This window comes from Tasmannia lanceolata, unplaced genomic scaffold, assembly GCF_043159265.1.
Source record: "Tasmannia lanceolata isolate RefF3 unplaced genomic scaffold, GAP_Taslan_0.1 ptg000003l, whole genome shotgun sequence".
Classification (NCBI taxonomy): domain Eukaryota; kingdom Viridiplantae; phylum Streptophyta; class Magnoliopsida; order Canellales; family Winteraceae; genus Tasmannia; species Tasmannia lanceolata.
The window spans coordinates 38,611,731-38,683,819 of NW_027518680.1; the positions used below are offsets into that span (position 1 = coordinate 38,611,731).

The following is a 72,089-nucleotide window of genomic DNA, read 5'->3' on the forward strand; positions in this document are numbered from 1 at the left end:
GCATGCTAAAAAAAAAAATTCTACTTATTTTATAGCCATCAAACTGTAAATAAACTCTCTTTTGCAATTCTAGACTTGTTTACAAAATGAAATCATCTCAAGGAATAGTAACAATCTACTCATCAAAGATACAATTTCATCGACTCAGGTCTTCGCAATTACCTCAACAACAATCAAAACTAATAGACTATTTTTAAGAGAAAACAATATGAAGACATGATTCAAACATTCTTAAAAAAAAAATGTACAAATGAAGCAAGCAGAAACACACATCCAGCAACCTTATGCTCAATTCATCGATCATGATTTCAACATAAACTTTCTTTCACGCATATAAAGAATTGAATTAATTCAAACAAGTGAAGATTTTCCACATACCTCTGAAAATGACTAATTTAGAAGCTCACTGTAGCTAAAACCTTGCTGGAATTCTGATGAGATAAGAAATTACACTTCCAGACCTCTTCTCTTTCTTTCTTTTATTTTGAACACTCCAGATCTTGCTTTTTCCTTTTAATTGATTATGATATTGAAATGATATTTGAAGTTTTCAACTTGAGCTAAGGTTTTGAATATGAGAAAACAATGGATCTAGAGCTTTATAGTGCAAATTTAGGGTTAGAAATCATAGATCTAAGGTTTAGAGGTTCTAAACTCAGGGTTTAAACTGAACAAAATAGATCAGATCTAATTTTTAAAAAGAAGTTGGGGTTTCTATCTGTAAATCAAGGATTTGAACAAACAATAGGGAAGAAAAACGAAGATCGTAACAACTAATAGTAACTGAGACTCTTTAATAGATTATTTAAAGAGAGAAATCTAACCGGAACTACGGCAATGTTGCCGGAAAAGTAATCGGAGAAGAAAAGAAAAGAAAAAGCTAAGGTTAGGATCGGTTTTTTAGACGGAAACTGAGATATGATGCGAAGAAACAAAGAAAAAATGGAAACAGATTTAAGAAGAATAATGGCTGAAGCTTTGCCGAAGATCTGCCGACGAAGATGATCGGAGAACTAGGGTTTAGAAAACGAGATCTGGTTTCTCTCTCAAGTTTTTCTCACTCTTTCTCTCTCTAAAAGGGATTTTTTCTTTTTTTTTTAAAAACAGAGAAAACATGATATTTATAATAAAAAAAATGAGCATTGATATTGGCACTCCCAGATTTTATGAGTGCGCGGTTGCGCGGAAATTGATAGGCGCACGATTGAATCGTGTCCTATTTGGAAGCCGCTTGGTACCGTTCCAGGATAATTCACCCCCCTTCTGTGAACTTGTACTACGACTTTGCTTGACCCGTTCACTAGGCAAACACGCTCGGATTTTGACGAAATTTTGCGGGGAGCCAGATGGGATCCTAACCTAGCTTAGGGTGATGTTTGGGACCCAAATGCTGAGATTCGGATGGATTTGGCACGAGCCGGGAAGGTTTAGGGCTTAGTCAAAATGGGGTGTCTACACAAACGAACCAAAGAGGTGTTCGTAGTGTAAATCAGAAAGGGGGGTGAGTTTATCCTAAGAGGGGGCGAATTTATTCCAGAAATGACGAATCTGAGCCGAAGAGGACGCAGATTGCGCGCGCGTGTTTATCAATTTCCGCGCGCTCATCAAGTTAGTAGTGCCAATATCCCTTCCTTCTTAATCTATAAAAAATCGAGAAAAAACCCATTTTTGCAGAATAGAGGATTTTCCCCAAATCTGAGAGAGAGAAACAAAGAGAGAGAGAGAGAGAGCTAGGGTTTCATCTCCTCCTTCTTCTTCTCCGGCAAGGCTCCGATCCTCTTCTCCGGCAAGTCCTTGCCGGATTCCGGTTATATTCCGATCAATCTTTATTCACAACAAGCTTTTCTCCTTCCTCCTCTACTATTTTTCTTCTCCGGTGAATCCACCGGCGGATTCGAGCTCCGGCTGATCTACCTCCCTCAATCTCTTCAAGCTTCGACCGGCCTTATCCACATCTGCCTCCTCTGTACATTTTAGATCCACACTCTTCTCCATTAGATCCAGCCGTTGATCCCTAATTTTCCAAACCCTAATCCCCTTGCTTATCTTCTCCGACGGGATTCCAGTAGGAATCCGGTTATTTTCTCCAAGTTTTCCGGCTGGTTTCTTCTTTATACTATCGTTTTCTTTTTTAGGATTAACCTCTGTTTTCATCTGATTTGAGCTGAGATCTGTTTTCATAGCCTCAAATCCCAAGATTAGATAGCTTTTTCAATTCTTTCCCCTAGATTTGAGATCGAATTTGTGTTTTGTCTTGAGGATCATAGATTGAAGTCATTGCTCTAATTTCAAGTTCTGTTAGAGAGTTCTTCATTTTTAGAAAAAGTTTTTAGTGAATTGAAGAAAGAGAGAAAGAGATATTCCAATTACCTCATCTTCCTCGGCAATTTTTGCCAGAATTCTCAGGGCCGATCCTCAAGATCTGTTGTATTTAATAGAAAATTTCATATTTGCTGATCGTTAATCCAACAAGTTCTCTGGAATTGGCAAAGATTTCGGGAAAACATAAAGAGCTGATCAAGCTCAGCTCAAATTTCTATAGTTCCAAAGATTTCTAGAAAGTAGAGGTAAGTGAAGAATGCAAAATGTTTCATTTCTTTCACTTTCTTTACTGTTTTAACCCTTGGTTTGGCATTTGAATCTTATTCTTTTGATTGAATTGTTGCTTTGATGCTTATGTTGGAATGAGGATGTGTGTCTGTGTTTATTATGAAAAGATGATGAATTAATAAGATGGTTCTAATGTTCCAGTCTAAGCCCATAATGTTAGAATAAATTTTTTTTATATTGGTTATACCTGGTAAGTGATTTTCTTCTGTGAAGTCAGTTTTTATTGTAGCATCATTTAGAAAATGTGCATTTTAACATTTGCAATTGCATGAGTCTATGGTTAGTTTTTCATTATAGGTTGCGTAAATTTAGACAAGCTTGAGTTGATTCATTCACCCTAGATGGTTCATTTCTTGGACCTAATGGACAGATGTTTGTAGATCATGCATGTTTTGATTGCCTCTAAGTAGTTCTTTTGAATTTACATTATTTCTATAAAAAAAAATTTTGTATTTGCGTGCTAGATTTATTTTCGGGGTTTTATTTGTTTGGACAATGTTCATCAAATTGGTCATTACATAGTCTTAAAGAAATGTTTTTGAGAAAAGTTAATTAACCAATACAAGTTATATATATATATATATATATATATATATATATATATATTATTTTATTTTATTTTATTTTAAATCTTCTTTCTATTATTCATTCAAATGAGGATTATTGTTTTCTTTTTAGCGCATGTTCTGTTTATTTATTCTCGAGAGGAGAATATTGCTCTGTTGTGGCAATGGCTTAGTTATTAAAAAAAAAACTGATTTTTCTATGTCCCACCTTTTACATATTGTTGAACATTTAAGGATGGTTCACATACAGACAAAAGCTATTTCATTCATTCACATAATCCATGCTTTCATTTTCTAACAGATAAGTATAGAACAATATGAGTATCAACCTTTGCCGAGAACAATGGTGTGAATATCATATGAGATGATATTATTGATATTACTTAGTCTTAATAAATACACTAAATGTTCCCCTCCTTTTATTAGAAGACTCTCTTAGTCTTTCAGGCATGTACCGTAGATATGAGTCGTATTCATCGTCAGGGCGATGAAGGCGTTAGCCCAAGCCCATCTTTAGGGGACTTGCTCGGTCCAAGTAGCACTCCCCTCTTCTTTTCAAAAGACTTGACCAAGTCTTTTGTATGTGTATGCCCTAGGCATTAGGTTTCCCTCCATCATTGCAAAGGGCGATGTAAGAGTCATCTAGAGCCCTCTTTTAGGAGACAAGCTGTGTCTCAGAAAAGTCAAACCTCTCATAGGAGACTATCCAAGTCTCACAAAATCAAACCCTTTAGGGAGACAAGCTATGTCTCAGCAGAAAAGTCAAACTTTTGGAGACAGGATTTGTCTCTTTGGTCATAGTGTCCTCTCTTTTAGGAGACTTGCCTAGTCTCATTAGCACCTTTCCTTGTTTTCCCTTTCTCTAAAGAGACATGCTTTGTCTAGATAGCACCCTGTCATATAATTACTAGTTTAGAAAGTCTTTCCATTCGCATTAGAGTCTATCCTTAGCTAGAGAGTCAGTCCTTCAGTTTCCGGAGTCAGTCCTATCATCATAGGGGTTAGGATTCTTTCCAACCTCTTATCAAATCATGTGATTTTATCCACTCCTGCAAGGTATAGGATGCTGTCCAACCCTTGTAGAGTTGTTATTCTGTTCATTCCCCCGCAAAGCATAGGATGTTGTCCAACCTTTGCGGGATATCAGGAGTTTGTCCTCCCCTTATGATGATAGGATTCTGTCCTCTTGAGTCAAAACTCAAAAACATTTCAAAAACATCTGAAAAATCTAAAAAATCTTAAGTCATTAGGAGTAGTTAGGAAAGTCGATTTCTGAACTACGTTGGCTTGATCCTCTTCCACAAGGTACGTAGTGCAGCTTGGGATCCACATCCCAAATCCAGCCAAACCTTTAAAAATAAACATCTTAAATCTTTCAAAATTACAAAAATATTCAAACCCTTTTTTTCAAAAAAGATCTTCCTTTAGAGTTAGGAGTCTGTCCTAGATATTTGGGGTGTTTTAGAGTTAGGATGTTGTCCTGATTTGTTTGATATGGTGTGTCCTGTCGCGTGAGTGTCCCTAGAGTTAGGAGGCCTCGAGTCGATCGGTTAGACATTTAGTCGAACCGATGGCTAGACTAGGAAGCATATAGTCAACCCATGGTTTTCTTTATGATGCACAGCCTAGATACACATAGGATATAGGGCCCACCTGCATTAGTTTAAGGCTAATCAACTTGCATTAGTTAGGGCATATAAAGAGTCCTGAAAATTACAATTCACCTGAACTTAAACAATCGTGGAAAAAACTTTAAAAATCAGTCGAGTCTAGTGGATTGAGTCTAGGATAGCGGTTCTAGATGGTTAGGCATCGTAGTTAGAATAGGTCATCGAACTACGTTGACTCTGATTCTTCCCGAGGCCGGGATACGTAGAGCAACTGGGATGGACGGCCATCTTGGTCTGAGTCAAGTCTTGCATTAGAGTTTTAGGATTCTTCTTGTCCAGTGATGTATAGAGTCGATTTGTGTTGTGTGTTTTGCTGTGTTTTCTTATTTTCATGTACAGATCCTATACCTTTAGCTGTAGCATGCTTGTGTTTGCACACCAGAATTTAGACACCAATTAGGTATGACACTCATAACCTAGCTATTCTTAGGCGACACTTCTTTCATTTCTTTTATGTGTGCTTATTATTCATCTCCGAGACAAGTATGATTAGATAGACGTCTTCTCGGAGATATTCGTTCCCATTTCATATGACATTTGCCCAAAACTCTTCAAAATCAATAAGTAAATGGCATAAGAGACCAGGTGTTTGCACTTGGGCGGATGACGTGCTCTTCGGACCTTCCAAATTTATAACCAGGCACGAACCTTTCTTTTATAATCTCTGGTTATCCGTTACAACAGAGCATAGTATGGGATCCTTGGCCCACTTCCTTGGATGGCAACTCTTCTTTGTTTAAGGTACGCCTCGAATCTGGGCTAGTCCCCGAATCGAGAGGTATCTCACCTTTGTATCACCACTCATGCTGTGAGGGGCACTTCTTTCAAGAGTTCCTTGGTAGAGCTCTCCATTCACGTGGATGATCCTGAGACTGTTAGCGTGGGGGCCCGTCCCCCTGCCTCTCTCGGATCGGGGTCCACATGTGCAAATCATGATAATGGTGTGAATGAAGACAAATAAAACTCCTTAATTGAGGGTTTATGTTGATAAATAAACAAGGGTTTGAATCAAACGCTAATTTTCAGTTTTCAAGTCTAAAAACCCTAATTTTCAGTTGGGGAAGAAGAGGGCATTTTGGTCATTTCTACCTCGCCGTCTACTCCGTCACGTTAAAAAAACCTCAAGGGGTGTACTTGTCACGTTTTGAAAGTCAAGGTTAGAATTGAATGTGTCAGAAACTAGAGGGGGTGTATCTGTATTTTTCCCTTGATTTTAACTTGGAGCTCTGTGATGGCTTGATGATCTAGCATGGATCTAAACCTAACATGTCACTACATGATTTATTTTATTTTAATAAAGCATAAAGGACCATGATTATCATAACTAAAAAACAAGCTAAAATAAAAATGATTAATGACCTCTTGTAAGACCCCAATTGTTTGACAATAAAACTGGGCTGCCTTCCTTGGATGTGAAGAGAGAGAAGAAGATTACGAGAGGTACGGCTAGTGGGCTAGGGTTTGACCTAGGGGATCAAGAGGTTATGGCTAGTGGGTTGGGAGAGAGAGAGAGAGAGAGAGAGAGAGAGAGAGAGAGAGAGAGGGAGCATTGGGTTAATTTTGAGAGAGGGGGTATGTGGCTTTTTTTTATGCGCAATTTGTGGGTTGTTTTAGTTGTGAAAGAAAGGGTGAGGGAGACTCCTATTTATAGGCTAAAATTGTGCCATTTTTGGGATAAGCAAAAGTGGGTTGGGTGGAGGGTTAGGATTGATTTCATTTTGATCTAAGGGCTTAGGTAGGTTGGTGGAAAAGAGATATGAACAACGAAAAGGGTGGAGTCTTGTGGTTGGCTCAGTTTGGATGAGCTTTCAACATAACCCCCATGTGGTTGGTTTTGAATGACTAGGATCATGCCACCATCATATGATCTCTTTTGGGTGGCCTTGATCAAGCCATGCAATGAAGATTGATAGAATTTGCTTTCAACCAACTAGAGATGATACACTCAAATTTCATCCATTGGGGAGGGAAGCTACATGTGCAAAAAAGACAAATTTTGTGCAAAAAGTAACTTGGTGACTCTTTAAAAAATGTACCTTGCTTTTGGGAAGAATGAGGTGTACAATAGGCAAATTTTGGGAGCGAAATGGTGGGAGGAAATCACCCAATTCCATTCACTTTTCTTAGGGAGGTGAGGTGTGCTAAAGACAAAATTTGGGAAAATTTGGGGGTGATGTGGCATTCCCACAAATTAAGAAAAAAGTGAAAAGTTGGGGAGGCCATGGGATCTTTGGGGAGGAAAAATTATGAAAAAGTGATCTAAAAGGAGGTGACTCTGGAGGATTTGGCGGCTGGAAAAAAAAAATGGGTTTTTATTTCGTTTAATAGTCTGTTGTTAAATGAGAGTTGTTGATTTTGACGGCGACCCGATCATCCACCAAATCATCGTATTTTCGAACCGCTCAAAGCGTTTGACTTATACTCATTTCCAGTTGATGATCTAAATCATTAATTTATAGATTTGAATCCTATAAATAGGTAAATCAGTGATGTGGAATCGACCCTTATGATCTCAACAGCTCTCAATGATCCATTGATGCTGCATGGATCTATTCACTTGATTTTTCAGATTCGATCGCACTAGCATTTATTCGGGACACATCCTTGATCCTAAGTGCTTTAGTACTGATCTAAAAACCTTGGTTAACCTCGAAAACAATCATTTTTATCCCTTGATTTGATGTGGTTTCAAAAACCGGGTTTCAATAGGTTATCGGTTGTTTGGCCGAAAAGCAACCCTAAGTAATTTTAACCCGAATAAAGACTATTACGGTCGAATAATTGTTTCGATGACCCAAAGTATTTGAAATTATGTTTGAGGGTCTCCCACATGATTTAGTACACTTAAGTCATCAACTGTCATTTTTTGTCACTTCTTGGGTAAAACTAGGCAATTTTCCACGGATAACACATGGAATATTGTTGGTTAAGGCGTAGAAAAATGAGGGTGTCTACAACTGTGAACTGTTAGCGAATTTGGTGTGGCTTGAACGTTGATGTTATTTGTGGCATGGATTGATTATCAGCCCACTATGCTAATGTGGACTGTCATAGAAAAGTAGTGAATTTGGAATTCCTGGGGACGAGGAATTTTCCCTTGTAGGGAGTGGTGCACAACCAACTCCCATAATTCTATCAGCTATGTAGACTAGCCAGCTCCTATGACAAGGTTGTGAAGCTTACCTTACTGCAATAAGTGATTTAAGTAAGAAAGATCTTCGAATTGAGGTCATTCCTGTACTGAGTGAATTTCCCGAGGAACTCTCGGGATTACCACCAGATAGGGAGGTGAAATTTTCTATTGATTTGGAACTCGGTACGGCACCTATATCTAAGACCCCGTTTCGTATGGCCCCACCGAGATGAAGTAACTGAAGGAACAATTTGAAAAACTATTGGAGAAGGGTTTCGTACGACCCTGTGTGTTGGCCTAGGGAGCACCCGTGTTGTTTGTAAAGAAGAAAGATGGTAGTATAAGGTTGTGTATAGACTACCGAGCTGAATAATGTTGCAACGAAGATCAAGTACCCGCAACCAAGAGTAGACGATCTATTTGATTAGTTGCAGGGGCATGCATATTTTCGAAAATCGATCTTCGTTCTAGGTACCATCAACTCAGAATGAAGTCTGAAGATGTGCTTAAGACTGCTTTCCAGACTCGTACGGACATTATGACTTCCTCGTCATGCCCTTTGGGCTGACGAATGCCTTGACAGGTTTTATAGACCTTACAAACAGAATGTTTAGGCCCTATTTAGGTATGTTTCTAGTCGTCTTTATTGACGACATTCTTGTGTACTCAAAGAGTTGGTCGAACCACGAACAACATTTAAGAATTGTTTTAATAACTTTAAGGCAAGGGAAACTTTTTGGAAAATTGAAAAGGTGTAAATTTTGGTTGGAGACCATTTCATTCCTAGGGCATGTGCTTTCGAAAGATGGGGCTTCTATGTACTCAACGAAAATTGAGGTTGTGGTTCAGTGGGACAGACTAGACAGTGTGGCCGAGAATCATAGCTTCTTGGGTTTGGCAAGTTCTTACTAATGGTTCGTTGAGGATTCCTCACGTATTGCCGCACCCTTGACTAATTTGACAGGAGAAGGAGTTCGGTTCATTTTGACTAATGATTGCGAGAAAAGTTTTCAAAAATCGAAGAACAAGTTAGTTTCGGCTCCTATCCTTGCTCAACGGATTAGTGGGTGTAGACACCCCCATTTTGCTAGACTTTAAAAAAAAAAAAAGATTTGGTAGTTTGTCAAGTTTCGAGTCCGTATTCCACCTAGGATTAGGCATCTGTGCATTTTAAGGTAGATTTCGCTTCATTGAAGGAATTCTGAAGTTGATTCGTGATCCTGAAGGTCTCTAGGGGGTTCCTTTGGCCTCTGAAAGATGAAAGTTCAAGTTTCCAAGCAAATGAAAAACCTGCTACTTTTCAGAATTTTCTGGGTTTCCCTCATTTTTGCCCATTTTACACTGCAGGGGTATTTTGGTCATTCCCGATGTGTCTCTTTTGACCCCCGAGTTATATTTGAGAAATCTTGAGTGATTTCACAAATTTTGAAAAAGCTGCTATATTTAGAAACTCATGGGGCTTCCACATTTTCATCATCTTATGGATATTTCAATCATTTATCATATATACAAAACCATCTTGAGGGTACGGCTGATGGATTAGGAGTAATTTCGTAAGATTTGGGAAACCTGCTAAATTTAGATCTCTCAAGATTTTCTCTTAGTCTTGCACTGGTATTTTAGACATTTCCAAAATATCATATTTGGTCCCTAAGATTGTGTCTAAGAAATCTTGAGTCCGTTCATAAATTTTTAAAAATCTGCTATTTTTGGAATTTCTTAGGGTTTTCCCTAGTCTCGCCAAATTCTAGCACCTCGGGGTAATTTGGTCTTTTCCTGTGTAATTCTTTTGATCCCCGAAATATGTCTGAGAGATTTTGAATGATTTCCTGAATTTTGAAAAACCTGCTAAATTTAGAATTTCTCAGGAGTTTCGCTTAATTTGGAAATTCTAAGTGTTGAGGGCATTTTGGGTATTTTCAGGGGATACCAAATGATTCTGTTTAATATTGCTCATCGAAAGGACCCAATTTTAAAAGTTTCTATTTTTGAAGTTTGACCACAAAGACTTTCCTTTTTTAATTTTTCCCTTTAGGGGTGAACCAATCGAAGGGTATTTTGGTCGCATTTGGATGTCTAACAGTCAAGTAGGGGCATTTTGGTCTGAAAAGTTATTTTTCAAAAAAGATGGTCAGATCATGTGTGAGGGATGCACCATAAATGTCAAACGGGTTGGGTCCATATATAGAATGTTGAATTTAGAAAGATTTTATTGATTTTTTACAGAAAACCCGAAACCCGTGTGAAATGGCCCATTGGGCTAAAGCCCGCAAAGATGGAGCTCATGTGCGTTCACCCATATGGGTCAACCACCATGCTGGGCGGCCCACATGGTTGACCCACATGAGTTGAGCACCCAACCTTGATGATGTCACAATGGTGACATCATATTTGTTAAAAGAAAAATAAAAAGAATAAAAAATGAAAAGAAGGAAAGAAGGAAAAGATGAATGATTGCTTAAAAAGGTTTTCTTCCAAAGAAGCAATGTGGAATGAGAATAACATGTCTTGATTGACAAGAAATTAAGATTGGAATCAAATCCAATTTGGAAACAAGAAAAAAAGAAAGCAAGAAGCGAAAATTGGAAACAAGCCAAAAAAGGAGCTCTCACATTGGAAATTACTATTTCTCTCTTAACCCTAACTTTTTTTGTATAAAAAATCAAAGCAAACAATTCAAAAAAGATGGGAAAAAAATCCAAATTCGTCCATTTTCTCTCTCCACCCAAGAAATTTTTTTTTCTCTCTTGAAGTGTGTTCATATCTCTCAAGTGCTCTTCACAAAAGAAATTCTTGAATTCCTCTTTCTTCTTCAACAAATCACAGATCAAGGATCTTTGGGGTGTTCTTTGGGTCTTCTTCATCATATAAAAGGGTGCGACAAAGTGTATACCTCGGATCTACGCACCCTAGAGACAATGAGCGCGATCAACGGTAGGATCTTTATCTTTGTAATATCAAAAGTAGAAAAGCATGCTAGGGTTTTACTTTTGGTAGATCAAATCAATGAATTTTTCCTTGAAATTTCAGTATGTTATAATATAGATCATGAGTTTTCAAAATTCAAAATTTCACTAAAAAATTAAACTTCCTCCATTTAATAATAATTTTCTTTCGTTTTTTATTCGATATGGATTTCAATCAGATTATCAAAGCAAGTGTTTGAAAATATGGTTATTTTTAAAAGATGATATTTTTTGGGTTTTATATAAAATACAAAACTACTGGAAACTTAATTTCCAACCGCGGTTCTGCCGTTTTATTTTTCATTCTATTTTTCAAAGAATAACCCCGAAAAGGGTTATTTCTTGATGAATGGAGCCAAAAGTATATCAAATCATGTCTAAATTTAGTGAAAAATTCTTCCCATTATTTTTACAAGGTTTTTAGTTCACCCAAATATTTTCATATTTTTTGGAGTTTATTTAGCCGGATTATTAATTATTTTAAATTTCGGCTATTTTTAATAAATACCAAATCATTTTAAAAATTGATGAAACTTTTCAGAATTAAAGCCTAATAATAAATGGAAGTTTCCATTGAAAAATAATTTTTAAAAAATATGTATTTTACTGTTTTCTAATCGCTTCTTCGTTTTACGTGCCATAATTTCTTTTCTTATTAAATTAATATATTTTCAAAATTTTTCTTTACAAACCAGTAACTTTGGTTACTGAAATGTTATAGAAATATTTTCAATTAATTTTGCAAAGATTTGATAAGGTTTTACAATTTATTTTAATAAACGGGTTTTAACGCCTATGAAACAAATTGATCTCTTATATTTAAAAACCAATTTTAAGGAGGAGATTTAAGTTTTAAGTTTTGAAATTTTGGTAATAAATTCTATAATCTATTATATATCTACTGGAATTTATTATTTGATTTTAGGATACCATTATGTTTGCTTTTTAAGTAATTCTTTGGTTTCATCTAATTTTTGTGTGAATTTAAATGAGCATCAAATCGTCATAAAAATCTATGAAAGTCACACAGTAGTCTAATCTCATGATTATATTTATACTGTAAGAGTTTAAGTTGATTTGAAATTGATATACTATAAGTTACTGTGTTAATCTATAATCTGATTTGAATTTTGAAAAATCGGGAATTGATATCAAATCTTAATGATAATTCATGAAAGGTTTCCAGTAAGCTACAATCATCTATATCTTGTTACTGGAAAAGTTTTAACTGATTTAGAGTTTGATTGGTTAGGGTTACTGTGTATTCCTAACAATCTGGTCTTAATGATATTAAATCATAATTTAATAGCAAATCATTACAAAAGTCAGTACAAATCTCCAAAAAATCTTAATTTTTCATCATAAATGCAATCCCTAACTTTTCTGAAACAGAAACCTTAGGGTTCATAGATTGCCTTTGTAAATTGGCTATTCTGTGACAATTTAACTGCCGAGATCGCAACCGTAATCGTATACTAATTGCGATTAATCCTGCATAATTGGAGTGCGTAAATTATAGTATGATATTGGCTTTGAGGTCCACTGTCCACAGAAATCCTGAGAAATATGCCAGGCAATAAGATACTATAATTTACGTGCTAAATTATACAAGTGTTGAGAGCACGATTCCTTTCCATGGTTGTGATTCAAGGCCGAAGCTTGCGAACCATAGAGCCTTTGGTATTCCTTAGATGTTTAGGAGCTGAAAATCCTTGAAATATGAAAATCATTAATTCTAACAAATTGAATCAATTTACCTCATGTCTTCGGAGCCGTTGGATTGCGGTTTCCATCGTAAGAACCATTAGAGTCCTATGTAGGAATACTTACGTCATGTCGTGTCCTAGGTTTTAGGGAGTCCTCGAGTTAGGAGTCCAGCCTCATCACGGGCGTTTGCTATGGATAGCAACCGTCCCATAGATCTAGTTACACTAGTTGAAATTCCAAGGGTGGTCCCTAGTACGGCAACTATGAGGAGTGAGAATTAATTAGGTTTCTAACAAGTTTTAATCTTTTGAAAACTCAAACCTAAATTGGAAATTAAAAGATCAAAATAAAATTCAAGCACACAAGTTAAATCTAGAGGTGCAATGCAAAATAAAGAGCTAGAGTTCAAGAGAGAGTGCACCCGAGATTTAAAGTGGTTCGGTCCTCAAAATGCGAGGCCTACTCCACTCCACCAACAAAGACCCGTTGATGGCTTCACTAAGTGATCTTCATAACTTCGGCGAAGATCGGTGCCGATTACAAATTCCGATTAACTTTAACCTTGGTGGCAATCTTCACCACGGAGAGTGGGCTACGCTTCTCCGAACACTCGCCCGAATACAATTTCTTGAATAAGAAAGAAAGAACAAAAATCCCTCACAAGGGTTTACAACTTTGCAGAAGATGTACAAATATAGCATATAGATCCGAATCCTAATCTTAAATGATGAGAGGCATAAACAAGTTTGATTCACTCTAAGGATGTTCAAGTAGGTTTTTAGAGTGTTAGGATTGATCGTTGTAATGTTTGGAATGCCCATATATATAGGAAAACCAAAATATGACCGTTCAATGGCATTGTGGTAATTCCAGCAAAATTCCCAAAGGCCATTTTTCTGACCGTTGTAGTGTTCTCGGAGTTCCGAGAAAAAATCTCGGAGTTCCAGGAATTCACACAGAAGATGAAAAAATGTCAGTGGACCATTTCTCGGAGTTCCGAGAAGCCTATGTCTAAGCAGATTTTCATTTCTGTTTTTGGGCTTCCAACTTAACACCAAGATGGGATTGCTATGAGGGTTCCAAGGTATTGGAACTCCACAAATACAATCACTTATATTTTTAGGGTGTGTGTTTATTTACTTAATTATGCCTTTCAAATCTAAAACTAAGATTGGATCTTAATACAATCTAATATAACTTGATCTTCAATGGATTCTTCAAGTCTTCATTTGTCTTGGATTTTGATGTCTTTGGCCTTCATGAAGTGGTCCAATGAGTGCTTCTTGGCCTCAATCCAAGGAATGTTGTCTTAGCACCAATGTGATCTACAACTTAAACAATCAAACACATCAGTGATCATAAATCACTTGTGTATTGGAATCATCAAAATAAGATGGGAATGCCAAGGTGGAAACCATTGGGCTTACACTAGTCATCCAATTTTTCCCTAGGACAAGCCTAGTTACCTAGGATGTAGGTTAACCTGCATTAGTCTAAGGGACAACTTGCACTTAGATAGGATCATACAGCATCTTAGATGAAGTCCTAGGATAATAAAATATTCAACTTGAATTAAATAACTTCTCTTAAAATTGTTGAAACAGTCAATGTTGCTTTAATTTGAAAAACAAATCAAGCAATAATATTCTAATATTATTTGAATTCCAAAATAATAATGGCACACCACATGGGGCGTGTGTCCATGGGTCCCACCCAAATTCTTCTCATGTGGGTCCACTTATCCAATTCATATTCCAATTGCATATTAATTTAATTCCCAATTAAATTATTGCAATCCAATCCTATCTAATAGGATTAAAGCTCCAATATAATTTATGATATTCTCAAAATACCCTTATGCTTAATACTTAACCATTTTGGTATTCCCAATGTATCCCAGAGTGCATATACACTATATACATTGCGTATATCCTTTCAATGCATCCAATGCCACGAAACTAGTTCGTGTAAGCAACTAAATAAATGCGGAACCTCTATCTAATAGATTATAATAGGTCAATCTAGTAGTGAGTGGGATCGTAGCATGGATTGAATGGTAGATTCTGCAGAACCCACAAGTGGGCCCCACTACGATTATTGCTCCGTAGCTACCGCTACAATTGCATTGAGTCAGTGGCCTCCATCAAGACGTAATACTGAAGATAATCGTCAAATCATCATACCCCTAATCACATCAAATGTGCAAATCCTTTCTCCAACTCCACATCTACCGAGTTGAGTCATACGGGGGGTGGACATCAACTACCTCATAGGCTCACTCATGGTATACCTTTCCGTCAAGCAGTGTTGGCCCACAAATGCATTTGCTAAAACCATTTCAAAACTTATTTTGTGAAATCTTTTTGATAAACACTTTATCAAATCCACCTGGCCAGGTATTTTTCTAGGCCTAGTGCTTTGACCAAAACTGTAGATGTTATCCTATAAAATAGGTGGAGAATTCCATGTCGGGTATCACTATTGACCTCGAAGGTTTGTCCAACACTCCAGTACTACCCTCTGGTGACTCTAAGAGAAACACAGTTAGATAGATAAAAAATGAGAGACTCGCCAACAGACCAATATGACCCCTCAGGTCAAAGGACATATAAAGGGTCCTGTCTGGTAGAATGAGTGGGATCGTCACAGGGATCTGACGGTCGATCCTTTAGATCCTTATGGTGGGCCCCACTGCGATCTCGCTATGTGGTTAAACTACACTCGCATTAAGTCAGTAGCCTCCATCGAGACGTAACCCTCAAGATGACTGAAATACAAGTGTGGCAACCCAAGAGGGGGGTGAATTGGTTAATTAAAACTTTTGGATTAATTAGATGTGGTATTAAAAATTAATTCATCAATTAAGCACTAATTAATCTAACCCTTGTTAACTAAGGAAGACAATGAAATTAGGGTTTAGACTTTACCAATCATTTATATTCTCTAACCCTTGTTAATATAGATTAAAGATAAATGCAAGGGAAAGAAGTTACCAATCACCAAAGAAGAAGGGGAGAAGAAGAGGCACACCACAATGAGGACACCAAGATTTATAGTGGTTCGGTCTATCAACAAGACCTACTCCACTCTTCCAAGTTTGGCTCCTTGGGTACTCCACTAATGTTGAGATTTTATACGCCTAATCTCCAAGCGTTACAAACGTCTTCTTCGCCTTCGAGGGTAGAAACCCTCTTTTCTCCAGATTCACCTTTCTTAACGGGCCAAATCGGAGACCCTCTTACAAATAAGCTTCTCCTTCAAAGGCCGAAGCAAAAATCCCTCCCCACAATGTTGATTCACCTTTCTTACAGGGCTGAATCGGAGACCCTCAAAACAATGAAGAATTAAAAGATAAGAACTCTCAATACCTCTAGATTAGGCGGATTACAACTTTGAAATCTCACAACTCTCCAAGGATTGGATACAAATGTAAAGCCTATGGAAATCCTCTTGAAATAATGTAAAAATACAAGTTCAAAGATGTTTAATCTTTCATGTAAAGTTTAAGTTCAAGAAGATAGGATTTGATCTTACAAAAGGTTCAAAAGGTTATTTAGAAAAGTTTTGATAGTGTACATATAGCCCACAAGGAAATATGACCGTTTAGGGGTAAAACTGTAAAATACAGGGTTGAAAAAGTCAACTTGCGCAAGCCCCAACGGCTTTATTTTCAGGTCGTGGCGGTCGACCGAGGCACGACGGTCGCCCGCCCTTATCGGGCTCTCTTTTGTAAATTCAAATTTCATATCGGCGTGGTCGACCGGCCCTATGGCGTTCGTCTGGCGAAGGCAATCTGTTTGAATAAAAATTCGGCTCAAAAACACTATCGCGGTCGACCGGACCCATGGTGGCGTCCGCCAAGCCCAACCTAGATGTTTTCTGGATTTCTAGAAAACAAATCCGCGGACGCCCGGCTCACCCAGGTCGACCAACCCGATAAATTTGGAGATGCCCTGGAATTCTAGGTATCATCCCGCGGTTGCCCGGCATAGCCCGGTCGACCGGCCTTGAGTAAAATTCCATTTTTAACTCTAAGATCTTGGGGCTTTGGGCTTTGGGCTTTGGTCTTTGGGCTTAAGTCCTAGGTTTTCAAACACATATTTGGGTGTGCGTATGGTTTTCAAAGATGTAAAAAGTTGAGTATTAAAATCATTTGAAAACCTTTTGAAAGTGCATTTAAACATAAAATCAAGAGGACTCCAAACTACATTCTAAAGTGTATACCATTGAGTCTTCTTGGAATGTCTTTGCTCTTTGCACTTCCTTGGACTTCTTCTGCTTGAGTGAACATCTTGAACTTTGTCTTCGCCCTTGTGACTTCCTCCAATCTTCAATGCATGTTGGAAGGTGCATGAGGTATCACCAATGGCTTGTTCAACTCCAAGCCTCTTCTTGACACTTGCTAGGTAGCTTGAGGTATCTTTATCTTGAGCTTCTTAACTTGATCATCTCCAAATGGTGATGACTCCGATGTAGGTGCAAGCCCTTTGATCATGCATGAGTGTATCCACAAGCCATGTGTTCAGATGAGTTGTCTAATGGCGATTGATGAACACATTTATGTGTGAATGGTAGTAGTAGGATGCATGCATATTTTATGTTTTAAGCGGTGCTACTAAAGTGTTTTTGTTGTTTTTGTTGTTTCAGGGTTTTTATTGGAATTATGACGAAAATGGAGCTTAACATATGAAAATAGTGAAGAAATGACCAATTGCCATGAGAATCCAAAGTTCCAAGATGCTTTAGTTGGCCGAATTGGCATGATGCTTTAGTATGATCAAATTGATAATGCCACACCCCCTTACTTTGCTTTGAAAGATGAAATTTCAAGGATGGATGATGAAAAACAAGAGAAGAGAAAGGATCTTAATTCTAATGGTTGAGATTGAAATGATCAAGAGAGGAGAAGGGAATTATTAGTTGTTTATGTGCATTACAAAGGAAGGGTAGATTTGCCATTTGCGAAAGTATATGGCATGGTTGCAATTCATTCGAAAGATAGGGACAATTTGGTCATTTCATGCACATATTCCTCAACTTGGAAACTTTCCATTATTTTTCTACCATTTAGAAAGTTGCTTGACAAAATAATTAGAAGCTTTAGACAAACCTTTGGAAAGAAAAAAAATAGGAAACTAACCCATGTGTTTTTTAGAAGAGATATAGAAAGCTCATTCAAGCCTTAATATTGTCCTTTCATTTGTTTCCTAAGATTAGCTTTTCAATTTTCACCTTACATCTTTTTCAATCCCTTAATTTAGCAACCCTTCTCACCCAAAATCTATATATCAATCTCTCTTGAACTCTCTCCCATCCTCTTGAATTTTTAGTCTCGTCTCGTCTCGTCGCGTCTTCAACAGTTTTTTTTATTTTTTTTCTAAAACTTCAACGGACCACAACTTCTTCGTTTTAGCTCCGATTTGTGCGTGGTCGGATCCGTTTGACTCGTATCGACGAGAGGAATTCAATCAAGGCTTGAAGGAGGACAATGATTCAACCATTGAAGGAGAAAAAGAATAAGTTTTTCTTATTTTGCTCTTTATTTTAAATTACAATTTGATGTATTTTTGCTTTCAATTTCAATTATTGAAGAGTTCTTTTTGTTTTCTTTTTCCTTCTCAAATTCTTCATGGCAATTCTCTTCTTTCTACTTTTTATTTTTATTTCTTTGACTTTCTTCATGAGTAACTAAGTCATATATACTTAGGGTTTAGTTGAAGCCATAGCGAAGGAGAAATATTTATAATTAAATCAATCTACTCAGTTGAAAAATTATGTAGGATTTTGTATTTGAAAAATCTCAATCATTCATGCCATTGGCTTTCCCCTTTCGTATGAATGATTGTTGATTAACAAATATAAAGTTATATATAATCAATGTAAATTGGAGAGTGGATTTGATTAATTACTTATAAGGAATGACATCCGTTTGATCTTATTCCTTATTGACTAGTTAATCGAATTTTCAACCCAATTTAAGAGTTGTTTTAATTAATTAATCTAATCCAAACCCATGGTGGATTCTAACCCTGAGTAATCTTTAATATTGAATTAAGGTTTTTACACTATTCCAAATTACTTTTACAATTTTCCAATTAACTTAGGCCCTTAGAATTTTGGTTTTCTAATTAAATTAGATAAGTAGTTAAAAGAGATCATTAGAATCTTGGTACACTTTGCCTAAATTAGGATTTTAAATAAAAAATATCTTAGTTAAATTTGATTCTTAGATTGATTAGAATATACGCTTATATATAGTGTTGGCTCCGAGGTCAAGTCCACGGAAATCCTGAGTCCATTCTAGGCAACATTATATCATAGCTAGTATTCTAATCTGTATAAGAATAGGATTGACAACTAGATTTCTCTTCCCTGAGTTCGACCCGTATTTATACGATCCGTGCACTAGCGGTTATTTAATAAATCTAATAAGTTTTTGGCGCCGTTGCCGGGGAAGAGAGTTGCATTAGAATCTTAATTATTCGAAGTGTTAGATTAGTAGTTATTTTTAGTTTAGTTATATTTTTGATTTCTTGCCTATCCATCTCTCTTACTTGGTTTTCTTGTGTTTATGACCGTAGGTTGGGTGCGGAACTCGACCAATCGATTAGAAAGAGAAAACCGGTTAGAGACGGCAGAAGACATCGAACCAAATCCAAATCAAGTAGTCATGGCGGAAGAACAAGAGCCGCCCAATAGTTTGCGCGATCGCTTCTATCCGGCCCGAACCGCGCAACCTTCTTGCATTAGATTGCCGATTGCGCAGGGCAATAATTTTGAGCTAAAATCATAATTTATTTCTTTGCTTCCTCATTTTCATGGCCTCCCTTCGGAGGATGCTTATTTATTTTTGCATGAGTTTGAAGATGTATGTGCTTTGATTAAGTTGCAACAACTTACCGATGATGCATTGAAGTTGAGGTTTATTATGTTTTCACTCAAAGATGGAGCCAAAAAGTGGCTCTATGGCTTACCAACGAACTCCATCACCACTTGGGAGGAGTTCGCCGTCGCTTTCCTAAAAATATTTTTTCTATTACATAAAACTAATAAGCTTAGGAACGATATTTTACAATTCAAACAAAAGCCATTAGAGTCATTTTCTAAGTTTATGGAGAGGTTCAAAGACCTACTCCAAGAGTGTCCTCACCATGGAATTGATTTGTGGCACGTATGCTAAATTGTTTATGAGGGCATAAATTACCAAACAAAGCAACTTCTTGAGTCCATGTGTCCTAATGGTTTTACATCTTTTACGGATGAGGCCGCGACATGGAACTTCTTACTTGATTTGGCAGAAAAAATAAGAGACTGAGAATCCACTCAAGACGGTGAGAGAGCCACTTCAAGCAAGGGATTTCTAATAGAGGGTGCCGTGGAAAAAGAGGCCCATCTTGATAGCCTAATCAAAAGGCTAGAAGCAATAGTTGTCAAAGGACCTTCACAAGTCGATCAAATTGCACATAATGTTCCCATGTGTAATTGGTGTCAAGCCACAGACCATGTCATGGAAGAGTGTCCAACTCTTGCTAAATTTGGTAATTCTAATGAGAATGTAAGTGCTTTATATTCTAATAATCCTTATTCCAGCACTTATAATCCGGGATGGAGAAATCATCCCAACTTTTCATGGAGTCAAGGTGGGCCATCCAATTTCCAAGGCCAATTCGGCCAACCTAGGCCCACCTTCCCTCCCACTTTTGTTTGGCCATCACCTTCTCCTCCTACTTTTTAAAACCCCATGATTAATAATGTTTCAAATCAGCCCCCTCCGGATTTTCAAAATCAAGGGGAGTCGGCACGAATTGCATCTTTAGAGAAGAACATGGAGCTTTTCATGAGTACCTTCATGACGGGCCAACACAACTTAGAAAAGCAAATTTCTCAACTTGCTATGGCCCTAAGTGAAAGGGAAAAAGGAAAGATGCCAAGTCAACCCATTCCTGACCCAAGGAATGTGGCCATGAATGGGAATCAACAGCCACAGGTGAATCAGTTGAATGCCATGCAATCTAGTTTGTCGCAGCAGGACCTTGCGAATCAATGCAATGCGGTTTATGCTTAGAGGAGTGGAAAAGAATACCACAAAGAGGAGGTCAGCACCGAACCTTCTAAAAATGCGCAAGATCTTCCAAAAGAGGTAAGTGAAGAACCTCCCTCCACAGGCTCAGAAGAGGAGCCCAAACAGGTAAGTACAGAAGAGGTAACTTCTCCCCCTGCACGAGATTTCATTCATAAAGCTCATTTTCCAAGGAGACTTGCTAATAATAAAAAGGTAGATCAAATTGATAAAGTTTTGAATATTTTTAAACAAGTACATGTGAATATTCCTTTGCTTGATGTGATTTCCCAAGTCCCCACATATGCTATAGTTTTGAAAGATCTATGTCCACAAAAGAGAACAACGAATGTACTCAAGAAAGCTTTCTTGGCCGCAAACGTTAGTTCTATTTTGTCCCATCAAATGGTAGCAAAATATAAGGACCTGGCATGTCCCACTATATCATGTACTATTGGAAACACTCAAATTGATCATGCCTTGTTAGATTTGGGAGCTAGTGTAAACCTCATACCGTTTTCGATTTTCAAGCAATTAGGACTAGGTGACCTCAAACCTACCACCGTCACACTTCAATTGGCGGATAGATCAATTAAAACACCAAAAGGTATGGTTGAGGATGTCCTAGTAAAAGTAGGCAATTTCTTATTTCCCGTGGATTTTGTGGTTTTGGATACGTTGCCGGTTGTTAATAACAAGGACCAAATTCCTATCATTCTTGGTAGGCCGTTCCTTGCTACTAGCAATGCTCTCATTAATTGTAGAAATGGATTAATGAAATTGTCTTTTGGAAACACATCGGTTGATTTTAATGTCATTAGATTGGGTAAGCAACCAAATTTTCATGAAGAAATCAATATGTTGCATTCCTTTCCTGACGATATTGTTTCTAATTTTGAAATTGATTTTGATGCAAGATTCCAAGAATGCTTGGTCGAACTAGGAAATGATGGAGATGATTTCTTCTCCAAAGCTTTTGCCATCCAAAACATGGAGCCTATGGGACCATTAGCAACATCTCTTCTAAAGCCATCAATTGAAGAAGCCCCACAGTTGGAGTTGAAGCCATTGCCTTCTCATTTACGTTATGCTTTTTTGGGTGATAATTGTACTTTGCTTGTAATAATTGCTGCGGACCTAACCTCCACTCAAGAGGAGGAACTCATTAAATTGCTAAAACATAACAAGGAAGCCATAGGTTGGACAATGGCCGACATCAAAGGAATTAGCCCTTCGATTGTGCAATATCACATCCATCTCATTGAAGGTTCCAAACCTTCAAGGGAACCTCAAAGAAGGGCTAATCCTGTGATGAAGGAAGCCATACAAAAAGAGATCTTAAAATGGTTAGATAACGGGATCATATATCCCATCTCAGATAGCCAATGGGTGAGTCCCGTCCAAGTAGTGCCTAAGAAGTCGGGAGTCACCCTTATACAATCCGCCACCAATGAACTTATTCATATTCATATTCAAATGGGTTGGCGGGTTTGTATTGACTACCGAAAGCTTAATACCGCTACTTGGAATGATCACTTTCCTTTGCCTTTTATTGATCAAATGTTAGAAAGGTTAGCGGGTCATGAGTATTATTGCTTTCTTGATGGATATTCCAGTTACAACCAAATTCTCATAGCCCCTGAAGATCAAGAGAAAACGGCATTCACATGCCCCTTTGGAACGTTTGCTTATAGACGCATGCCTTTTGGGTTATGCAATGCTCCCGCAACTTTCCAAAGATGCATGATGAGTATCTTTTCTGACATGGTGAAGACCTTCTTAGAGATTTTTATGGATGATTTTTCTATTCATGACTCCACCTATGCCGAATGTTTACATCACTTAAAATTGGTCTTACAAAGGAGTAGAGAAAAGAACCTTATCCTCAATTGGGAAAAGTGTCATTTTATGGTAAAAGAGGGCATAGTTCTAGGTCATGTGATTTCAAAAGAAGGTATTAAGGTTGATAAAGCCAAGGTGGACCTCATTGTCCATCTTCCACCGCCCAAAAGTGTGAAGGATATTCGATCATTTTTGGGTCATGCGGGCTTTTACCGACGCTACATAAAAGATATTTCTAAAATTGCTAGGCCTTCAACCAATTTGTTAGCAAATGATCAAAATTTTGAGTTTTCCAAAGAATGCTTCGATTCTTTTGAGTGTTTGAAAACGGAGTTAACTACGGCTCCCATCATTCAAGCACCCAATTGGACCGAACCGTTTGAAATTATGTGTGATGCTTCCGACTTTGCAATAGGAGCCGTGTTGGGTCAAAAATTCAATAGATTACCGCATGTAATCTATTATGCAAGTAGGACTCTCAATGATGCACAACTCAACTACACCACTACGGAAAAAGAGTTCTTAGCGGTTGTGTTTGCATTAGAGAAGTTTCGGTCCTACTTGATTGGGTCGCATGTGATAATTTATACCGACCATTCGGCAATCAAGTATCTTGTTGGAAAGAATGATGCTAAAGCTCGCCTCATTAGGTGGGTTTTACTTCTTCGAGAGTTTGATTTGGAGATTAGAGATAAAAGGTACGGAAAACTTGGTTGCTGATCACTTGTCTCAACTTCCTAATGCAAAGAATAACGAAGGTCCAATTAATGAAAACTTCCCTGATGAGCAATTATTTGCTATTTCTAGTGAACCATGGTATGCGGATATTGTGAATTACTTGGTTACATGTGCTACACCGGATCATTGGTCCAACCAAGACAAATACCAGTTTCACTCACAGGTAAAGTATTTCTTTTGGGATGATCCTTATCTATTCAAAACTTGTTCGGATCAGATTGTCCGATGATGTGTGCCTGATCATGTGCACCAATCGATTCTATATTTTTGCCATGATCAAGCTTGTGGTGGCCACTTTAGTACAAAGAAAACTGCGCACAAAGTTTTACAATGTGGTTTCTATTGGCCTAATCTCTTTAGGGATTCTTTTGATTTTTGTCAAGCTTGTAGGTCATGTCAATCCTTAGGAAGAGTTACAAAGAGAAATATGATGCCCCTAACCCGATCTTAGTGGTAGAAATCTTCGATGTGGGGTATTGATTTTATGGGTCCGTTTCTCAACTCTTTTGGAAACTTGTATATTTTGTTAGGTGTTGATTACGTGTCAAAATGGATTGAAGCCATTGCTTGCAAATCCAATGACCACAAGGTGGTGGTCAAGTTTCTAAAAGAAAATATCTTTTCGTGCTTCGGTACACCTCGTGCCATCATTAGTGATAGGGGTAAGCACTTTTGTAATAGACCGTTTGAAGCTCTTACGAAGAAATATGATATTACTCATAAGTTGGCCACCCCTTATCATCCTCAAACGAGTGGCCAAGTAGAGGTTTCAAATAGGCAAATAAAGCAAATTTTGGAGAAGACAGCGAATCCAAACCGCAAAGATTGGCCCATTAGATTAGTGGATACTTTGTGGGCTCATAGGATGGCATTCAAGACTGATCTTGGTCAGTCTCCTTACCACCTTGTGTATGGAAAAACTTGTTACCTCTCGGTTGAATTGGTACATAAGCTTTTTGGGCTATTAAGAAACTAAATTTTGATTTGTCTGATGCAGGTAATCATAGAAGACTTCAACTTGCCGAGTTGGAAGAGTTGCGGAATGGTGCCTATGAGAATGCAAAAATCTATAAAGAGAAGACAAAAGCTTTTCATGACTAACATATTTTGAGAAAATCGTTTCAAGAGGGCGAAAAAGTGCTTCTCTACAATTCAAGATTGCATATCTTTCCAGGTAAGTTAAGGTCTCGATGGGATGGACCATACATTGTGCATAAAGTTTTCTCCCATGGTACGGTCGAGGTTCTTAATCCACGCAATGGTGAGTTGTTTAAAGTTAATGGTCAAAGATTAAAGCCGTTTGTTGAGTTGTCAAAGCCGAATATGGAAGAGGTCATGGATCTCCATGAACCTTCCTATTCGAATCATGCCTAAATAAATACGGTACGTACCCTCCTTTCTATTTTTAGTCCTCATGTTTTTATTTCTATTATTACATGCATTGAGGACAATGCATAATTCAAGTATGGGGGGTAGCTTTTAGAAACTTTCCTTTTCTAGTCTCTTATATAATTTAAAGTTAGAAAGTTTCTTTTCTTTTTGTTTTTGGTAATTTTTCTCAAATTGGAAAGAACTTGGTATTCTTAGAAAGAAAGTTGTTTTCCTATTTTAAGAAAGAAAGTTAGTGGATATTTTAATATTAGAATCCGAAAAATTTAGAAATAATACTTTCCTTTCTTAGTTTTGTTTTCTTTTGGAATCTTGCTTTTAAAAGGATTTGAATAAGAAATAGAAGTAGAAACTTGTTTTTTATATGGTACAGTGAAAGTGGAAAGAAAGGTTGAAAAAAAAATGCTATTTTAAGAAAGTTTACCTTTTGATTATAGTTTTGATTTGTAGCCTTTTTTACTTGAGCTATTAAGTCTGAAGGGTTTTTATGCGTAGTTCCTTAAAGCCAACTGGCTTGAGAGCAACTGACTGAAAACTCCATACATGGGTCAATTAGAAAGCTTAATAAATCAAAGCATTGCACGTAATCAAAGGTAAAGCTTGAACTCATATGCATCAATGTCTATGATATATGCAAAATCAAAAGATTAGTCGGACACTGCTAAGTAGCCTGGGTGTCTGGTGCATGCCCTGCATGTCATTCACGCCAAAAGCAGTAGAGGATTACAAAAAGTGAGTTCTATTCTTAGAAAGTAATGGAAAAGTGGAAAGTATGGTGGACCATATAAGATTGCAATTTTTCTATTAAGTTTCGAAATCAAATTTCTTTTATGGTATGATTACATTAGAGGCAAGTTTAAGGGAGCAAAGTAGGACAAATTCAAAATAGGATTCCTTGATTAAAATATTAGTCTAATTTTTCACCTTAGGATGAGATGACAAAATTCAAGTATTGGAGTATCCTAGTTATTCTATTTTGAGTAAAATATTAAAGCAAAGGGAAGAGTTATATTTGGCTTTATTCTATATTTTGAATTTGTAAAAGAAAGTTTTATTTTTAGAAAGTTAAATTTTTAGAATTTTGTGTGTATATTCACTGCAAACACTTACGAGACACAACTCGTCCACTAGGGTAACCTAGGGGTTTAAAGGCTTATTCACATGCTAAGTGCAATCGTGATTCCTGCGAAAATTAGTTAGGATTTTATTTTGTTTCTATTTTTCTTTATTTTCTTCTTATTTGCTTGAGGACAAGCAAAGCTCAAGTATGGGGAATTTGATGAACACATTTATGTGTGAATGGTAGTAGTAGGATGCATGTATATTTTATGTTTTAAGCGATGTACTAAGGTATTTTTGTTGTTTTGTTGTTTCAGGGTTTTTATTAGAATTATGAAGGAAATAGAGCTTAACATATGAAAATAGTGAAGAAATGACCAATTGCCATGAGAATCCAAAGTTCCAAGATGCCTTAGTTGGCTGAATTGGCATGATGCTTTAGTAGGAACAAATTGATAATGCCACACCCCCTTACTTTGCTTTGAAAGATGAAATTTCAAGGATGGATAATGAAAAACAAGAGAAGAGAAAGGATCTTAATTCCAATGGTTGAGATTGAAATGATCAAGAGAGGAGAAAGAAATTATTAGTTGTTTATGTGCATTACAAAGGAAGGGTAGATTTGCCATTTGTGAAAGTATATGGCATGGTTGCAATTCATTCGAAAGATAGGGACAATTTGGTCCTTTCATGCACATATTCCTCAACTTTGAAACTTTCCATTATTTTTCTACTATTTAGAAAGTTGCTTGACAAAATAACTAGAAGGATTTAGACAAACCTTTGGAAAGAAAAAAATAGGAAAGTAACCCATGTGTTTTTTAGAAGAGATATAGAAAGTCCATTCAAGCCTTAATCTTGTCCTTTCATTTGTTTCCTAAGATTAGCTTTTCTATTTCCACCTTACATCTTTTTCAATCCCTTAATTTAGCAACCCTTCTCACCCAAAATCTATATATCAATCTCTCTTGAACTCTCTCCCCTCCTCTTGAATATTTAGTCTCGTCTCGTCTCGTCCCGTCTTCAGCAGTTTTTTTATTTTTTCTAAAACTTCAACGAACCATAACTTCTTCGTCTTAGCTCTGATTCACGCGTGTTCGGATCCGTTGGACTCGTATCGACGAGAGGAATCCGATCAAGGCTTGAAGGAGGACAATGATTTAACCATTGAAGGAGAAAAAGAATAAGTGTTTCTTATTTTGCTCTTTATTTTAAATTACAATTTGATGTATTTTTGCTTTCAATTTCAATTAAAGAAGAGTTCTTTTTGTTTTCTTTTTCCTTCTCAAGTTCTTCATGGCAATTCTCTTCTTTCTACTTTTTATTTTTATTTCTTTGACTTTCTTCATGAGTAACTAAATCCTATATACTTAGGGTTTAGATGAAGCCATGGCGAAGGAGAAATATTTATAATTAAATCAACCTACTCAGTTGAAAAATTGTGTAGGATTTTGTGTTTGAAAAATCCCAATCATTCATGCCATTGGCTTTCCCCTTTCGTATGAATGATTGTTGATTAACAAATATAAAGTTTTATATAATCAATGTAAATTGGAGAGTGGATTTGATTAATTACTTATAAGGAATGACATCCCTTTGATCTTATTCCTTATTGACTAGTTAATCGAATTTTCAACCTAATTCAAGAGTTGTTTTAATTAATCAATCTAATCTAAACCCATGGTGGATTCTAACCCTAAGTAATCTTTAATATTGAATTAAGATTTTTACACTATTCCAAATTACTTTTGCAATTTTCCAATTAACTTAGGCCCTTAGAATTTTGGTTTTCTAATTAAATTAGACAAGTAGTTAAAAGAGATCATTAGAACCTTGGTACACTTTGCCTAAATTAGTATTTTAAATAAAAAAGATCTTAGTTAAATTTGATTCTTAGATTGATTAGAATATACGCTTATATATAGTGTTGGCTCCGAGGTCAAGTCCACGGAAATCCTGAGTCCATTCCAGGCAACATTATCTCATAGCTAGTATTCTAATCGGTACAAGAATAGGATTGACAACTAGATTTCTCTTTCCTGAGTTCGACCCGTATTTCCACAATCCGTGCACTTGCGGTTATTTAATAAATCTAACAGCCATTATGACATGAAATTTATGTATATGACACAAGACCTCAAAGCAACACATTAGTCCATAAAAGCTAATCAATTTGGTTTGCTAGCATCAAAATAAGAAGGTAAGGTGAATGATTAACCCATGGGAACCCTTGGGCTTACAATGACCGTCAGATCATCTTACCCCTAATCACATCATGTATGTACAAGTCCTTTCTTTGTAACTACATCTACTGAGTTGAGTCATACGGGAGGTGGACACCACTCACCCCCTTGACCCACTCTTGGTATACCATTTTGGTCAAGCAGTGTTTAGACTCCAAATGCATTTGTAAAATCCTTTGAAAACAATTCAATATTTCATAAAACTTTCTGATTAACATTTTATCAAATCCGCCTGGCTAGGCTATTTAATAGACCTACCGCTCTGACAAAATTGTAGATGTCAATCCCAAAAATTTAGGGCGAAGAATCCCTTGTTGAGTATCACTATTGGTCTCGAGGGTTTGCTCTAGGATATAGCTCTATCCAAATGTGAATCTAAACTAGAATCACTATGAGATAGACAACACCCTAGAACGGGCCGAATGACCAATAAGATCCCTCAGGTCTAAGGACATGTGAAAGGTTCTGTTTGGAAGAACAACTTAATACTTTCTTGTCCAGAAGTTGTTCTTTATTTGATCTGGTTCGGTTGCGCGATCCAATCGTCGCACCTACTCTTTCTTGCTTAGGGTCCACTACCCAGATGACCGAGATAAGTCACCTCACGACACGTGCATGTAGGCAAGACTGGTAATAGTTGTATACAGAAAAAGATGTCCAGTCTCTTTCTCAACTAGGAACTATTAAGGCTTGCATAGAACCAAGATGCCTCTTGGATCTGTGAATCCTTTGAGCATGGCATTTCTACAATGCTACCTAAGGGCGAATATGTGTCAATAAACAAGCACATCATACACATTCATTAATATAATTACCCATTCATGACATGAAATAAACCTTTATTAATTAATAAATGCCATTCTACTGGCTTTTGAGGGCACATACTCTAACAAGTATTTCATGCAATATTCAAGTATCATGATCCAAAACATGCTCTAGAGATGAGTAGTCATAAAGAATTATCCCTTAAATAAGGAAAGGGAAAAGTTATCAGCACTACTGTACTTTGATGAGGGCACTCCTCACTTTATTAAAAGTACGGTATGGCCCGCACCATAGGATGATCCAAACCATCCATTAGATGAGCCACAACCTAAATAGGTTGTGCCCCAAACATCATTTCCATCGGTTGATCCTAACCCTCTGATCTATAGAGGGTTAGGAGGGTTAGGATCAACATATGGAAATGATTTTTTGGGGCCAATCTATTTAGGCTGTGGCCCATTTAATGAACGATTTGGATCATCCTATGGTGCGGGCCATACCGTACTTTTAATAAAGTGAGGAGTGCCCTGATCAAAATACAGTAGTGCTAAAAACATTTCCCTAAGGAAAATCTATATATCTATATATAGAGAACAAGTTGTAGCCCTATGGAAGGAAACTTTACAGGCAAAATAAGTACTAGCCTTATGGAAGGAAACAGTATAGGTCTGAACAACCATTAACACATAAAAAGTCGTAGCCTTAAAGAAGGAAACCATATAGGCAAAGCATGTACTACCCTTATGGAAGGAAACCATACAGGTTAAAACAAGAATTAGCAAATTCAACAAGTATTTAATAAAGCATATCACAGTAGTCAATCTTGTGTAAATACATAATTTAGTGTGAAGTGGAGGTTGTTATTGTGAATTCATTGTTCATTATCATAAGTCCTTTAAATTGAGGTTTGAGGTGTTTTAATGTTTTAAGTTTTTTAAGTAGATAGCGCTTGATATCATGAGCACCAATTGCAGTCCCTGCAGGCAAAATTTCTCAACCATGATCCCCATGATCAAGTTCAAAAGAAACACGGGATCAAGGAAGAGAATCTCATCAACAATCCCTCGATCAAGTTCAAAAGAAACCATGGGGTCGTGAAAAAGTGGCTTCACACCCGCGCTAAAGTGGACGCAAGCACTACCGGCCAAAACCTATGTAAGCGAGGCATGATCCCCGCGATCGAGTTCGAAAGAACCCCAGGACAATGTAATGATCCAGTAATCTTGCAATAAGAACTAAATCTACAAAGAATATGCTGGATCTAAAAGATCCCATGAAGTCCAATCCTAAATATTCCAATCACATATATTCTAATCCCAACACTCCAATTTCAAGAGAGAAAAATAAAATAGAATTTATCACTAAACTTGATTCTTCTAAAAATTATAGCAAATGACATCCAAAATCTGTAACAGATTTGGGGGACCCCAACTCCTTCGTTTCTCGGCGGAATCAATCAAGATTGGTCCCGTTGGAAAGCTTGGGACGAGAGCTTTCCAAAACGACCAACTCCATTGCCGGAACTTCACCGGACGATGGAAATAGAAGAGACGTCCCGATAAGACCCTAATATGCAATCAAGGAGGTTAACGCATAAACTCATACTCTGAAGTCTAAACGTGTTCCTTACATTGGATTGATCTCTCCGCATCCCAATGATCTCCGATGGCCCTTGTCTTTCTGCTTCAGTCTCTCCTCTTTGGTTTTGTCTTTCTTCTAAAGAATATTTGTGTACGTTTAGTATTTATTCTAAGATTAACAAACTATAAAGTTTAACTTTTATTTTTTACAAAAATACCCCTTTCTCAAAACGAATTTACATGAGGAAGATGTGGGGTATTCGATATTTGATCTCAAATAGGTGGCGCCGCAATTGATATTTGATCAAACAGCAGCCAGTTTTTAAGAGGCTTCTGTTGGATCAAATATTAAGGGTGTCACCCTCGGGCACCATATAACTTTTAGTTGTATTTTAGTCTTTCATTAAACAAATCCTTGTCAAGAATGCAAAACAAGTTTGCGATACATCGGGGATAAAACTTACTTTTAGAAAATCGGCTTTGAGGTCGGTTTTATACAGCCACCAAAGGTATGCGTCTTGGTACGAGCATTACTAAAGCATCATCCGTACACTAGAGAACCCTAATTTATATTATTTCCCCTGGTCAGATTTCAGTCTTCTCGCTTTGGATCCCATCCCTTCATTTCCTCTCTCTCTCTCTCTCCTCCCCCGCCCCGCCCCGCCCCCCCCCTCTATTTATCTCTCTCTCTCTCTATCTCTCTCTCTCTCTCTCTCTCTCTCTCTCTCTCTCTCTCTCTCTCTCTATTTATCTTGCAGAACCGCTTTCTTTTTCTCCCTCCCTTTGCCCCTCTCTCTTTCTCTCTCTCATTTTCTTGTGTAAAAGAAGTTTTTATCCACCCCTAGTCTTGATTTGATCCATAGACATGTCGAGCTGCATCGATGCTGCTTCGGAACAAGTTTGCTACATCCCTTGCAACTTCTGCAATATCATTTTAGCGGTATATGATCAGGACTTCCTTTTCAATGAATTTCTTCTTTCGATTTTCACGGATTTTCAGCACTTAGATTTCAGCACTTAGATCTGATGAAAATCTCCTATGGTTAGATTTTGGGAAGTATTTGTACTTTATTTTCATTATTTGTTGTGGCCATTTTTTAACCCTCATGTCTCCATCGCTTGAACTTTTTTCTTGTTTCTTTTTCTCTCTATGTCAAAGATAAGTCATGCTACATTCTACCACACACACACACGCATACACACAGAGAGAAAGAGAGATCTTTCTGCTAACATGGTTTTCTTTTTATGGGAAGACTAAAAAATGAGAAAAATTGATGATGACATCTTCACTATTGCTGGATTTGTTTCTCTGTTGCACACCTTCTCTTACCAAAAAAAGATAACCTGAACTTTCTAAAGTAGGAACCGTAATGCAAAACAAAATGAATGATTTTCTAAAGAGAGAAGGAAGAAAAATACACTGTAATTTTCTTTCTAATTCTCATCTTAGCAGGGAGTGGAAATACTTCAAAAAACATGAAACTTCTCTCATCTAAAGTATTTTTTATGCAAAACAAAATGATTGATTTGTTTTATGATGTATGTAACCGAATTACCAACTTACGGCAACTGGAAAAAGGATGAAAAGAAAGGAAACAAAGACATTTGGTATTTGCTTCTGTCATAGTAGAAATAAAGGGAAAAAAAATTCTACCTTTCCGACTTTTTTTGTTCTTTTATTTCATTTGCCCATTTGATGGAAACCAAAATGAGAGGATCAAAACAAGAAATTCAACTGATAACTCATGAATTTGGTGGAAAACAAGAGTTTGGTGTTGATGTTGAGGGCTGATTTCCGAAGGAGCAAAAAAGAAAAACAAAAGTTGTTCGATTTTTGTTCTTCCCAACTTCTTAAGAAGAGGAAGAAATGGGTTGTCAACATACCCCAAAAAATAAAAAACATCACACACTAAAGAGTAGTTTTATAATTCCTGAATAAAAAAATAAAGTAAAAGAAGAACCATTAAAATATTGTGGTTTTGACCACATTTCTGATAACCCTTTTTTCTTTTTCATTTGGCTTTCACCTTTTCTTTTTCAGGTGAGCGTTCCATGCAGCAGTATGTTTGATATCGTGACCGTCCGATGTGGACATTGCACCAATCTATGGTCCGTGAACATGGCAGCCGCTTTGCAGTCACTGACATGGCAAGAAATACAGGTGTAGTGAAAGCTAGGGCTTGTTTTCATCTTTTTACGAGATGAATCTATGTCTTAAATCTAGACCTAGCTTTTCTAACCTAGGGTTTCAGTGGGTTTTACTTCTTTTGAGGAGAGAGCGAACTTTCAATTCGGGCTGGAAAATGATTTGAGTTTTTCGATGCCTGTAAACCTAAAAGCCGCCTTCAGAAACCTATTTCTTGTTTTCATTGTGGGAATTTTCGGCTGCAGGTTTTTTTACCGTCAGGTTCTGCTCTGGCCAAGGATAGTATTTTCTAGGGATTTAGTTGCTTTTATCACTTGATTTGATTGATGGGAAATGTGAGCTCGAAGGTTATGTGAGTCTTTCTAATCAGTCTCTGTCCACCTTGGTGAAACACATCTGATAACATGATTTGATTTGAGACTCAACCCTGGAGAGAGGATCTTTTTATCTTTCTTACATCTGTCTATTGTAACTGATTTCATTCATCTCGATTTCTACTCTTTTTATTTTTCTTACAACTGTCCATTGTTACAAGTGAAACAAAGTTATTTACTCTTCAACCACTTCTGGTTTTCTAGGGTTATTGGTTTTGCACCTCTCTCTATATTGTAGTTGTAGGATTTTAGTCGAAGAGTACTTCAGAGAGAATTACCCTCTGCAATTTATTCGGGCCACATTTTATGTTTCTCTTTCCCCTAACACTATTCAGGCATTGTAAGATCACTCCTTCAATATTCTATATATTCAGTATAAAATTTATTCAGGCTTTTGGTAGATCATCCCTCCAGTTATTATATGTTCTTAAGCCTAATAAAATAATTTATGTGAACTATAACTTATTTCCTCTTTGTCGAGTAACAGACCCCAAACATCACCTGCCCGGACTACAGAATAGACCTGGCATCTTCTTCTCGATGCAACAAGGTGACAATGCGAGCATCGACAAATAATGAGGAAAGGATTGTCGTAAATCGCCGTGAGTTTTCTTCTTCTTCTTCTTCATATTGATATCTACCTTTCCGAAGCTCCTATATTTTAATTGCAAGAGCTATTTCAAAGTAGCTGACCACTTCTAGGATTCTTTACCCTTAAGCGGCTTTTATCTTGTTCTAATCCCTCCATGCAGCCCCAGAAAAGAGACAGCGGGTTCCGTCTGCATACAATCAGTTCATAAAGTAATGAGTTTTCTGCCATCCTCTTCAATACTTGTATACATATTTTGACATCAAACGTCTCTAATAAATTACACGTAAATGTGGGGTGCAGAGAAGAGATTCAGAGGATCAAGGCCAATAACCCGGATATAAGTCACAGGGAAGCATTCAGTACTGCAGCGAAGAATGTGTGTAGTTGTATTCTATTAAATAGAAATGTAGGTTTATTTCCATCTACACATGCAATCTTGTATGATGCTTACTTCTCTTTTTTGCATCCTCTCTTTTCTAGTGGGCACACTTCCCTCACATTCATTTCGGATTAATGTTGGAGAGCAACAATCAAGCAAAACTGGACGAGGTAAGTACTTGGCATCCAAATTTTGAAGACTTCTACATTTTGTTACCTTTTTAATACTAATTTTAATCATAGTTTCTTTGGATAATAATTAATTTTTTATGACGGAAGAGACAGTTTTTTACTTCCCCTTAATGTTGTTATTTACTATATGAGGAAAAATGTTTGTCGTAATTTTGCACATGCTCCAAGTGAAAGTATTCAAGTGCATTGACAAAATTAAAATGAATTTTTTTTGTTTTATTGGTACATATGTAATTGATGCTTTTGTTCTTGCATTCAATATGTATTGACCAAAATCACTGTGGGAGGTGACTAATGGGAGTTAATCCAAGATTTTTTTAACAGAAACTAACTAGTTGTAGGTAATATAGAAGTATGTGAGCTTAAACATTAAAATGATTAAAAGCAAAAGCTGTTCTTGCATGCTTGATGCCCATTGAATGAAGTCTATGTTATACATTGGTTTGGAAAAAGATGCGATTGACATGTTATAACATCATCAGTAGCACTATTTTAGAAAAAATCTAACTATTAAAAGGAAAATCATTTCCGTTTATTCGTGAAGATGGTTTAAAGTTTAGGCACTATTGCACAACTGTGAAGAGTAAGGGTAGAATAGGAGAAGACTAAATTTCATGAATTCTATGATGCAATTAACCACTATACCATCAACTCCGTGCCATTTTAATTAACAAAATTAAACATAGCATCTGACTATTATTGTTCAATTGGAGGAAAATCCTATTTCCGTTCATTGATGAAGATGGTTAAAAGTTTAGGCACTCTTACACAAGTGTGAAGGATAAGGGAAGAACAAAATACGACTAAATCACAAGAATTCCATGGTGCAATTCACTATTATACCGTCAACTCGTTGCCATTTTCGCAAAAAATAATGATTAACACCTGACTAAATTATTGTCCAATGTGAGGAAAATCCTATATAGACTTGAAGAAGTCCCACTCGTGGAATCTACTTTACACATGAATTTAATGTGATACATTATATTCAGTCACAACTAGTGATTGAGTTTACACTATCGTTGGTGTTGAAAAGGAAATAATTTTAATTAATCTTCATTGCTCGCTATCAGTCCTAATCATTGCTTATATAGAGCACTAAGGATAAGCATGGGAAGATAATGATTAGGATAAAATCTACTACTTTATTTATTATAACATGCCCCCCTCTAACGTATGTGGATTTAAAATCAATAGATGTTTGATTCAAATAGTAGAGGAAAAACCTATTTCCGTTCATTGATGAAGATGGTTTGATGTTTAGGCACTCTTACACAAGTCTGAAGGATAAGGGAAGAACAAAATACAACTAAATTACAAGAATTCCATGGTGCAATTCACTATTATATCATCAACTCCTTGACATTTTTTGCAAAAAATAATGATAACACCTGACTAAATTTTTGTCCAATGTGAGGAAAATCCTATATAGACTTGAAGAAAGACCCCTCGTGGAATCTACTCTACATGCGAACTGAAATTGATACATTATTTTTAGCAACAACTATGATTGAGTTTACACTATCATTGTTGTTGAAAAGGAAATATTTTTCACTAATCTTTTTTGTTCGCAATCAGTCCTAATCATTGCTTATATAGATATAGAGCACTAAGGAGATAAGCAAGGGAAGATAAAGATAACGATAAAATCTACTACTTTATTTATTCTAAAAAGCCCCCTCGAACGTATGTGGATTTAAAATCAAAATATGTTTGATTCAAATAGTTTTCCCCAATAAGAAATGTAAGTAGAATCTTTCAATTCAACGCGCACAGGAAAATCATGAGATCTTGTTCTGATTTATATTATTGCCAATGATGCTAATCGAGGTGTTGCTTCGAAAATAAGCTGAGTAGAGGATTTACAAAATCAAATGTCTCATAATAGATCATTGCTTCAGGGATGGATGTGCCTTGAACCTCGTTAGGGAACTCATCATGCGTCGATTTTGGATACCAATCCTCATAGAAATGGAACACTATAGACTAGTACCTCAATAGGCAAGAAAGGGCTTCAATTGGTGAGTCATCATGGATTGCTATTGGGTATTCACCCTCATGGAAGCTATAAGTACCCTATAAGACACCCGACTCAAGGAAAACAAGTTGCCTCATCTGGAAAGAGATCAAATTTATAGCATGCAAATCAACTAAAATATACCAAAGAGAAGGGTAGGGTTAAAAAATATGAAAGATCAACAGAAACTTTCCACACATGTTCTTTATGATACCTTTATTCTCTTTTAATATTCTTTTCATAAAATTGCCGATGATTCGGAGACCTTGCCAAGGCTGTGATGACTAGGAGCGATCGAGACAGAGGACAGTACTGGTGTCGTCGAGGGTTTTGTCATGGGAAGCAGTGAGATCAGTGTTCTCACTTTTCTTTGTCTATTGCTATCGCAAGATGATGATCTTTGTGGCGAGCGATTATTGATCAAGATGTATGTTAGTCGGCACAGTTGAAGATGATCAAGTCAAAGAAGCTCGTGGTCACAATGAAGAGACGTCAAGTCATTTCTGTAACCAAGAACCACCTGCTGGAAGCAGGGTTGCCCTTTGATCCATGAAGATGACAGTCAAGATACGACCGCTAATCCAAGTGAAGCACACATATTTACGTCAAAATTGAAATCACATCAATATAATTACGATGAGCATGGTTAGGTTTATAGCCAGGCGAAACCTTGATACCAAGCTACGATGGATAGGGAAACCGAGTACCTAGAGGTATCGAGATGATGGCTGCCATGTGAGATCCAAGAATCAATAAGATAAAATTCATGGCTGGAAATGACATTTTGAGCCCCCTTTTTGTTATCTTTGTCTGCTTCTTCATATGCCATGGTGGATGATCGATCGAAAAATGTTTGGAGTTTTCTTCAAGAAATAGGCGCAATCAGAATGTGATGTGTAGTGGTAAAGAAAGTATTTCCATTTTGTGCCTAAGTTAAAAATGAAATAGGGTCGGGTTGAAGCAAGATTGGTCATCCGCCGTAGAACAAAATCATCGGCGTTGTGATCAGCTCAAGTTCCAATAGACATACATTAATATTATGAAACGAAAATAATTTCTAATAAACTTTGGTGCATGTAATAAACCCTAATTAATGCTCATATATAGCACTTACGGGATAAGCATAGGAAGATAAAGACATGCATAGGGAGAACAATAATCCTAATCTAATCTAGCTGCCTGCATGATCTTTTTAGTTACCTAATTTAGTACTTTATTTTCCAATGATCATGTCTTACAAGCTCTGATTTTTTCTAATCCGTTCCATAAAAAATTGAAAGACAGTTTATGTCTTATTCATTCTTTATTTACCTACTAATTATCATCTAGTGCTTTGTTGAATGTTGATGTCTGTTAATAGCCCCGATACTTTAGCTTTGTATGAGGGAGCAAGAGTATCCTTATTGTATGTAAATTATTAAAAAATATTTTGTATTCGTGTAAAAAATGTATGGATGTCATGATACGAGTGGAAACTCATATCCTTATGTTTGTTGAAACAGTTTTTGTTATTAGGCATATAACAAACATTTTACATTTACATTCTCATGGGCTAGTTCGAACCTTTAAGAGTAATATGTTCTAATTCTGTTATCCATCATAAGTTGGTAAGTAATTAACTTGAGCATCGTGTGCAGGGGTCTGAGAAACATCTGATGACAAAGGCAGCAATCTGGAACAAGTGATTGAATTTATATCATTAGATGACTTCAATCACATCAAAGTCTCGAAAGTCAAGCAAAGCCTTCATTCTATCCACATGTTTAATTTAGTTATATTAGATGAAAACTTTTGTTTATTTTCAACAAATTTATTATGATTCGAACCTGGTGTTGTTCTTTATTTGTATTGATGCGGTTTCCATCTATCATGCTTAACCATCTTGCACTTTCAGAAGAATGAGAAAACTAAAGTAATTCTCGTGAATGGGGATTTAATGCTGAAAATAAGGATCAATTACCAATGGGGGACAAAATTTAGGTGGAATTATCAACAGAACCCTTGCTTTTCAGAAATTATCAACGAGGGACAAAAGAGGTCTTGTCATTAAAAGTTGGACGAAAATGCCCTTTTCTTAAGCAACAGGTTTTGCTTTTCCACTTTTCCCTCTTCTATCTTCTTTCCCTCTTTTTTTTTTACTTTTTCATTTTCAACTTTGTTTTTTTACCTTACCAGTCATCTTCTTCATCATTTAGCCACCATTGGAGGCGGGAAAACTCGAAAATTTGAAACGTGAGTTCATTCCCATCTATCTCTCAATATCTAGGTTTTATTTTTCATTTGTTTTAGCGTTTTGCATTTCTCCTTCTTCCTTTCAATGGAGGATGAGGAAGATGAATCATAGGGTAGAAAGAAAAAAATGTGAAAATGAACGAATCAAAAACAGGAAGTAAAAACGTGTTCATAAGGGACTTGATAAGCCCATTCGGAATTTGGTAACCCCATTTTGATACTAGATCACCCCAACCCCCTAGACTTGAAAAAACCCTTCCAAAACTCCAGTACCCTTGGGCAATTTTAAGGGACTTGATAAGCCCATTCGTAAATTGGTAACCCTATTTTGATACTAGATAACCCCAATCCCAAATACTTGAAAAACCCCTTCCAAAACTCTAGTACCCTCCGCCAATTTTCAGGGACTTGATAAGCCCATTCCGAAATTGGTAACCCTATTTTGATACTTGATAACCCCAATCCCAGAGACTTGAAAATCCCTTCCAAAACTCCAGTACCCTCGGCCAATTTTCAAGGACTTGATAAGCCCATTCAGAAATTGGTAACCCCATTTTTTATAATAGAAAACCCCAATCCCAGAGACTTGAAAACCCCCTTCCAAAACTCTAGTACCCTTGGCCAATTTTCAGGGACTTGATCACCCCATTTGGAAATTGATAAGCCCATTTTTTATACTAGATAACCCTAATCATAGAGACTTGAAAACCTCCTTCCAAAACTTCAGTACCCTCGGCCAATTTTCAAGCACTTGATAAGCCCATTCAAAAATTGGTAACCCTACTTTTGAGAGTTACTAACCCCTTTCAAGAGAGTTGATAAACCCCTTCTACTACAAAACCCCCTTGTCTTCCAAAAAAGTGAGTGAAGCCATCCATGCATTATCTCCAGAACTCACCCTAAAATACAAATCGCTTAAACCCTAAACAAGATAAATCAGAAATAGAGGAATGAAAAATAGTGCAAAATCCTAAAAAAAAAGAAAAACAAAACCTAAATGAGATAGATGGTAAGAACTCAACATTCAAGTTTTCAAGATTTGCCAGCAACAATGGTGGCTGAACAAGGAGGAAGATAACTAGTAGGGTAAAAAATCAAAAAGGTGATAATGGAAAAGTAAAAGAAGAGGGAAGAATGAAAAAACAAGATCAAAATGTGTTGTAAATGCCAAAGGGCATTTTCGTCCAGCTTTTACTGACAATACCTCTTTTGTCCCTCATTGATAATTTTTGAAAAGCATGGGTCCTGTTGATAATTTTGCCTAACGTTTGTCCCCCATTGGTAATTGTTCCCTAAAAATAATTCTCAATTACGATTTGTCCCTATCATTGTTTCTTAATTAGGATTAAAATGCAATCAGAATTTATTGAAGCTTCACTAGGAATTACATTTGCAATGAGGTACTAATTATCAAGGCCCTGTTTGTTAAATAAACGTAAGTTTGGGTACAATATTCAGTTTTGGACTCACGACTGCTTCTCAAAATCAAGGAAAATAAAAAGCAGAGCCTATGTTTGGACCTAACGTCAACAACGTTCAGTTAACGAAACCTCCATTGTATCTATCTCTCGAAGAGACTGGAATCAATCCAATCACTTGGGCCCTATTTGTTTTGGATTTTTGTGAACCAATTTTGAGACTGAAACTGATTATTGGACTAAAATTTAGATATTATTTGAGTCCCATAATAATTTTTGGACTCATAATCACTTTACAAAATCTAAAACAAACAGTGCCTAAGGATACATGATCTATCTGTTAATGTCTTTTAAGCTAAAAAAAACAGTGCCCAAGGATATTTTTTTGTTCTTTAAAAAAAATATAATATACATCCAAGTGGTTGAGGTGGGGGTGTTTTTGTCCCAAGTTGAAAATTGACAGGAGTCATCTTTTGAAGAAAGTCTTTTATTAGGAAACTTGATGGAAGGTAAAAACTTCCTAGTCCAATAAGATTAGGATACACGAAATTTAGGAATTATGGGACTCTTAAAGGAAATCTATAAACTCACGTTAAACACAAAACGTGCAAAACTCTACCCTAAAGAAAAAAACTTTGGAACGTAGAGTTTTGAAGAGAGAAAAAGTGTTCTTCCCCAAAAGCTATGTGAATTAAATTAATTTTCTTGTTTGTATCTTAATAATCTACTTCAAATCAGTAGTTTTAGATTAAATAAATAAACAAAAACAAGATTTATTCTTAGATCGTGGTTAGATTGGGAGAAATAATGGATTTTCGAAAGACCTAATGTTAGTTTATATTAATCTGCCTGGAATCTAGGTCCGAGCTCTGTTACAACTTAAAATAGAAGGTCCTATGATTTGATTTAGGTTTTGATGTGTTCTGTAAAATTTTAGCGTTTCGACTCTTCTTTCAAATGGCTTTGGTTTCGTAATTTTTATATTTCAGATGATTATTCTATGCATATTCTCGTACAGTGCGTCTGAAATCTAAGTCCAAGTTGTGTTACGACTTAAAAACGAAGGTTCTATGATCTGATTTAGGTTTTATAATTTTTGGATTTCATATGAATATTATATAAATATTTTTCTGCTGAGTGTCTAGTATGTAAAAAAAAAAGTGTTCGAAAATCGGGGAGCACCTTTGTGGCGGGATTAAACCTAAAAACTATATTCTAAAAGTTTACAAATCTTCTAAATTATATATTACTTGTATTATAGGTGATTTGAAAGATTGAACTTGGGGGTTTGCAAGGGAATTGGTTGTTCGAACTGTTGGTACGTAACTTGTGAACTTGTGTAGGAGTTTTTCCTTCATATAAAATTTGTTTTAAAAGCCATGTTTGTGAACTGAAGTTATGCATTTGGAGCTGATATCTTTTGGTTATTGAAAGCATATCTTTAGCATAATTAAATACATGAAAATCGGATCAAGTACGCCGTTGTTTGCATGTTTTAATTACACAAAAATCTACAAGTTATTTTAAGGTTTAAAAGGTGTTGGATTTTATTGCATGCAAAATCTCTAAATACTTGATCTCTTGAATGATTATTATTACTCTATGGAACGTTTATGATTGGATCCGAGTGGGCCGGTTGGTGCCTTTTGCACGGTGACTGATGATTGGGTTCGAGTGGGCCGATTTGTGCCTTGTGCAGGGTGACCGGTGATTGGGTCCGAATGGGCCGATTGGTGCTTTGTGCACAGTGACTAGCATAGCTATGAATTAGTATCCCGACCTTAACCAGTTGGAGGGTGATAACTGGTGTGTAGTCACGTAAAGATCGGTATTTTGCGTCCATAGTGAGTGCTTGATAGTGGTAGAGTTTCCGATTTGTTACCTCTGGCAGGTAGTGAGTGCTTGATAGTGGTAGAGTTTCTGATTTGTTACCTCTGGCAGGTAGGAGCTGTAAAACTTGGTCGTGACTACGTGTGGCAGATCGACAACCACACCAGTATGGGATGTGAAGCTGGCAAATTGTGACAGCCATCACTGTGGGGGGTGACTGAGGCCATAGCTATGTATAGTGTGGAATTGTGGACTAGTTGGATTATTTGTATGATGAAACATGTCTGTATTGTTCCAAACTATTACTTATGTTGTTTTCACGTTCTACCTCGTGATATAAACCTGTTTTGAATAAATTGTGCATATATTTTATCAAATATTCGTATATTGTTATGTGTACTTAATCCAACCTATGCAGATTCCTTGTTATGTATTGAGTGTAAACGCTCAACCCACATTGTCTATCATTTTTTTAGATAATGAAGAGTAGCTAGCAGCTCGAGGGGAATGGGAGTGAGGAATGATTCGCTGACGTAGGAGATTTCGCTTCCAAGACACTCATTAGTAGCTAGTAGGAGTTTATTTTGAATAAGCAGACATTTTTTAGCAGTTTGTAGGGATTTATTTGAGTAGTAAACATTTATTTTCGATTGGTATTTGAAATTTTATTTAAATTCTGTAAGGATGTGAGCATTGTTTGGCCTTTGATTTTGAGATCAAATTATCTAGAGCTTTGGTTTAATAAATTTTGTTTCTGCTAGTAGCTCTGTTTATCCTTCTTGTGTGGTGTTTTTATCTTACCTTGCACGTTCTTGTGGTTGTTGGAAAGGGACGTGCGGCATTGTCACAGGGACCTCGATTCGAGGCATGACAGATATACTAATCTATCTTTCTAAACTTCCCTTATATCTTGGTTAACTTCTCTCTTACATAATATTCATGCATTATAATGAAAATAGTTCTTTTGGGCATCTCGAACCAAGAGAGACAAGCAATCTTGTTGAAATCATATGGTATCAGAGCTATGAGCTTCCTCTGCACCGTTTATTTACTCTATTAAAGCACAATAGGAAAGAACAACTCTGCAATTGATTCATAGCATCCTCTCCGTCAAAATACTGCCCTCATCAATTCTTATGACTACATGTAATATCGTTCATTATCTTACTAAATAACACAAACCTTTCGCAATCAAAATTGCACTTTTTATCTTACTTCAGTATTATAATTTCATGGATTTGTGAATCGAAGAAACCGATGTCCTCCAAATCGGATATCCAGATCAGATGGAACCACTACACCGAATCCGGCATTTTTTTCACAGATAAAACATGGCTGACAAACATGGCTGATACAGATTGAAAACTACCAAGAACGTACGGCTTGAAAACTACAACGTATGAAAAAATATGCCTATTTCTTCATCGATTTATATAGATCCATTTTTATTTGATCCTACATTGAAGCCTATAGTAGAGGAGAATGAATTCAAGCATGTTCATGATCAAGAAAATATATTTTCGTCTTTGGGATTTTGCAGCAAGATTTGAACCTTGTGATTTTATGACGATAAAATTTCTTTGACACTTCAAAACTCAGGGATGAGTTTTTCGAACAAGGGGAGAATGATGCAGACAAAAACTACCATAAATGTATGGTTTTGATCAAGTCTCAAATTCGCCATCATAGTTGTGGCCTGCTTTTTAGACATCAAATCTTGCCTACTTGGCTTGATTTTGGTGTCAGTAGAAAGGGTTTTTACTTCCCTATATAACAAGCAAAAGATCAAGCAATTTGGGCATGATTTAACGATGTTATGAACTGTAGATGGTTGTGCTACATGCCTATTACAGGATCTCTATATTAGGTCAATTTATGTTAGTGTATGTGCCATAAAAGCCAGTTGATTAATTGTATTGACATTAATTCATTAATAAAAGGTTTATTTCACGACATCTATCAGATATTTATATTTGAATGTGTGTGATATGCTTAATCTATGACACATGTTCTTCCCTAGGTACCAAAGTAGAAATATCATGCTCATGGATTCACAGATCCTAAGGGGTAGGTAGATATGATATTCCAACACTTTGCAGACCGTAAGTGTTCTTAGTTGGGGTTGAGATTGAACATCTCTTCTTGTACACAAGCAGCATTGCCTTCAAATAGAAATTGAGGTGGCTTATCTCAGCCACTGGGGTAGTGGACCCTAAGCATGCAGAATGGGTGAAATGAATGGTTCATTCACTAAACAGAATCATTATAGAATATCTTGTGGACAGGAATATTGATAAGGCTATTCTGTCCAGATAGGACCCTTTTTATGTCCTTCTACATGAGGGATCATATTGGTCTATGGGCCTACTCTATGGCTTTAGTCTATGTTATAGTTGCTCTAGGTTCAGGGTCACATTCGAGTAGTATAGTAATGGGTCCTAGGGTAAGCCACGACGTCAATAGTGATGTCTGAAAAGGAACGTTTCACCTCCTATAAAGAGGAAAGTCATCTGCAGTTTCAGTCACATCAAGGAATTTGATAAATTGTTTATCAATGATTTTCCAAAATACTTGTATCCATTTTCAAAAGTTTTTTTTCAAAAGTATTTGGGGGCCCAGGCTTAATGACTGGGAGGTATAGCATTGGGTGGGCCTTGGGGATAGTGATCCCCCTATAGGACCCAGCTCGATAGATGAGGATTGGAGGAGGGACATACACATAAGATGTAATTAGGGTATTGAATGATTTGATGGTCATCTTCATGGTTATGTCTAGGTAGGGGGCACTTTCCCAATCCGATTGTAGTGTGACTACAGAGCCAGATCATTGTGGGGATCATATTGGGTTCCACATGAACGAGTGTCAGATCCATGCAATGATCCCACTTACAACTCATTTGACCTGTTACGATCCTTGGAGGATCAAGGTCCCAGAGGCTTGTCCCACATATTTTATCATGTTTTGGGACCCTAATGGACCATGTTTAAGACTTGTTTCAATGGCTCTAAATACATTAGAGCAAGATAGGATTTAGACATTCTGAAAGAAACTTAAAGTGCTAAATCTTCTATGGGCTCCTGAACATACTTGATTTTCCCTGACAGTTCTAAACCTTGACCCTAAGCTCCTTGATTCATGTTGTTGAATGAATGATCTCCTTCACATGCACTAAACCATCAAAAAAATTAGAATTAACAACACAAATCAACTCCTGCTTGGAATCATAAAAACATAGAAGATTGCCAAGGTGTGAACCATTGGGCTACAATCTCCCTCTTTTTTATGATGACAACACACACGGTGATTGCCAATAAAAAGTACAATTCTAAAACTTCTCCCCATAACTGAGATATAAATTCCTCTCCCCCTTTGTCATCAACAAAAAGGAGGGGTGAAAGTTAAACAAGAGGTATAGGACATACAACGAAACGACCCCTAAATCAAGAAATATTTCAATATTATAACCACCCCTATCTAAATGCCAAATATACATGAAGAGGGGTTTTTCAAAACCAGGGGGATACAAGAACTAAAATACAAGTTTAAACCTCCCCCTTTGCAAAAGAAATCTCCCCCTATCAAATACGACAAATCAAAACAAGAGGGGTTTTTCAAAACATAGTTGATGTAAGATACCTATAAAGTCAAAACAAAATTTGAACCTTGGGATTTAAAACTCATTCTAAACAAGGATATTCAATTTTCAAGCTGAAGCCCCTATTCTAAATCACTTTCAAAATGAAATCAAGTTGGGGCTATGGGAACCCAAGCTTTCATGGTCCCATGGCTCTCCCAAATCCACTTTGATGCGCATTGAAATTCATAATAGTCATGAAGCTGACAATAGTGATATCGAATGGATGGGTTAGCAAACTTAGTTCCATTGAAATGCATATGTTTATGTCTAGGACTAGCTTTCTTAAGGATCATGTCTACTATCTTGTAACCATTAATAAATCCACCTAAACAAATCCTTAGCCTCTCATTTTCATTTTGAAGATGATTTAGTTATTTTGCAAACTCAATTCTTTCTTCTTCAAAATTGTTTGAGAAACTTGTCAAATTTTTAAAACTCAAAACTTCGGATTCAAGTTCTCCCAACCGACTCTTAAGAGTCTTATTCTCAAGCAATGAATTTTCCAAATTCTTTTCAATTATAGCATTTGCTTGAGTTTGGGAAGAAGAATCTAATTTCAAATTTTCAAAATTGTTTTCATGTTTTGTATTCTTTTTCTTTTAAAAACTTATATTTGGACATTTTTGAATCTAATGTACTACATACTTCATCATATGACATGCGGACATTACTACTACTAGAAGTAGAACTTGGAGAGTGATGTGAACAGACTTCATTCTCTTCGGTGTGTGCCATTAAGCATAGGCTAGGGTTGAGGTTGGCTGTGTCACACATGTTGGACTTTTCTTCACTCGAGATCTCATCGGATGAGCTTCTACTACTACAACTAAGCCCATCAAATGTTGCCATGTATGCTCTCTTATTCTTTCCAAACTTTTTCTTCTTTTTCTTCAACTTGAGTAGAGGACAATACGGTCTATAATATCCAAGTTTTTTGCATTTATGACACTAGGGTTGATCCTCTTCTTCTTTGTTCGTTTCTTCCTTTCTCTTTTCTTCCTTCTCCTTGTCTTTCTTCCCTTTCTTTTCTATTTTTCTCTACAATTTCATGAATCTTCTAAAAGCCTTTTTCTCATCACTATCGGTGCATGACGACGAAGAGCATGTGGATGAATTGGTTTTGATGGCCAGGGACTTTCCTTTATTTTTCTCTTTCTCCAAGAGCTTCATCTTTTCATCCCTTTTCTTCATCTTCATCTCATGGGTGATGAGAGAGCCAACCAACTCTTCAAGATTCCTGTTGTCAAGGTCCTTTGATTCTTCAACAGCGGTGACTTTGACATCCCAACTCAGAGAAAGAGATCAAAGTAACTTATTCACCAATTCTAGACCTGTATATGTTTTACCTAAACTTTCGAGCTCATTAACAATGTTAGTAAAGCAACTATATATGTCCAAAATATATTCAACATCACGCATGGTAAAATCCTCAAAGTTCCTTCAAGGGTCACTTCTAAAGAGCACAAATAATGGAGTTCATTGCCATATGATTTAGTGCAAACTCGTCCTTTTGTTCACATGTAAATTTATGAAGCTCGATGGTGGGACCCGTATAACCTTTTTGTATCATTCTCTACAAATTGAAGTCTTGGCAAAGATAGATCACCATCCTAGCCTTCCAATATCCATAATAGGTTCCAATTAAGAATGGAGGTCCAGTGGTGGATTGACCCTCAAGAACATCTGAGAAAGAAGTTTCCATGGATCTTACTCTTTGAAATTTTTGGAAGTTCAAAAATCCCTAAACAAGAGACTTGAGGTCTGATACGAAATGAAATCCCAAGTATGGCATCCCAAGAGGGGAGTGAATTGGGTTTTATACAACTTTTGCCCTTGTTAATGAAAATTAAAATTTAATGGCAAAATTAAAACTTTAAATGTGGAAGATAAAAATAACTATGCACAAAGAAGTAGAAATAAGAGAGTATGCACCATTATTTTTTAAGTGTTTCGGTCCTCAACCTTGAGGACTACTCCACTCCACCAAGAACTTCTTGATGGCTTCACTAAACCTATTCTCTTAACGGAGGGAAATTAACCTAATTGCAATCCGGAGAAAGCTCCGCGTCTCCCACACTTGCTCTGAGGAGATGGCTCTGCGTCTCTATCAACACTCTCCCAATTTCAATCTTGAAGATTGAAGAAGAAAACGAAAATCCCTTCTAAGAGGGTTACAATATGTATAAAAGATACACAATGAAAGATCCTACATCCAATCTTTCTCAAATAGTAATGAGAGGAGAAAACAAGTTTAATCGACTCTTAGGTTGTTTAAATAGAGTTCAAGAGTGTTCTAGATGTCTTAGATGGGTTAGGGAACCCATATACATAGTTAGAACTCAAAACTAGCCCTCTAGGAGCATTTTTGTAATTTCTGCAAAGTCCCCAAAACTAACTGTAAGAGCCTAAACAGCAAAAATTTTCAGACAGACCTGATCGACCAGCCCTGGTGGTCGACCACAGTTAAGCAGCTGGACTGTTTGTTATTTTGAACAGAATCCAAGCGGTCATCGACTGGGTAGGGTGGTTAACATTCCCTTCTATTGATGTTTCCATAATATTGATAGGCTAGAACGTAATTAGGTTATGGCCCTGATGAACACATTTATGTGTGAATGGTAGTGGTAGGAAATATGCATATTTTTATCATTTTAAGCGGTACTACTAAGGTATTTGCTTGTTTTTTGTGTTTCAGGGTATCTTATGGAATTCTGTTGAAAAAGAGCGAAAAGATGAAAAGAATGGAAAAAGAATGCATTTCCATTAAAATCCCAAGTTCTAAAGACCTTAGTAGGCCATATTTGCATGATTTCCTAGTGGGCCTAAATTGATATTAACACCCCTTTGCATTGACTTTGAAAATGATGAAAAAGAAGGCTAGAAGAGGAGACGAGATGAAAGAGAGAAAGGGATTCCTCTCGTCGATACGAGTCCAACGGATCTAACCACTTGCTAATCGGAGCTAAAACGAAGAGGTTATGGTCCGTTGAAGTTTTAGAAAAAGAAAAAATAAACTCTGAAGACGAGATGAGACAAGGCGACCTTAAATTGAATGGCTTGGATTGTTCGTTGGAGATCATAGCATTGGAGAAGGATAATATAGTTCTTTTGTGTGAAATACAAAGGAAGGGTAGACTAGGCATTTGCGAAAGTATATGGCACAGTTGCCATTTGTACGAAAAGTGGGAACAAATTGGTCATTTCATGGTGCAAAGCAAGAGAAAAACAAGGAAAATTCCTACGAATTAGCACTCCTCTCCTAAATCGATTTTTCTCTCTCTCCCCTATTTTCTCTCCTAAAACTGATTCACTCTATCTATCTCCTAATTCGTCTCTCTCCCATCTTCCCAACCGACCCAATCAAATGGATGGTTTGGATCACCCCTTCTCTCCCCTAGCCGACTCTCTCTCTTCTATTTTACCTCTCCCATCTCACCATCGAAATAGCAATCTCTCTCTACTCTAACCGACCCTATTTTCTCAACTTTCCTACTTTTTAGCAGCCCAATTCATTCCTATTTCGATGGATATTTCGTAGGCAATTAAATGGACGGTTTGATGTGGGATGTGACTGAATTTTTATGAGGCAATAGCCCATTCGTTAGCAAGTGTAGTTGCTAGTTGCTATATTTTTTTTTTACAAGATGGCTGGCTTTAACTTTTGGAAAGCAAACCACTTGAGGACTTCCTATTCCTATTCTCGTTTCCAACTTTGGGACAACCAATTTACGTGTGGCTTCTTAAATAAACGGTTGGGATGGATCAACATTGCGCAAAGAAAAAAATTCTTTTTAGCTCTCACGATTTCTTTGTGGGATCCAGTGCTTGGATTAGGATGCCAAGGTGATAATACAATCATCATAGAAGATGGTTTTGTACAACCATCAATAGAAGCACGTTTCGGATTTTATGGGTCCAATTTGGAATTTAATCATAATTCAAGAGCAAACAGAACTATTTTGGGGAGTTATTTTTTTATTCTAACCAATTAAAGGGAAGAGGTGAACCCAATTCTATAAAAAACTCAAGCATGCCTATTCGAATGGGATTTCTTTGGGCAATTTTGATCATCATACCTTTTGTCCTTACTTGGAGAGGGTTTTGGATAACTCTGTGTGGGGCCTAATGGGGTTTCTTTTTTTCGTAAAAGTGAATGAAACCTGAGGAGAAGAAGAAAAAAAGCCCATGGTCGGTTGTTTTTAAAACACATATGTATTAAGAAAGAAATCTCATATTTTTTTTGGATGTTTTTTTTTTCAACTTTTTTTTTCTTCTAATAAAGGAAGTGATGACCTTTCTTTTCTGAAAAAGAAAAAAAGAAATTCAATTTTCTTCTCCCTTTGCTACCATCAACCAAATTCAAGAAAGCTCAAGCATCATCGATCATTCAAGAAGCTTTGAAGAGGAGGGTTGAAAATTGTTTTTCTTTCTTTTGGAATATGCTTGTACTTGGACAATTCAATTAAAGGGAAGCACTCTTATTCTTTTGAATTATTGTTTATTTTTATTTCTTTTATTTTAGATTATTGATCATGGTAATCTTTTATTATTTGTGTTTTTAATCAATAATGAGTAACTAAATTTCATCTTAGGGTTTAGATGAAGCCTTAAGGGTAGATTAAATTTGTTAGTTTGTGTGATCTAACTGTCTAGATTCAATTTTGTGAATATAATTTTAATATACAAGGGGTTGTATATTCGAATTATAGATCATATATGCCATTGATTATCTCTTGTATATGTGATCGTTGATGAGAATTTATAGAGTCTTGTTTAGATATTGAAAATTATTTGTGTACTTGATCAATTACTCATGGGAAATCTCATCTGTTGATCAGATTTTCCATTGATCGGATTGATCATATATATACAAGTCAATCTATTTCAAGATTGTGATCGAGGCGAATCCATATATACAAACTAATAATTTTTATCTAACCTATGGTGGATTCTACCCCTAAGACTTTCTATTTGAATTTTAGGCAACAATCTAGTAGTTTTATAACTTTCCACCTAGATAGTTCTTTAAGTTTTTCATTAAATTAAATAATTATTGTGTTAGATTAGTAATTAAATTAGTGATTTAAATTCTCAATCAAATCAATCCTTTAATTTATTTTATTTTAAAAAATTTAATAGTTAAATTGCTTGAATAGGTTTCCCTTAGATTAATAAAGTTGTTTCCGTTAACTGAAAAATTGTTAGACTAGTAAATTGGCTTTAAATTAATCATCTACATTAGATAATCAGTAGATAATTAGGAGTAATATTTGGATAATTGTTCACTTTGCCTAAGTTAAGAGGTTTAATAGCTCTTCCCTGAGTTCGACCCATTTCTGCACACGATCCGTGCACTTGCGGTTATTTAATATCACAAACAGGACCCAAAGCCATTTCCATAAGATGGTCGCAACCATCCGTTCTATTGATGTTTCCATAATATACAGTTCCTCTATAGATCGGCTGGTTGGGATCATGCTAGGGAGGATCATCTTATGGAACTTATTTTTCAGGCACAACCTATTTACGTTGTAGCCATTCAATGGAGGAGAAAAAGAGGGAAAAATCAACATCTCAGTTTGGATCGGAGGGGTAGGATCATCCGATCGAAATGGTTTTTTGAGCACAACCTAATTAAGTTATGATCAATCAAATGGACGGTTTTGATCATCCTACGGAGTGCACATATAAGACTTTTTTTTGGAAAAAAATGGTTTTCATCCGTAATTTCAGTTATTCGGTTAACCGAATTTTTTTTTTAGAATACCGAGACCGAAACCGAATAACCGAATTTTAAAAAAAAAAAACCGAAACCGAACCGAAAAGTAAAAAACCGAACCGAACAGACCAATTCGGTTCGGTTCGGTTATTCGGTTTTAACCAAATAATGCTCACCCCTAATAAAATCTCATAAATTGAAACAAGAGAGTCTGGGAATACCTTCTCCAATCAAAAAATAAAAAAAGCCGAGTAATAAATCGACCCCCAAATATCTTAAATCTACCCTCTATCTTAAATCTAACCAGAGGAGAGGGAAAGGGAGTCGATTTAAGATAATCGGGGGCGATTTATCACTGCCCTTTAAAAAATTGCAACTTAGAGAATACAAGAAAATACTATTAAAACGGCTGGTTTCTAAATGCAGAGAATCTGCAACGTCAATTCATGTTTGTTGGCATTCAAGTCGTTTCACGTTAGTTTGTTTGTTTGCTTTCATTTCATGTCACCTCATATCGCTGAAAGTTAATATTTCTGTCAGTCACTTTTTTGGAAGCTTTAGGTCACTTTACTTTTTGCTGGACACAACGGAAATAAGCCCCCCGCCTCACCCTCTCTCCCCCTCTCTCTCTCTCTCTCTCTCTCTCTCTCTCTCTCTCTCTCTCTCTCTCTCTCTCTCCGCTGTTATCTGTGCAGTATCTGTATTCAGGCAGTAAGAACAGTAAATGCAGATGCATCTCTACTTTAATTTGTATTAGTCGATAAAGCAAGAATTCATTTAATTTTACATTTTGGTGGGTATAATGATACCAGTCACTAGTTGCTTTTTGTGTCTTACCATGCCATTACTGTTTAAAGTAGCTCACGTACAAACGTTAATGGCTACACCCTGTACCTAAGTACATATGCCCTTACACGTCTATGTCTTTATACATAAATACATGCATATATGACTTGCTTGTATGAAGTATTCAACCATCCATCTCTCCAATATCTTGATTTGTAGAAGATACATGTCCACAAACTCCTATTTATTTACAACATTTGTGTTGTCAACGGTTCATCTCCTTGCATCTTGACATGTCATGTCATTTGCCCCCTCATAATACAAAATACGTGACTCCCACAGGCCGTCATAGTGCCTTACGGCGTGCTTGGCAACCATTTTTCCGTGGGCTTCTATGATTTTTGTGGAGATGCGGAAGCATGAAAAAGGGAAATGAAAAATGTGCCCCTTTCATCACACGGGACATCGAACTGCAGTGTACCTGCCAATCAAATCCGTTGAATTTTTCCAACCTGAAGTACAACAGCCCCTCTCCGGTCATTGATACACTGCTGTTGGGTGTCCCGAGTGATGAAAAGGGGCGCATTTATCATTTCCCCATGAAAAATTGGGAATAATCTTGCTCCTGAAGCTGATCTGTTTCCGTTGGTTTTTCTCCATACCCGGTAAAACGGTGCGGGAGAATGAGTTTTAATTAATTTTGATGTGGGCAGGTCCCGGGCAAGGACACTTATGAATGTAGGGTAATGTAGATTGAAAAAAGAAGGGGATATCTAGTCACAAGGACTCATATGAGGTTGAAAATAAGGGCCATGTCTTGGACACGAACATTGGAGATACCACACAAATGAACATTGGAGAGATACACCTTCTTACTATAGTGTGGTACATGTTGACAGGTGGCTTGCCACCTTTGCTAGCAACTGGATGAAAACCTGCAAGGAATGGCACTGTTCTTGTCACGCCCCCAATCCGCACACATAAGACCTGGGATCATGACAACGCCGTACACCTGCAAGGAAACCTTACAAGTATACAAGGCTAACAAAGCGATAACAAAACCATTCATATCATAATATCCATAGAGGTCCACAATTGCATAAATAATACAAGTAGTCAAATATTCAATCTTTCTCTCACTCTTCCCAATAGCCAATAATGAAATAAAATATATAGTCTCAATAATGTCTAAACAATACTGTTAGACCAAGGGTTCCCATGGGTTCATCCATTCACCTTTACCTTGTTGTTTTGATGCTAGCAAACCCAAATTGATTAGTCTTTATGGACTAATGTGTTGCTTTGGAGTATTGTGCCTTAAACAAGAACTTCATATGTCATATCGTCATTACACAATACAACACAACACATGGATTAGGATCGACATATACAATGAACCAAAGAGCTTGTACATACATTGGAGACATCATCCTTGGAAGATGTTCAAGTCAAGAGCTCAAGTCAAAGATCCCACAAGCATGCCTTGCAAGTGTCAGTAGAAGCTTGGAGATGAACCAGCATTGGTGACCTCCTCATGTACCACTCAACATGTTCAGAGAATGGAGGAAGTCACATGACTCGAAGAAAGTTGAAGAGTTCACTCACAAGTCAGAGATGTCCAAGAAAGTGCTAAGGAGCCATGAAAATCTAAGAAGACTCAAGGTTCTATATTTTTAGATTGTAATGAAGTCCTCTGGTTAAAATGTATTTGCACTTTCAAAAGGTTTTCAAAATGGCTTTCATAAACAAACTTGACATCTTTGAAAATCATCCACATACCCCAAAAATGTGTTTGAAAACCTTGGACAAAAGCCCAAAGACCATGGCCCAAAGCCCTAAAATTTTAATATTTAAAACAAAGTTTTTAAACAGGGCTTGTCGACCGGGGTATCCCGGATGACCGAGGGAAGTGTGCTGGAAATCCAGCACATACCCAAACAAAGAGGGCCGGTCGACCACCATAAGGCCGGACGACCGCGGATAAGGTTCTGAACCAAAAATAAAATGCCGAAAAGGCTCATGGCAGGCGACCGCGACAACCTCGGTCAACCGCGGCTGTTCGAAATTTCAAAATAAAAAGTGAGCACCCAAAAGGGCGGGCGACTGCGACACCCCGGTCGACTGACCCCGTCTGGAAAAGTAGGAGTTGGGGCCTGCGCGAATTGATTTTTCTTACCCAGTTTGTTACGATTTTGTCCCCAAACTGTGATACTACTACTTGGGCTATATATACCCTATGCATGACCAACTAAACAACCTTTTGCAAGATTATTTCACATCCTTTTAAGCCTAGACTTTTAAATCCAAGGTTTCTAGTTTATCCTCTTCTATGCTTTGATTTGTGAATCTACATTCAATAAGAGGATCTCCATAGGGCTTTTATTTGCTTATCCTTTTGGAGAGTTTTATGAGCTATTATTATCTTTGTATCAAGCCTAATCAAGAGGCTAAGAGAATTTTTCTTTTATTGTTCTCCATTGTAATTGAGGGTCTCCGATTCGGCCAGGAAAGAAAGGTGAATCTGCTGTATTCGTGAAGAGAAGTGAAACGCTTGGAGGCAGTGTGCGATGATGGTCGATCTTCTTGGAGGCGGTTGTGCAAAGAGGGTTTGTTACCTCAGAGGCAGAGAAGGTGTTCGTACGGCTAGGAGATTCGACTTGTAGAATCTCATGATTAGTGGAGTATCCAAGGAGATAAACTTGAAAGAGTGGAGTAGGTCTTGTTGATAGACTTAACCACTATAAAATCTTATGTTCCTTGTGGTGTGCTTCTTCTCCTCTCTTTTTGCACTTGGTGATTGGTAATATCTAAACCATATTTCTATTGTCTTGCTTAATTAACAAGGGTTAGATATAACTTGTTTAAATTTGTAATTTCTCTTATCTTATTTTCTTCTAAGCATATTTGAACAAAGGAATAGAATAATCTAGGATTAATCCCACACACCCTTTATATTTAGGCAAATATTTTAAATTAACCAATTCACCCCCCTCTTGGGTTGCCCTATTGGGATTTCATTTGGTATCAGAGCTAAGGCTCTTATATAGGCTTTCTATTGAAAACCTTCAGGAGAAAGATCTATTTGGCAACCTAATGGCTTCTAGACTACCCGTATTTGATGGTTCGGATTATGGATCTTGGTCGATCCGTATGATGACTTATCTTAAGAGTCTTGATTTTGGCGTTTAGCAAACAATAGAAAAGGGATATACTTTTTTCATCACCAAAATGCCAAACGAGAAGGAAATAAAAAATTTCACCTCGCACTCTAAAGCCCTCATTACATTGTGTTGTGCCTTAAGCACATTAGTCTATGAAAATGTCATATCTTGCAAAAGTGCTAAGGGATTATGGAACAAATAAGAAGAATTGTACAAGAACAACAACACAAGTAAAATTGCCTCACAAAACACTGAAAATATCATAAATGAAAGTGAGCAATTTAAAATGAAGTGTGAAGAGTTGAATAATGAGTTGATGGAAAGAAACAAGAAGGATTTTGTAATAAAAAATTCTGTTGACTCTATGCTATGTAAGATAAAGACCTTGGAAGAAGAGTTAAAAGAACCCAAGGTCAAAGAAAATAAGTTACTTGAACTAAATGAGGATTTTAAAATTACATACCATGAACTTAATGAAAAATACAAATTTTTGGAGCAAGATGAAAAAGAACTAAGAGCGAATTCATCTTGTGAAATAGATTACTTAGAAGATAAAGTTGAAGAGATGAAGCTCGAAAATGAAAAACTAAAAAATAAAAAATTACAAGAAGAAAAAGATAAACATGGTTGCTCTCATTCACATTCTTGTAGTTCTATTTACTCCTCATCTACTAGTTCTTATACTCGCACATATTGTGTTAGATTAGAGCATCACAAATCTAGATGTAGGCTTAAATTTCTAAAATCAAATAAGTTTCTTTGGATTAGAAAAGATTCATTGCATAAAACAAACTTTGTTGGAACCAAGTTGGTTTGGGTTTGGTTTGGGTTCCAAAATCCCCTACTTGAACAATTTAATATGATTATTAGATTTAGGGGTATGTGCTTAAATGTTATATCTCTTGATCTTATATGCTAGATACTATGTAATTGATTGTGATTCAAAATCTAGTATCACTTGTATCTAGTTGATTGTACTTAGATTGTCAAATCATTTAAAAAAAAACTAATATCTAGTCACCTTATGCTTGATAGTTTATATCTTTTGTAATTTTGTATTCTAGATGCTATACTTTTAAAGTAGATTTATCTCTTTGCATCTAGTTATATGTGCTTCATTGATTATATCATTTAAAAATGAATTATAGATACAAATATCTTGCTTGATCCTTATGTATCTATAAGATAGTATTCATACCATTTGTGACATGACTCATCTTGCACAATTAATCTTATAACTCATGTTATGGTGCATAATAAAAGTACACTCTCTTATAATGGTATGACCATGTACCTTGGTCTAACTGGTTGGTATCTCACTTGACATTTGTTCATACACTTTGTACCTAAATTAACTCATAGGAATAGCTTAGGATGGTTCAAGCTAGGTTCATAAATGTTATCTTGTTTTTGCTAGACTTTTATATTTTAGAGTTGTTGATCATGTCCTTCTAGCAGTCATAAAATAAATAAAGCAAAAATTGAAAATAGAAGAAATGATAGAAAATTAAGAAAAATGCATAAAATGTCTAAGTAAAATAATTGTAAACCAAACCTTAGACTTCTCTATATAAACAATGTTGGGTCAAAACACAAAACTTAGTGAATTTCCAAAACTATTGTTAATATCATGAGAAATTCATAAGTTGATTCATTAGCCTAAGATGTTTGTCATTTATGAGACACTCTTGAATATTCTTGGCTTTTGATATAGTCCCTTTCAACTTAAAATCTTAAAACATTTAAGGGAATTTAAGACTTGGTTCAATGTGAGAAACGCATGTGAGTGATCTTGAATTCTCATTGAACTACTCATGTCAAAGAGCTTCAATATGATCATTGATTTATAGCATACAACTCACTTGTTTTGAAATAAGTCTAAGAAGAATATAAAACTCTCAAACAAGTGAATTTCTTAGTGATTGTGAAGTAGTAAGAAACTTGTGTCATTCCTAACTCTTCACAACAAACCTATGTGCACTAGAAAAATGAAAATATAAGTAAAATCGCAAAGTGTGCACATTGAAACACATGGTCACTATGGAGTGTATATGAAGTGTGTGCAAAATAGCATCTATATGACCTTGATTTATTCACAAGAATTATTGAACTTGAAATATAAAAATACTTGTGAACTTCAAACTAAAGTGGAATCACTTAAAGAAATGATTATCAAAATCCACTTAATGAGAGGCATGTGATCTAAAGTGAGATATACACTCTAGGCCTATATACGTGATCTATGTACATCATAAGTAAAGACTCATAAGATAGATCACCATTAAAGCTTGAGTGATTTGATAATATAAGAAATCTTAAGTCACTCAAACTTACGTCTCATGAGTTCATTGCAAGTTGTGAACATCATTAAATCATGAAATTTTGACTAAAAAGCCAAAAGTATGCTCAAAATTGAGATATGTATATAATTGCCTTTAAAAGAGCAAAACTTGTAATAAAATGTGTTTTGATAATCATACTTAATTATTTAGCTGGAATTAATCCTTCAAAACACATCTAATAAGCAAATAGGGATACGAAAATAAAAATGAAAATAATTATTTCCTAAAAGTTGAAAACTAGTGTGCCTTTATAGAAAATCTTCTAAAACTAGTTGTCTTCAATATGATAGAGTTGCTTATCCTATGATAGATCCTTAAATACTTGTCATCATTGGCTATCCTTGGTATGTGTATAATTGTCTAATTGTAAAGCACTCTATGTATATTGTATCACCCCTTGATTGATATTAGCCGGATGACAAAGATGTTAAACCTCAAGGTTAAAAGCTACTCAATAGGTGCTCATGCCTTCTTTGAAGGAACAATACCATTACTTTAATTAAAACATCTAATCATTTGGCTATAAGCCAGCATCTAAGCTTTGACCAGTCATATGTGCTTTAACTTTGTGTATATGTATATACTTATATATATGCAGTTATTCAGGGAGAGAATGTGTTGCTAGGATGTCTCACCACCTCATATGATATCATTTGAGTATCCTTAGCAAACATGTAATTGTAGCCTAAGGGTCATTTTTCAACTAATCACCTCACAAACCTTTGGTGACTCTGTGTTCGACAACCCTTTGTATTGATACTTTGTATGAGTCTCTAACAAAGGGGGAGCTACATATATGTAATATCTGTCCTTCTTGGTCTTATCATATGTGTTTGATATGGGAATTACATTATATATGATAAGTGCACTCATTTGGAGCCCCATTGCTCCATTTGTGTGGTAATTGAGTCTTGTCTGATGCTTTTAATCTAAGATCACCTCTCATTTCTGTCAAGTACCCTTAGCCTGAGCCTCAGTGTCACATCCTCCTAGGCTTTAGACTTATCTTGGATAGACTCATATGTTAATATCTCTGCCAATGATAAGTATCTTATTCTAGAGTTCAATCTTGAAAACTCTCTAGAACTCTCCTTCATAGAATAGTGCTTGAGTTGATCATCTCATTGCCTATGAATTCATACTCTTATCATGTGCTTTTGAAGTTAATTACATCACTCACCATGATAAGATCCATTGGCTATGTATCACTGTCACATCTATAGCCAGTTTGTATTATCATGCATTGCCTTATAGGTTTTACCAAAAGCCAATGACAAATACTTAGGGGGAGAGCCAAATTGTCTCATTTGTATATTTATATGGACTATTATGATATGCTCACAATGTCCATTGCCCCATTTGTTGTGCTTAACATGTAAATCTTATAGATTGAATAAACAAAAAAGAAACTGCTTATCATGCACCATGCTTGATTTTTCCTTCTCAAATCGTTTGATAAGCATTATATGAGCTTAAATGTCACATCATCATTAGTTTCATAGGCTATAGAAGTATTTTGTAGTATACACTCTTTACCAATGCCCATACACTTACCAAACATAGAAATGTTTCGCATTGAGTTTTTTTTTCTCTACACCATGAGTGAGCCCAGGGGGTAGTTGATGTCCACCCCCGTAGGACTCGACTCGGTAAATGAGTACTTGAAGAAAGGACTTGCACATTTGATGTGACTAGGGGTATGATGATTTGACAGTTATCTTCAGGGTTACATCTCGATGGAGGCCACTGACTTAATGCGATTGTTGCAATAGCTACAGAGCAATAGTCGCAGTGGGGCCCACTTATGAATTCTGCAGAATCTTCCGTTAAATCTCTGCTACAATCCCACTGACTACTCGATTGACCTATTATAATCTACTAGATAGAGGTTTCGCATTTATTTGGTTGCTTACACGAACTAGTTTCATGGCATTGGTTGCGTTGAAAGGATATGCACAATGTATATAGTCTATATGCACTATGGGATACATTGGGAATACCAAAATGGTTAATTATTAACTGTAAGGGTATTTAGGGAATATCATAAATTATATTGGAGCTTTAATCCTATTGGATAGGATTATATTGCATTAATTGAATAGAGAATTAAATGTGAAATGCAATGGGAATTTGAATTGGATAAGTGGACCCACATGGGACGAATAGTGGGACCCATGGCCACACGCCCCATGTGGTGTGTCATTATCAATTGGGAATTCAAGTAATATTTAGAATAATATTGCTTGATTTTTTTCCCAAATTAAAGCAACAAATGTGATGAAATTGAAAAGAGGGATAGAAAGAAAGAATGAACAAATAAAATTGGAAACTTGGGAACTACATGGGGCAACCAAGGGTTGCATGGGCAGCAAGCAATCCCCTTGGGGGATGTCTCATATGGGTTTTCATAAGTGGGGTTTCTTGCTTTGCCAATTAAAGCTTCCAATTGTGGCTACTTTCCATTATTTTTGAGATTTCTCTGGAAGCTTTGGATTGTGCATATGGAAAATTGAAAACTCTATAAATACAAGACATATGGCTGGAGTTTTCAAGAGCTCTTCCATAATTCCATGTGCTGAAAATTGGTAGAGGCATCCCAAAGTCTTTCTCTTCTTCTTCTCCTTCAATTCCATCAACTAGTTTTGTCTTTTCTAAATCAAAGACAAACATCTGACCTAGCTCCATTGATCTAAATACATATTCTTATATTATAATATTATTTAGAACAGATTATAAAGTGAACAAAGAGTTGTACACAAGATCCTTTGTGCAACAAAAGGAATCCATCAATTCAACTTGCGATTTCATGTCAATTAGATCCCGACGAATTTTCGATGAGTAGATCAAGCGGACGAGTTCTTTCCTACCTAAAGGTATTTATATTTCTGTTTATTAAATTACAATAAAATCAATTAATCCCTAGGAACTCAATCAATTAGTCCCTAGGAATCCTGGGTTAGAGCAAAAATTTTGTTCTACACTATTTCTTCTTCCGCTACGTGTAGTAATTTTTAAAACACCTAACCATTTGGCTTCTAGCCAGCATCTGCACCATGACCAGTCTTATGTGATTTAACTTTGTATATATGTATATATACTTATATAAAATATATATATATATATATATATATATATATATATATATATATGCAATTATTCAGGGGAGGATGTCTTGCTAGGTTATCCCATCATTTAATTTCATTTGACTATCCTTAGCAAACATGTGATTGTAGCCCAATGGTTGATCTTCAACTAATCACCCGCAAACCCTTAGCATTTCTAATTCAGGATAGCCCTTTGGATTCATACCATCTCCGAGTAGTTAGCAAAGGATGAGCTCCATGTAAAATCTATCATTTTCTGGATTATCATATTGGAATTCCACTTAGCAACCCAAGAGGGGGGTGAATTGGGTGTCTTTTGAAATTTTAAGGATTTTGAAAAAATTTCTTGCACTAGTTTTAGTTTGATTAAAAAGACTAAGAATAAGATTTAAAGTGAAGAGTTCAAGCACTTACCACAAGAGAGGAAGAAAAGAGACAATGAAGCTTCACACAATTTTTTTTATAGTGGTTCGGTCTTAGACCTACGACCTACTCCACTCTTCCCAAGTTGATCTCTTGAGGAATACACTAAAAATCTTCTCCCAAGGAACTTAAATACGGCGTTCCTTCCGCCAAGTACAATCCGAGCTTGAATGCTCCAACGGTCTTAACTAAGGCACCGCTTTTTCCAACTATAAAGAAAACACGAAAGGATGTAGCTCACTTGCCACTTAACAGGCTGATTACAATGTAAGAACCTTCACACTCACTCGAGAAGAAGATAACATGTAAAATCCTAAGGTCTCTTAAGAATAATCTAAGGTCAAAGGCACAAGAGAGATTAAGAGAGTGATTTCCATGTTAGAATGTAGTAAAAACCCTTATGAATGCTTAAGAAATGTTTGGTGAGCCATTAAGAGTGTTCATTAAGGCCCAAGCAACTCATATATATAAGGAAGTATGAAATATAGCCTTTTAAGACTCCCCAACGGTCATTACGGAATTGTTGCACGGAATTCCGTAATGGTTGTTGCCACTTTTATTTTTTTGCAACATAACATTTCAAGGAATTTCGAGGAAATTCTCAGAATTCTTAGCATGGAATTCCGTGCAAATCCAAGGAATTTTGAGCAGGGCATTTTCAGCAGATTTTCCTTTTTAGTTGCTGAATGTTTTTGGGCCTTCAGAATTCACTTGTAACTTGTTGAATGGAATGTCATATGGGTCCAAATATTGAGGACATCACCATGATGTAGAGACCCCCATTTTGTTACGCTTTAAAAAAGCGAAAGGTTTGGTTGGTCAGCGAAATCCTAAGTTAGTATCTTACATTAAGGTAAGCATTTTTGCATTTTAGGGTAAATTTTATCTCATTTTAAGTGTTTTGAAGTTGATTCGCAATCCTAAAGGTCTCTAGAGGGTTCCATTGATCTCCGGAAGATGAGAATTCAAGTTTCCAATCAAGTGAGAAAACCTGCTATTTTTAGAAACTCATAGGGCTTCCACATTTTCATCATCTTATGGATATTTTGATCATTTCTAATATATCCAAAATCATCTTGAGGGTATGGCTGAGGAATCATGAGTAATTTCATAAGTTTTGGGAGACTTGCTAAATTTAGATTTCTCAGAGTTTCTCTTATTCTAGTACTTCAGGGGTATTTTGGTCTTTTCCTTTATGATTCATTTGATCCCTGGACCGTATCTGAGAAATCTCGAGTCATTTCGTGAATTTTAAGAAACCTGCTATTTTTAAAATTTCTCCGGGTTTTTCCTAGTTTCACCAAATTTTGCACCTCAGGGGTAATTTGGTCATTTCCAATGTGTTTCATTTGACCTCTAGGGTGTATCTAAGGAATCTTAGATGATTTCATGAATTTTGGAAAACCTACTAAATTTAGAATTTCTCAGAGGTTTTACTTGACTTGGAAATTTTATGTGTCAAGGGTATTTTGGGTATTTTCAAGAGATACCAAATGATCCTGTTTGATATTGCTCATAAAAAGGACCCAACTTTAAAAGTTTCTATTTTTAAAGTTTGACCATGTGAGACCCAATCCCGCGAGAGGAGCGGCGCTACCCGCCTCCCTCTCTCTTGGTCTCTTGTACCCACGCGGTTGGCTCATGCCTTTTATTATTGATTTAATTCGTCATTTCCGTGAACTTGGGATCACTAAAGCAATCCGAACTTCATGCAAAAGAAAATGACAGAGTCACCACCTAGATGAGAGATCTAGGACGCATAAGTGACCAGAAATCTAGATTCACTACCTGATTACGAGAATGAAAGGCATGAGGAATTACCACCACAAGCATCATTCTTGCCCGATAATCCGGTCTTCAATTCCAAAAGTTAACTCTCTTGAATTTCTTTTAAATAGCTCTGTAGACACCCCATTTTGACCGTACCCTAAACCTCCCATGTTTGAGCAAAATCCTTTCAAATTAATGATTTAGTGTCCCAAATTTCATCCTAAGGTAGGATAGGAATCCAAGTGGGTCCCTCTAAAATTATGTTGAAATCCGTCGACGTTTGCCCAGTGAGATGAGCGTAGTTCGTAAGATAGTGTAAAATAGTGTAGCAGAAGAGGGGTATTTTATCCGGTTTAGGGGTAAGCCAGGTTAGTGTATCTTGCTGTAGAGGGTTGTCCCTGGGTAACTAAAGGAGCGAATTTATTCCATTATTTTCCATTAGAACTTTTCTTGCGGACTACCCAGTTTCGTGAAAACTCAGTGTTTAATATTCAGAGGGGCTGTCCAGAGCACATTTGGGGGTTGAAAAATTATCGGGAAAAAAATCTATAAATAGCAGTGAGGGCTTTCATTAAAAAACAAAATCTAATTTTTCATTTTCGTAAGAAAAATTAGAGAGAGAAGGAGCGAGAGTTCTAGAGAGAGATAAAGGGGATCTCAAATTCGAAACCCTATTTTCTTTTTTTTTCTTTCTTCTCCGATCGGCTTCTCCGACGAGATTATCGGAGCTTCGGCCGTTTACCTTTTGATTCAAGTCTTTCATCTTCCTTTCCTATTTCTACTCTTGTCATAGAACCTGTTTTTTTTTTAGAGCCTAAAACCCTAAGTTCCTAGCATTTTCTTCTCCGATCTGAAGATCTCTTCTCCGGCCATACTCCGGTAAACTCCGGACATTTCTCCAGTCGACTTTTCTTCTCCTTTGATCATACACATCACAGCCGCTGATTCTTGTCTCTTTCACTCTAAACCTTTGCTTGCCATTCAAACCCTAACTTTCACTTGAATCATAGATCCGAGTTTAGAAAGCTGAAATTAAAGCCTTAAATCTTGGATCTAGGGTTCCTAGCCCTAGTTTTGACCTTAGAAACCTTAGATCCAAACATTAAACCCTAATCTCTAACTCAATTTCAAATTTCTTCTTCTGTTTCGTTTGGAAATTTCGGATCCAGCAGAAAATTGACTTTTTTCTCATTCCAAATCCTAGAGCTAGGGATTCAGAAGATCATAATAAGAAAGAAAAATTACAGAGAGAAGAAGAAGAAGAAGAAGAGGTAGGCTCATTACGTCATTTATTGGACAACGATCCTTGCAAGTTCATCGTCTCGGGTAAGTATTCATGTTTTAGATCTGTAAGATTTTTTTTTTTTTAAGATTAGAGTAATTATCTTGTTATGTTATTGATTTTTTTTATTATTTAGCATATTTAATTGTGTTGATTTATGAGGTATTCTCATCAAAAATTTATTCATGAATTTTTCCTTTATTCTAAATTGTTTTCCGAATGATTTGAATCTCAAATTTTTTGTGAATTGGATTGCATATGCTTTATGCTCTGTAATTTGAATTTTGTTATGTTTCAATTGTATTTTATGTTAATAAACTAGTAGTGTGTGTCTTAGATCTGAGTTATGGCTATTTGATTATGTAAGAAAAATCAGTACGAAATAATATAAATGAGTTTTATGCCAGTTCTGATGAATTTCTGTTCTTGTACTTTGTTTGATTTCATTATCATTGAGCTTATGTATGAAATAGCAGTAAGGTATTTTAGGAATTTAGAGATTGTGCATTACTCTAAGATATTATCAGCAATGTAATAGATGTTTTAGACAAAGTAGAATGATGCTAAGGATTTTTGGGAGGGCAATCGCCACAAATGCTGGCGTCTATGACTTTCTCTTAGAGCCGCCCTTAGTCGTAAATAGTGTAATGATCTTGAAGTTGAGATCGATGATATGATAATTTTCTTCATGATATGATTTTCATGTGTGTTTGTGATACTGCTTTCAAGGATTTGAGATGTGGTAAAGAGAAGGTTTTCTTTCATACAAGCATTGTATAGGCTTTTGAAAAAGAGGCGTTATTTTCATCAAAACTGATCATTGTTTGAGTTCATATATGTATGAGATTAAACTCAAGTTATCATCATTTAATCATGATAACAGATCATATAATAACCCTTGATTGAATGATATGAGGAGAGATATAGAAAACTAGAGAGGTTATAAAGAAACAGGGGTATACGAAGGTCTGTTAATGGATAAGGTCTATGGGCATGTAACAATTTTCTTTTTAAAAGAAAGAAAATAGGTACATGCCATTTATGAGAAATCATTGTCTGATACTTGTTTTTACTAGTCATTCTTCATGATATATTCTTCGAGTATAAGATTGGAATCAAATGGTTCAAGAGAAATGTCAATGTTTTAGTAGGTATGCATATAGCAGTGATAATGTAGCATGTGATGACATGTATAACAGCAGTTTTGATTCATTTTCTTATCTAGTTATTTTGAGTTCATTTTCTGTAGTTACAATGATGCCCTCTCACAGGTAATTTGAATATTTAGAGGACATTTGCTTTATAAAATTGCATATTATGGCATGTCATTTTTTTTAAAAATAAAATAAAATAAAAGATGGCTGGAACAGAAGGGGTGGATCAAACTGAGTTTGTATATTGTGTGGAAATGGTAATGCTTGCAGTAGCTTATTCTTTGGCAGTTGACAAGAGTATTTTCATGGCTTCAGTAATTGTTTTTCATAGTGATAGTTTTAAATAGGGAATGGGCTGGGTGTCATTTGCTTTATATTTTTGGTACAGTTCTTCCCATAATATTTAAGGAGCTATGATAATTTCATGTTATGGTTAGAATGAAGTACTGTAAATGTATTAGTTAGAGTAAGTTGGTATTTGAATTGATTAAGGATAATGAGAAGAGCATGAAAAGAGCATTTATGTGTTTCAAGAATTTGATATGGATGCATTTTTTTTAGACAACAGCATGACTATTGATGTTATAAATTGGTAATAATGAAACTTATGGAGTTAAAAGCTTTGTGTTATGTTAAGCTTATTCTCAAGTTACTAGTTGCTATTCATGGTTGATATTTACATTTAAATATATTATATAGGGTGTGATATCCAGTTGGTGGTGAGTCGCTTAAATTGGACTAGGAATTTCATCAGTTACAAGAGGATGTTTATTATGATAACTCAGGACACAAATATGCCTGGATTGTTATAACCTGTTATAAAGATGGGTGTATGTGTTAATTTGGTGATAGTTTAACTTGAGTATTTGAAGGTTCATATAAATCATTATCTAAGGTAGAGATGTTGTCTGTATGGACGTTTGGTTATGTGCTTATGATAACTTGATTACCTTGGACAAAATGATGATAAAGTGAATTAAATGATGCATGATTAATAAACTGAAATTATGATGTAGTCTATCTTTTTGTGATAAAGGTTATTGTGTGTCACCTATGATATACTTAATTGATTTAGTGTTCTATAGGAAATTGGCATTAGTATTTGTATGTTTTAATGAGGTTCATAAAATGTCTCATTTTATTGCATTGCTCATAGTATATGTTAAGATAAAAGGGGCTTTGGTATATAAATGGATTGTCATAGACATGGGCATGCCTATTACTTAGCTTTTCATAGTGGCATTTGTGTCACAAGCTTTATGATTTAACGAGTTTAGATATATGGGTTCAAGTCATAATAGTACAGACCCAAGGTTTAACCTTTATCAGATTTTACACATTCAAATTTCATCTTCTGATCCTCATATAGTTCAGTTCCTTGTACATTTGAACTGCCATATATTTACAAATTGATTTCATTTTAAAACATTATATAGTGCTTTATGCCTATAAATTAATATTTATTTTATTTTACTGCCTTTTAATTATTCAAGTGACTGATGGTGATTTTGCCTTTTTTATGTATGTTTTTAACAATGGGATGATATGTAATTATGTACAGTGGTGTCAAAAATGTCTCTCCTCATTTATTTTACTAAAAAAAAAACAATAATAATAATTTTTTTTTATATATTTATTTTTATATTTATTTTTTAGTTGTATAGTTTAAAGTCTGCATGTTTTAGAACCCAAATATGCTTTGGTTTAAATTGCGATTTGATATCATGATAAGCAGAATTTCATACTAGATTAAATGGTTGTATTATGTTGAATTGGTACTTTACATTATCTAAATATTCGCACTATTTTATATCGATGGCAACATCGTTTTGATATGGGAAAGTAGTTATGTTGTTCGGTATTCTTTCTTATTGGGTTTGAAGAAATATAGATGAAAGTTTTGGTTAAAACGTAATGTTTTAAGGTAGGGCGATGAAGGCGTTAGCCCAAGCCCATCATCCTTAGGGGACTTGCTCAGTCTAAGCAATGCTCCCTTCTTTATTTAGTAGACTAACACAGTCTTTTAGACACCTTTTAGATAGTAGAGCCCTCATTAGGAGACACACTATGTCTCATTAGGCAGTTCTAATTTTAAGATAATCCTCATTTAAAGCTTACCCTTAGGGAGTGTACCCTGGTTTAATAGAAAGGTACCCATAGTGCATACAGTGTCTCATTTATGGAACCTCCCCTACTTGTACCTCAATTTGTAACCCCTCTTTAGTGTCGCTCGGTTTAGAGGTTTATCCTTAGAGACTAGCTTAGTCTTGTTCGAGTTTGGTTTGTTAGAGATCTTATCCTTTCTCTTTTACTTTGGATTTTAGTTACTTGTTTGTGGTTTAGTTCAAGTGTCTTTGACACTAGTTTGCTTGTTCGGGGTTTCCCCGTAGCTTTAGGGTCTTGCCCTAGTTTGTTTCTTTATGTGTTCTCTTTGGGTCTTTGACCAGAAGAGTGAAAACGTTTTAAAAATCTAAAGAACACTTGAACACTTCAAAATTCAAAACAAAAACATTTGAAATATCTTAAAATTCAAAAACATATGAAAACTTTAAAAAATATCAAAAGCTTTAAATCATTTGAAGTGTTAGGTTTTAGTTAGGAGAGTTCGTTCCGACCTACGTTGGCTTGATCCTCTTTCACGAGGTACGTAGTGGAGCTTGGGATCCACATCCCCAGCCAAACCTTTAAAAATAAATTTGTCAAACCTTAAAAAAAAATACAAAGCTTCTTCAAAACCTTTTCAAAAGATCTTCCCCTAAAGTTAGGAGTCTGTTCTAGCTGTTTGGGGTGGTTTTAGAGTTAAGAGGCTATCCTGATTTGTATTGATATAGTGCGTCCTGTCGTGTGAGTGTCCCTAGAGTTAGGAGGCCTCGAGTCGATTGGTTAGACATTTAGTCGAACCGATGGCTAGACTAGGAAGCATATAGTCAGCCCATGGTTTTCATTAGGTTGCATAGCCTAGATATACATAGGATGTAGGGCTCACCTGCATTAGCTTAAGGCTAACCAACTTGCATTGGTTAGGGCATATAGAGAGTCCTAAAACTTACAATTCACATGAACTTAAGCAATTGTGTAAAAATCTTTAAAAATCAGTCGAGTCTAGTGGATCGAGTCTAGGATAGCAGTTCTAGATGGTTAGGCATCATAGTTTAGAATAGGTCATTGAACTACGTTGACTCCGATTCTTCCCGAGGCCGGGATATGTAGTGCAGCCAGGGTGGATGGCCATTCTGGTCTGAGTCAAGTCCTGCATTAGAGTTTTAGGATTTGTTTTGTCCAGTCATGTATAGAATTGATTTGTGTTTTTTATGTTTTGATGTGTTTTCTTACTTTCTTGTACTGATACTATACCTTTAGCTGTAGCTTGCATGTGCATGTCCACCAGAATTTAGACACCCATTAGGCATGTCACTCATAACCTAGCTTTGCTTAGGTGACACATCTTTTATTTCATTTTGTGTTTTCTTATTTCTTTATCCTCAGGAAATGCATGCTTAGGTAGACGATTCCTGAGAATTGTTTCCTATTTCATATGATTTTCGCACGAAACTCTTCGAGATTAATAATAAATGGCATAAGAGACCAAGGTGCTTGCACTCGGACGAATTGGGGGTGCTCTTCAGACCTTCTCCATTTAATCAGGCACGGACCCGTATATATTTCTGGTTATCCATGATATACAGAGCATATTTTGTTTAAGGATCCATGGCCGTATACCATGGATGGCGACTTTGAGTTTGTTTAGGTACGTTTCGAATCCGGACTTGTTCTCGAATCGAGAGGTATCTCTTTTATATCGCCACTCATGCTATGCTATGAGGGTGGCATCCGTTTCGAGAGTTCCTTGGTAGAGCTCTCCTTCACACGTGGATGATCCTAGAGGCCGCTGGGGGCTCGTCCCCAACCTCTCTCTCGGATCGGGGTCCACAGGCTCATGTGACATGCATCCTAAAATCCAATTTCAATGTAATCCCTAATATGTATCTTGATTTTCTTAATTTATTTAGATTCAATCTAAGTGAATGTTCTCCTAAAATTCTAATTTGAGAAAAATCCTATATATTTAGATTAATTTAGTTAAGAATTTAGAAAAACTAATATATAAAACCCCACCATTTATGGTGGGCCGACTCGTGCTTGGTATGTCACTCAAAGCATCCAAAGCTGCCTGCGTATCCAAGCCTCACTGGAATCAGAGACGATCGTAGTTCGGTGCACCTAAACTAAGCTACTTATGCCTAACTCATTTAGGACACCGATCTAGACTGGATTGACTGTTTCAACAGTTTAAGAGAGATTATTTAGTTCAAGTTGAAGATTTTATTATCCTAGGGCATCATCTAAAATGCTATATGGTCTTATCTAAGTGCAAAACATCCCTTAGACTAATGCAAGTGAACCTACATCCTAGGTAACTAGGGCATGTCTTATGGGAAAATTAGGTTATTAGTGTAACTAGATCTATGGCACAGTTGCTATCCATAGCAAACGGCCGTGATGAGGCTGGACTCCTAACTCTAGGACGCTCTAAAACCTAGGACACAACATGACGTAAGTGTTCCTAAAGGGCCCTAAAGGTTCTTACAATGGGAATCCGTAATCCAATGGTCCCAAGGACAATGATTAAATCAATTCAGTTTGCCGAAGTTAATGATTTTTAATTTTTTAAAAGTTTTCGATTTCTAAGATCTAAGGAATACCAAAGGCTCTAGGGCTTGATTAGTTTCAGCCTTGGATTGCATCCATGGAAGGGAATAGTGCTCTCAACCCTTGTATAATTTAACACATAAGTTATAGTATATTATTGCCTGGCATGTTTCTCAGGATTTTCATGAATAGTGGACCTCGGAACCAACAACATATTATAATTTACATGTTCAAATTATGCAGGATCGATCACAATTAGTATACGATTATGGATGCGATCTCGGCAGTTGAACTATCGCGATATAGCGAATTTACATGGGAGATATATGAACCCTAAAGTTTCAGTTTCAAATAAGTTAGGGATTGAATTCATGATGAAAAGTTAAGATGTTATGGAGATTTTTATTGACTTTTGTGTTGATTTGCTATTAAGTTATGATTTATTAACAATAAGACCAAATTGATAGGATTACACATAAACTCTAAGCAATCGAATTCCAAATCAGTTGAAACTTTTTCAGTAACAAGATATGGATGATTGTAATTTACTGAAAAAGTGTCACGAATTTTAACTAAGTTTTACTATCAATTTCTGAATTTTCAAAATTCAAGTCAGATTATGGATTAACAAAGCAACTTATAGCATATATCTTTCAAATTAGTTTAAAATTTTACAGTATAAAGTTAATCATGATATTAGACTACGGTAAAATTTTTAAAGATTTGTATTACAATTTGATGCCAATTAAAATTCATACACAAATCGGATGAAATTAAAGAATTAATTAAAAGGCAAACCTAATGGTATCCTAAAATCAAAGAAACATTCCAGTAAATATATAATAGATTATAAAATTTTTGATCAAAATTTCTAAACCTAAAAATTAAGACTACTCCATAAAATCGATTTGTAAATAGAAAAGGTGAATTTGTTTTCTAAGAATTGAAACCCGTTTATTAAAATAAATTACAAAACCATATTAAAACTTTGTAAAACCAATTGAAAATTTTTCTCTAACATTCCAGTAACCTAAGTTACTGGCTTGTAAAGAAAATTTTCAAAAATTCATTAATTTAATATGAAAAAGAATTACGGCACGTAAAACGGAGAATCGATTAGAAAACAGTAAAGAAAATATCTTTTTCAAAATTTGTTTCCATGAAAAATTCACTTAATATTTAAACTTTAATTCTGAAAAGTTATATCAATTTTTAAAACCTTTTGGTATTTATTAAAAATAGGCTGCATTTAAAATAATTTAAATTCAGATTAAAAAAATCAAAAAAATCCAATATTTTAGGGTAAACTGGAAATCTGAAAATCAGTTTGGAAATAAATGTTCATAAAATTTGGGCTTGATTTGACCAGTTTTCTATTTTATTCTTCAAGAACTAACCCTTTGTCGGGTTATCTTTCGAAAAGTGAAACTGAAATCGAGGTGGTCAAACCATGGTCCAAGATCTTACTTTCCACCCCAGTTCGTCTCCACAAAAAACGAGGTACTTCCGGTCTTTGTGGAGACGAACCGGGGTGGACCAAGCAGCGAGTACTCGAGTTTTGGTGAACTGGGTTTCTGAGCGAATTTGGTTTTCTACCCGGGCCCGTTCCTGACCAGAAGGGTGCTTCCGGTCTTTGTGGAGACGAACCGGGGTAGACAAAGCAGCAAGTACCCGAGTTCTGGTGAACTGGGTTTCTGAGAGGATTTGGTTTTCTGCCCGGGCCCGTTCCTTATCAGAAGTGTGCTTTCGGTCTTTGTGGAGACGAACCGGGGTGGACTAAGCACCGAGTACTCGAGTTTTGGTGAACTGGGTTTCTGAGCGGATTTGGTTTTCTGCCCGGGCCCGTTCCTGACCAGAAGTGTGCTTTTGGTCCTTGTGGAGACGAACCGGGGTGAACCAAGCAACGAGTACCCGAGTTTTGGTGAACTGGGTTTCTGACCGGATTTGGTTTACTGCCCGGGCCCGTTCCTGACCAGAAGTGTGGTTCCGGTCTTTGTGGAGACGAACCGGGGTGAACCAAGCAGCGAGTACCCGAGTTTTGATGAACTAGGTTTCTGAGCAGATTTGGTTTTCTACTCGGGCTCCTTCCTGACTAGAAGTGTGCTTCCGGTCTTTGTGGAGACGAACCGGGGTGAAGCAAGTAGCGAGTACCCGAGTTTTGGTGAACTGGGTTTCTGAGCGGATTTGGCTTTCTGCCCAGGCCCGTTCCTTACCAGAAGTGTGATTCCGATCTTTGTGGAGACGAACTAGGGTGAACCAAGCAGCGAGTACCCGAGTTTTGGTGAATTGGGTTTCTAAGACCGAGTGAAGATTCACAATTTAACAGTGCCCTTTCTCATTCACATTCAAGCGTACTTACAACGGCATTCGCTTTTGCGACAAGTGGCCGGCTATTGATAGTATTTCCGGAGGTTCTTCGAATTCCAGGCGTGGGGTAGTGGGTGCTCCCCAAGTGTTTCCAGCTTGTAACTCCCTGGGCGAATTACCTCTTTCACCCGGTACGACCCCTCCCAGGTCGGGGAGAGTTTGCCTACCTTCTTCGGTTGGGAGATAG

General features: G+C 36.3%; 1 protein-coding gene and 1 non-coding gene across 2 annotated transcripts; one reads left to right on the forward strand and one right to left on the reverse strand.

The window, feature by feature from the left end:
- Window positions 1-19,703: 19,703 nt before the first annotated feature.
- LOC143870170 (small nucleolar RNA R71) lies at window positions 19,704-19,810 on the reverse strand. The gene has a single exon (XR_013244963.1). It is a non-coding gene; the product is annotated as a small nucleolar RNA R71 (small nucleolar RNA).
- Window positions 19,811-31,055: 11,245 nt separating this feature from the next.
- YAB5 (plant-specific transcription factor YABBY family protein) lies at window positions 31,056-37,868 on the forward strand. Its single transcript, XM_077373260.1, has 7 exons — window positions 31,056-31,267; window positions 32,369-32,488; window positions 33,335-33,449; window positions 33,600-33,648; window positions 33,740-33,815; window positions 33,920-33,988; window positions 37,664-37,868. The coding sequence occupies exons 1-7, from the start codon at window positions 31,193-31,195 to the stop codon at window positions 37,709-37,711; spliced, it is 552 nt and encodes a 183-aa protein (XP_077229375.1). The 5' UTR covers window positions 31,056-31,192; the 3' UTR covers window positions 37,712-37,868.
- Window positions 37,869-72,089: the final 34,221 nt, after the last annotated feature.

What these genes read in the sequence shown, in the direction of transcription:
- YAB5 (XM_077373260.1), top strand. Translation starts at nt 31,193, where the DNA reads ATGTCGAGCTGCATCGATGCTGCTTCGGAACAAGTTTGCTACATCCCT. An exon ending in AAGGATTGTCGTAAATCGCC is followed by an intron (nt 33,450 to 33,599) that starts GTGAGTTTTCTT and finishes CCCTCCATGCAG; the next exon opens with CCCCAGAAAAGAGACAGCGG. An exon ending in ATCAAGCAAAACTGGACGAG is followed by an intron (nt 33,989 to 37,663) that starts GTAAGTACTTGG and finishes CATCGTGTGCAG; the next exon opens with GGGTCTGAGAAACATCTGAT.